The sequence below is a fragment of the Podarcis filfolensis genome (assembly GCF_964270895.1).
Source record: "Podarcis filfolensis genome assembly, chromosome: 2".
NCBI classification, from domain to species: domain Eukaryota; kingdom Metazoa; phylum Chordata; class Lepidosauria; order Squamata; family Lacertidae; genus Podarcis; species Podarcis filfolensis.
In genome coordinates this window covers 50,313,260-50,385,348 of record NC_139605.1, presented here as the reverse complement: position 1 = coordinate 50,385,348, position 72,089 = coordinate 50,313,260, and the positions used below count along the sequence as shown (strand labels likewise).

At 44.9% G+C, this 72,089-nt stretch overlaps 2 long non-coding RNA genes across 2 annotated transcripts; both read left to right on the top strand.

Annotated features, from left to right (window-relative positions):
* Positions 1–17,954: 17,954 nt before the first annotated feature.
* On the top strand, positions 17,955–29,167 carry LOC310757883. The gene is made up of 3 exons (XR_014545538.1): positions 17,955–18,082; positions 23,670–23,825; positions 28,320–29,167. It is a non-coding gene; the product is annotated as an uncharacterized lncRNA (long non-coding RNA).
* A 24,715-nt stretch (positions 29,168–53,882) lies between these two features.
* LOC310757897 lies at positions 53,883–71,485 on the top strand. The gene is made up of 2 exons (XR_014545551.1): positions 53,883–53,932; positions 68,732–71,485. It is a non-coding gene; the product is annotated as an uncharacterized lncRNA (long non-coding RNA).
* Positions 71,486–72,089: the final 604 nt, after the last annotated feature.

The following is a 72,089-nucleotide window of genomic DNA, read 5'->3' as shown; positions in this document are numbered from 1 at the left end:
CCAGTCATCTGCCATTGACTTCAGTAGGATTTTGGGTTTCAGCTGTCCTTTACTGCCTCTCTTGTTTCAGTCGGAGAAGGAAGGCTTCTACAAAGGATAGAAGTTTATAACCTAAGCTGATGGAACACTGGCATGAAAACACCACATGTTATTCTTTTTTAGATTTATAGGAATGGTCTGCTAATATGTCAAAAGTGCTAAAGAACAGACTAGGCTGAGAAAAGTCTGCTTCCAACAGATATGTACTGCGCTTTCACTTTTCAGCTTTTACTGCCGAAAAGCAGTTTAGGACCTGTAAGCAGAACAGTGTTTGCCTTAACGGTTTGGATAGCATCTGACACGATCTCTCAGTCAGCTGCTTTTATAAGATTATTTTGATATGGACCTCTTTTGGGGACAGCCAGTGATTGCAGATAACCCAAGCGATTTGGATAGTAATAATAAAGTTTTGGACAATGGGTACTCTCTTTGTGCTACAGTTGCATGTCAAGGGGCCCTCTGAGACAGAGCTGGCGCAACACAAACACTGTGGTCCGCAGACATGACACAGACTTCACCCACTTCACAAACTTTACCCGCAGACTACAGGTTCAGCTGTAGCCTCCAGCGAGATCCCCCCAGTAGAACATAGAAACTACCACGATCCCTCTTTTATTTCTTTATTTGCCTTTATATCTTGCCTTTCGACACTCCAGGCAATCTATTCACTATGGTTTTGGATCCCATGTATGTACTGAAAGGAAGAGCAGCAAGCATCAGCTTCTGGGGGAAAGGTATGCTGTTGCTATCCTCAGGTCATTTATGGAAGTCTCTCAGGCAGCCTCTTGAAAACTGATGCATTCCTTTCCCCCTGTGTTATTTCCACGGTCATAGGAAGACACTAGATGGACCACTGGTCTACCTAGCTCTGCATTGCCTACACCATGGATGGGAGACCTGGACCCTTTCATATGTTTCTGGATGACATCTCTCATCACCTCTGATCATCAGCCATGCTGTAATGGGAACTGGAGTCTGGCAAAACTAGAGTTTGCCCTCCCTGGTTTCCAGCCCTGATAGGCAGGGTCTCTTTGGGGTTTAATGCAGGACTCTCCCATTTCTCCCAGGGACCCCCTGCATGCAAAGCAGCCGTTTTCTCAATTCCGATTCACCTGGAGCCACAGCTTAAAAAAAATATTATTAGGTGCCCCTTTGAGGTCTGTTTGTGGACTGTGCTTGCGTTGGGAGAAAGACTACAGTTCCAAGCTGTCCTGCTGGACTCATTTTATTCATTTAGAGTATTTGGCCCCTGCATTGGCAGTACCCAGGGGTGTCAACTTAAGAGGGTGATTCAGGGGACAGGGGCAATATTGCATACATGATATCAGGATGTTGGGAGGACCTGGGGGTGGAGCCGAACACGGCAGCTGCATGGCCTTAATGGTTGGTGGCTCCTCCTCCTCCTCCTCTTGGTGCTGCTCTGACCCTCTTTCCCCTCTGCGGCAGCAGCAGCAGGAGGAAGAGCATCCACACTTTTCAGACAATGGGGGGGGCCCCTCAAAATGGCTCATCCCCCTGGAGCTAGCACCCCTGACAGTAGGTAAAGTCCAGTCAAAGGCGACTATGGGGTTGCGGCGCTCATCTCACTTTCACGCCGAGGGAGCCGGCATTTGTCCACAAACAGCTTTCCAGGTCATGTGGCCAGCATGACTAAACTGCTTCTGGCGCAACAGAACACTGTGACAGAAACCAGGGCACATGGAAATGCCGTTTACCTATTTAGCGGTACCTATTTACCTACTTGCACTTGCATGCTTTCAAACTGCTAGGTTGGCAGGAGCTGGGACAGAGCATAGGAGCTCACTCCATCATGGGGATTCGAACTGCCAACCTTCTGATCGGCAAGCCCAAGAGACTCAGTAGTTTAGAGCACAGTGCCACCCACTGTACAAGGCTCTCTCCTTGAAATCCCTTCCTGCTCAACATGGTAGGTGAGGGCTACAGTCATAGTTTGACTTCCCGTCCCCTCCAATGTCGGTAATTGTGCGATGAAATGTCGAAGAACAATAGGGACAAGTGAGGCATATTCTGTCTGGAACAAGAGGTGGGGATGTTTAACAGCGTGTGTGTCGTGTTAAACGATTCCAAGCAATTAGCAGGCCAACCTGAACTCCCACAGCAACTGTTCACATTAGATTGTTAAGGACTGCAGGAGACTTAGCAACCTCTCCCCTCCCCTCCCCTCTTGTCTTTATTTGGAAACATGGGCTGCACAGCCCATTAAACCTGCTGCTACTTTATGTAAGTGAAACCTCCACAATTAGAAGCTGGGGGTGGGGGTGGGGATGGACCTGGATCTAGCAACCTTCAGGGTTTGGATATTGATTTAATTCAGTTGATTTAAGAAGCCAGTTACGGAAATCGCTTTGCTTAAGAATCCATTTAATGGGAGGCTTTTTAAAAGACACCACTTCAAGCATCCTATGGGAGATATCATTTGACTGTACGCTGATGTTGGGTTTTCTTTCAGTGTGTAATTTAACAGGCTTGATAGACCATAAACAGCAGCCTACTCCATAGGGGCAAAGTTACTCAAGCAAGCAGAGTCATCGCTCTTCCTATAGGGAAACTTAAGAACTATCTTCATGCAGGGACTGGAGAGAAATCACTCCCTAAACCAAAACATAATTTGTCAGTTTGTTTGTTTGTTTGTTTGTTTGTTTGTTTGTTTGTTTGTTTGTTTGTTTAGAGCATTTATATCCCTCTCTTCATACAACCTATTTAGCTTGTATACAACTTAGTAAGACAGTCCCTGCTCACCTATTTAAAAAGAAAAAGGAAAAAAGACACACACAAAGGAAAAAGGACAGGAAGGGAAGAGGAAAAAGGCAAACTCAGGCACTAATTCTAAAACAGTAGTTCATTTAATGATTGCATTTGTCATAGTTCCATGATATTTAACATTTATCTCAGGGTGGTTTACAATAAGAATGAAATGCTGCAATAGAGTATGGTACAAAATACAGGTGACGCACAACTTATGTGCATTTAACTTGTGCACGTTCAGCTTTACACACTTGAGAAGAAGAAGAAGGAGGAGGAGGAGGAGGAGGAGGAGGAGGAGGAGGAGGAGGAGGAGGAGGAGGCAGGTGTCTGGCAAAAAATACTTTGACAATCCCACCTGCCTTTGAACCCAACATGTATTAACTATATGTGATTTTGGCTTTACGGACTAACCCTGGAGTGTAACTCTTGCATAAGTTGAGAGCTGCCTGTAATACAAAGTACGAACTCTGTGACAAAAGGCAGCAGAATGAGTTGCATGTACAATGGAAGAGCCAATGTTTAAATCATGTGCAGACCATAAACAGAAACCTTAAGTCTTCAGGAAGTATCATTTCACAATCATTTAAGAAGCACAGAGAGTATATAGAAACTGAATTCATGCAGAGGAAGGGAGAAAGAATGGGAACGGCATGAGAAAGTGGTGACACACCTGACAAGGGTCTCGGATAAATAACGTTGGCCAGTGTTTGAGGTGACGAACTAAGTGCCAGTCTTCCCCAACAGAGGCAGTCACTGACTCTGTTGCTGCTCCCACAAAACAACTCATAAATTTGTTTCCAATTCCATCACTCCACGTAGCTCTACAGGGTCACAGGTGTAACACAACACATTAGCTTTCTCTGGCAAGTCTGTTCAGGAAAACGTCTGTCCTGACTGCAAGAGTAGAAACCTCATTCTCAGGGAAATTCCTTCCATACCACTAATTACGGCACCATGCAACTTAATTCGGGAAAGTTATGGAAACTCCGGCTCTGTCAGTAGCTGATGAAACTTAATTCCAAGGGCAATTTCTGGCCTGCTGGTAACGGCAGCTCTGTGCAGCATAACTCCAACAGTTATGGGATATGCAGGCCTGTCAGTAATAACTGCACCATTCAGCCTGCAAATACAAAATGTATTGCCAATCTGTCAAACACCAGCAATGATGACAAGTCATTCCCATAATCGGTCATCACTAGACAAGATGGCCCATCTCCTTCTACTGAAGGAAAAAGGCAATTATGGGAAGCTGCTCAAGAATATCAATGAAAAAGTATTGTTACCGGATTCCCCCTGGGCATCTCCTCAAAACAGGTGCCAACATGTTGAAATTCAATTTATAACTGATATTTGTCTATTCCACAGCAGGAACATATTTGCAGCTAGAGTTTAGGGAAGCTTTTAATGTTTAATAGACTCTTGTATTTTAATATTCTGTTGGAAGCCGCCCAGAGCGGCTGGGGAAACCCAGCCAGATGGGCGGGGTATAAATAATAAATAATTATTAATATTATTATTATTATTATTATTATTATTATTATTATTATTATTACACTATGTGGATTATTCACTTTTCAAGGTGGTACAGTTTACTGCACAAAACTGATCTTTGCAAAACATTGCTTAGTATGCAATTATGTCTATACGTACTTCTAGATATGTACTTTTATTTTGCTCATACAAACCTATGTGTCTGATTCCAGAGGTACAGTCACCCCTCAAAAGGGGAGGTTCTCTTTGTGTTTGAGAAATTGAATGTGTCTGTACTTAATCAGATACAACACTTCTGTTTTCAGGGTTACCTCCTCGAAGGGAAAAGAAGACCCAAAAGTTTTGAGTTCTCTGAAAGGCAGAATAGGGAACATCCTTACAAAATGGTTTCATGAGGTTCCACAAAAGCTTGTCAGTCACACAAATATTGAAGTGAATTCCTTTCGCTTCATGAGGAATTGAAAAGAAATGCCAGAAGGACAGTTTCAGAGCCAACCTCCCCCGCCCCAATCTCAGACGAGAAGCATTCGAAGGACTTCCTTTTGCTCCGTAGACGTAGCAATGCAATGTCAGAACAAACTGTTGGAAGTGTTTAGCAGTCACAAGGTTAAGATTAATATTTGTGGCAGTTGCTTCACTTCTGGTTAAGGGTGCATGAGTATGTAAGAATTCGAATGCATCAGAAAATGAAGATTTTTGACTTGATTTTGCGCTAATAATAAAAAATGGAATGATAAACTGGATAGGAATAGCCATTAGTGTTTTCCATTATGGGAGGAAGGTCTGCAGCTCAGTGGTAGAACATCTGCTTTGCATACAGAAAGTTCCTGATTCAATTCCCGGCATCTGCAGTGGGAGGTTGGAATGTCCCTCAACCAAAACCAGGACAGCCATTGCCAGTCAGTTAAGGCAACAAAAGCTGCTTCCTATGTTGTGATGTTCCTATGTTGGAGTAACTAATTCCAGCGACGCATTCCCAACACAGAACTGCAAATTAAATGCATTATATTGTTGCTGTTATTTAGTCGTTTAGTCATGTCCGACTCTTCGTGGACCAGAGCACACCAGGCACTTCTGTCTTCCACTGCCTCCCGCAGTTTGGTCAGACTCTTCTCATGAGGTGGCCAAAGTACTGGAGCCTCAGCTTCACGATCTGTCCTTCCAGTGAGCACTCAGGGCTGATTTCCTTAAGAATGGATAGGTTTGATCTTCTTGCAGTCCATGGGACTCTCAAGAGTCTCCTCCAGCACCATAATTCAAAAGCATCAATTCTTCAGCGATCAGCCTTCTTTATTGTCCAGCTCTCACTTCCATACATCACTACCGGGAAAACCATGGCTTTAACTATACGGACCTTTGTTGGCAAGGTGATGTCTCTGCTTTATATATTGGCCAACCAGCCATCCTATGCGATGTGTGTTCAGACTGGGAAGAGAGTGGAGAACACACAGCTGGAAGAATTACAAAATGGCATTTAAAACAGCAGATATATCCCCCAGCAACCCTGGAAATACTACGAGCACCCCTATCAGGGATTGTGCTGGTGATAATGCCCAAATTATCCATATGGAGACAGCCAACCAGTGCAAGTTGAGTCAGGGTTGTGTTTGGCATTTCAGCAGCATGCAAGGAACACAGAGAAAACAGGCACCAGCTAGAGGTGCCCAGCCAAGCAAGCTCCCTGACACTGTCTGTTAAAGCAGGCCTAGCAAATATGCTGGTCAATGGGAGGCAAATGCTTTGTGTGGGATCTGGGACTGCGGTGAAGTTCTGCTTCTCATGGGGACACATGGCCGTGGTTTGGAGGAGTGTAGGATTCAGCTGTGCTCCTCCCCTGTGTTGTTGTTGTTGTTTAGTTGTTTAGTCGTGTCCGACTCTTCGTGACCCCATGGACCAGAGCACGCCAGGCGCTCCTGTCTTCCACTGCCTCCCACAGTTTGGTCAAACTCATTTGGTCAAACTCCCCTGTGTAGAGATGGGCAAACTACCCATTTTAGTTCCTCTCAGTTTCTCGTTTTTCCAACCTTAAGGTCAGTCCTCCACATTTCCACATCAGTGTGTGATATTTTTTGTTATAAGTCCTCGTGAAAATTTGCTCACATTTTAGAGCACATTTCTTGTAATCCTATGTGCGCAATTTTGCGTAATATACATATTTTTGGAAGGTACTTTCCCCTAAAAGAAGGCATTTTTTGCATGCTATTTTCACTAATATTTGAATTTTGGTGGACACTTTACCTCCAGTATATGCACTTGTTTATATACATAACTGGGCATTGTAAGATTCAGAGAAACGCAGATTTTTTTTTTTTTAAGTAATTTTTTATTAAAGGTTTTTATAACAATAACAAACATATAACAAATACATAAACAGACAAAAACAGAAACAAAACAAAAAACATGTACCATTTCATATCTTAATTTCTTGTACCTTTCTTCCCCGACTTCCTCATGCCTCCCTTTTCTGTATTCCAAATTCTTATCAATTACTCAGCAAATCTTCCCTTATTTTAATTTAAATTTAATCTAATCTTCCTTATTCTCCTTGTCTTAACCCTTGCTAATAGTAACCATTTACTTTCCAGTCCAACATCAATCTAACTTTCATTAATTTTGTAGTATTTCTTTAAATAGTCCTTGAACTTTTTCCATTCTTCTTGCGCTGCTTCTCTTCCCTGGTTTCGGATTCTGCTCGTCATTTCTGCCAGGCCCATATAGTCTATCACCTTCATCTGCCATTCTTCCAGTGTGGGTAGTTCTTGTGTCTTCCAGTACTTCGCAATAAGCATTCTAGCTGCTGTTGTAGCGTACAAAAAGAAAGTTATATCCATCTTTAACACCCCCTGTCCGACAATACCCAAGAGAAAGGCCTCTGGTTTCTTAGGGAAAGTATATTTAAATACCTTTTTAAGTTCATTATAGATCATTTCCCAGAATGCCTTAATCTTCGGGCACGTCCACCAAAGGTGAAAAAATGTACCCTCCTTTTCTTTACATTTCCAACATTTATTATCAGGCAAGTGGTAAATCTTTGCGAGCTTGACTGGGGTTATGTACCACCTATATATCATTTTCATAATGTTTTCTCTTAGAGCATTACATGCCGTAAATTTCATCCCGGTGGTCCACAACTTTTCCCAATCAGCGAACAAAATATTATGACCAATGTCCTGAGCCCATTTAATCATAGCTGATTTAACCGTTTCGTCTTGTGTATTCCATTTCAGCAGCAAGTTGTACATTTTTGACAAATTCTTAGTACTGGGTTCTAACAATTCTGTCTCCAATTTTGATTTTTCCACCTGGAAGCCAATTTTACTGTCCAATTTAAACGCTTCATTTATTTGATGATAGTGCAGCCAATCTCTCACCTTCCCTTTTAATTTCTCAAAACTCTGCAATCTCAATTTGTCCCGTTCCTTTTCCAAAATTTCCCAGTATCTTGGCCACTTCGACTCCATGTTTAACTTTTTAACTGCCTTAGCTTCCATTGGCGACAGCCACCTTGGAGTTTTATTTTCCAGCAAATCTTTATATCTAATCCAAACATTTAATAATGCTTTTCTGACAATATGGTTTTTGAAACTTTTGTGTGCTTTAACCTTGTCATACCACAAATATGCATGCCACCCAAAAATGTTATTAAAACCTTCCAAATCCAAAATGTCTGTGTTTTCAAGAAGTAGCCATTCTTTCAGCCAGCAGAAAGCTGCCACTTCATAGTAGAGTTTAAAGTCTGGCAGGGCAAACCCCCCTCTTTCCTTTGAGTCCGTTAATATCTTAAATTTAATTCTGGGCCTCTTGCCCTGCCAGACAAATTTAGATATATCTTTTTGCCACTTCTTGAAGCAGTCCATTTTTTCCATTATTTGCAATGCTTGGAACAAAAACAACATTCTTGGCAATACATTCATTTTTATAACTGCGATTCAACCTAACAAGGAAAGCTTTAAGTTTGACCAAATCTCCAAATCTTTTTTCACTTCTGTCCAAGTTTTTTCATAATTGTCTTTAAATAGGTTCACATTCTTAGCTGTCATGTTTATACCCAAATATTTCACTTTTTTAACCACGGTCAACCCTGTCTCATTCTGAAACCTTTCTTTTTCAGTCTGTGTTAAATTTTTCTCTAATACCTTTGTCTTTAACTTATTCAATTTAAATCCTGCCAATTGACCAAACTCTTGGATTATTTCCAAAACTCTTTTCGTACTAGCTTCTGGCTCTTGCAGTGTTAGTACTAAGTCATCTGCAAATGCTCTCAATTTGTATTGTTTAGCTCCGACCTGAATCCCTTTAACCAACTGGTCCCCCCTAATCATATTAAGCAAAACCTCCAGGACCGATATAAAAAGTAGTGGGGAGATAGGGCACCCCTGACGTGTCCCTTTTTCAATCTTGAACTCTTCTGTAACCACGTTATTTACAATTAATTTTGCTTTCTGTTCAGAATATATTGCACCTATACCATTCTCGAACCCTTGGCCTACCCCCATCCCCCAGAGGTTCTTCAGCATAAAATTCCAAGAAATGTTGTCAAAGGCTTTCTCGGCATCCACAGATATCAAAACAGCCTTAGTGTTTATATTCACTTCCAACTTTTCCAAAATGTCAATTATATTCCTTACATTGTCCGACAAATGCCTTTTCGGGAGAAAGCCCGCTTGGTCCCCATGAATCTCCTCCATCAAAACTCTTTTCAATCTTTTTGCTAAAATATCAGCAAAAATTTTGTAATCCACATTTAGTAACGAGATGGGTCGGTAGTTTTTAAGTTGGGTCTTTTCAGTCTCTGTCTTTGGTATAAGTGTAATGTAGGCCTCTCTCCACGTATCGGGTGCCCTTTTCCCCTCCATAATCTCATTACAGACTTCCTTCAAAGGTTGTATCAATCCTTCCTTCAAAACTTTGTAGTATTTGGAAGTCAGTCCGTCCGGCCCGGGGGATTTGCCCAACGCCATGCCTTGAATGGCATCTTCTATTTCTTGTGCTGATATCTCCTGGTTCAAAATTAACTTACTTTCCTGTGAAACCTTTTTCAGCCCATTTTTCTCGAGGAATTGTTGTATGTCCATTTCTTTCTACTTTGTCTAAAGTAGTTCTGAAAGCAATTCCTAATTTCCGCTGGGTTACTTATGTTCTTTCCTTCCACTTCTATATTTGTTACCGTGTTGAGTTTTTGTCTCTTCTTTATTTGCCAGGCCAATAGCTTGCCACATTTATCAGCAGATTCAAAGGTCTTTTGTCTCATTTGCTTGATTTTCCACTCTAATTCTTGATTCATCAGCTCCATATATTGTGTTTGATGGAATTTAATCTCTCTTAAAATCTCTTGCGATTTCGGCCTCGATCTTAATTTCTTTTCCCCTTCTTTTATCTTTTCCAAGATTTTTTCCTTCCTCTCATTTTGCTTTCTCTTCTTTAATGTATTTTGTTGTATCAAAAACCCTCTCATCACGGCTTTACTTGCGTCCCATACTATTCTTTTTTCTACTTTAGTCCTCAAGTTAATTTCGAAATAGTCTTTCAAAGTTTTTTGGGCCTTCTTGCAAATCTCCTCATCTCTGAATAAGTTGTCATTCATTCTCCATCTGAAAGAGCCAGTTGTTGTTTGCTTCATCACCATCTTTACTGCATTATGGTCGGAGAAGGTTTTTGGGCAGATTTCCACTTTCTTTATATTCGGCGCCATACTGCTAGTCACCCAGATTTGGTCAATCCTTGTCCATGTCATTTTGGCTTCAGAAAAGAAGGTTCCCTCTCTTTCTAATGGGTGTTTTGTTCTCCAAATGTCAATCAAGTCCATATTGTCAGTCATTTCGAAAAAAGTCTTTGGTAGTCTTCCATCTTTTGTTATTACCTGTCTTTGTGCTTTGTCCATATTTGTTGAAACTACTCCATTCATATCTCCCATCAAAATTAAGTTGTAATCCATATGGTCCATCAGAATTTCATGCAACTTCTTAAAAAATTCAGCTTTCCCTTCATTTGGTGCATAGATTCCCACTATCAGGTACTTTTCTCCTTGGGATTGAATTTCAATTGCCAGATATCTTCCTTGGTCATCTTTAAAGATTTGTTTCGGTTGCAACTTTTCTTTTGCATAGATCACCACTCCTCTCTTTTTTACTCTGTCTGAAGATATAAATTCTTGTCCCAATCTTTTATTTATTAATAATTTTCTATGTGCTCTTGTCACATGAGTCTCTTGTAAACAAATCAAGTCCAATTGGTCTTTCTTTAAAGCGTGGAATATATTTTTTCTCTTTCTGGGAATGTTCAAACCGTTACAATTCCAGGTTAGAAGTTGCAAAGCCATGATGGGATTATTTACCCCTTCCTCCTACAGCTCCCTGTTTTTGTTCCTCGTCTGTCGGTGGTTCCGTGTCCGTATGCAATGACGGATGCCCTTGTCCTGGAAATGTCTCTTTCTGTAGGTCTTCTTCGTGTTCTCCCAAGAACTTGTCTTTATCACTCACTGTCTTTATTCTTCTTTTCTTCCCCTTGTATTTAAAAGACAAGCCTTGGGGAAATTCCCACCTGAATGGTATGTAGTTCCTTTTCAGCAGTGTCACCAAGTCTTTGTAGAATCCTCTTGCGTCCAAAATACTTTTGGGAATGTCTTTAAAAATCTCAATATGAAAATCTTCGATTCGAAGGGTTGTTTGGAAATGCAGGTTCAATATTTTGTCTCGCTCCTCCTTTGATCTTAGAGTTATTAAGCAATCTCTGGGTCTGTTCTTCCTCTGCTTTGCTCCCAATCTAAATGCGCTTTCTATCTTAAATTTTTCTTTGTCCAGCTCCTGCTTCCAAAAGTCAGAAAATTCTTTTGTCAAATAGTCCACCAGGTTATCTCCTTCCTTTTCCGGCACAAGTCTGATCCTTAGGTTCCTCTCCTTACGTTGCATATCCTGCATAGAGAGTGCCAGCTCATACTCATCTAGTTTCTTGTACACTGGTGGAAACTTTTCCTCAGCAGCAGTTGCAATTTCTTTGGCTTCCTCAGCTATCTTTCGTGTTGTAGATGAATCTTCCAGTAATTTCCCAATTGCTTCTGCATTTGAGTTCACTTTGTTCCCAAGGTCGGTTATGCTTTTTGTATTTAAATCAATTTTCCCAGAGATTTCTTCAATTTTCTTATTTGTTTCAGCAATTTGTACTTTAGTTTCTACACCTTGCTTTTTTAGTTCCTCCAATGAATCGTTTATCTTCTCCAAAACCTTAGCAAATGATTCTTCTGAAGACATTGTCTTCACTTTTGCCTTTGAGACAGCTGTAATTCCAGAGGCCCCTGTTACAGAAGCCCTTCTTTGCTTGGAAAGATCCACTTTATATTGTCTGCCAGATCTCAAGGTTGCTTCTTGTGAATCCTCTTTCTCTTTACCATCTGCCATAACAAAGTCTTTTAGTCAAGGTCATTCCCACACTCTTATGCTGTCAGACAAAGTTCTCAGATTTTAAACTCCACTTGTTGCTGAAACAATTTATAAATCCTCTAGAGGGCGTAAAGTCAGTTTTTTACTTTCTATTTAGTCCCACACTCTCCAGAAAATTAAACAAAGTCCTTCTAGTCCCTTTCAATTATTCTTTTCTCTTTCTGGAGGTTTCAAATCAATAATGTCCTGCAAGTATCTTTACTTTGCAACAAAATACATATTTCAAGTTGAGAGTAGCCAAAGTCAGTCAAAGATACTTTTTTACCTTCTTGTAGCAACAGTCCTTAGCCGGTGCTTTTTCTCCGGCAGTCCGATCCCCAGGTAAAAGAGCAGCGGTAAATAACTCAATTTCTTTTAAATTGGCAGGAAAATACTTTCAAGTCTTCTTCCCCCCCCCCTCCTGCCTTCGGGGAGGGAGTTCTTTGCTTGGTGTTGAATTTCTTAGTTCCCACAACTCTCCTTTCCAGCGGTTACAGCTTAAATGCCTTTCGCTTTGATCTTGCTGCAGAACGGAAAGCAGACTTCCTTTTTGGTGCTTGTCCGTCTCGGTGCCCAATTTCTTAAAAATTTAGTGTCCAATTTAGTTTTAGAAGTCAATCCTACTCACGGATAGTTGTTCTTTTTAGTCCAAATTCACCGGAAGAAATCAGCGCTCTCCGCTAATGGCGACGCGGCTTCGCTTCGCAGGCTGGGTGAAAGCGACTCTCAGCACCGCTCCATAACCCCTCCGCTGATCCGCAGCCTTTAAAAAGGCTATTTCACAGCGTCAGGGGGGCGCAAAGGTGCCCGCCGAGTCTCCAGTTCACAGGCTACGCGCCTGTGATTTTTGAGGGTCCCCGCTCCGCCGTAGCTGGCAGGACCCGAACCTGCGAAGCAGATCTCTCCCGGAGCTCCGGGAGAAATCCGCCATTAAGCGCTGGCGCTAACCGGAAGTCAGAGAAACGCAGATTTTGAAGGACAGCCTTGTCTTGTTGGGTTGCTTCAGAAAGTGCAAATTAGTTAGGTTTGCCTTTAAATGTGAACTGAATTGAATTCCTCCCCTGTCTTTATCCCCTTGCCACCTCCATGACTCAACCCCATTTTGGCTGCTTCACCCACATATCTTCACTGACAGAACGGCTGCCCTGACAGTGTTCTGCTGGCATATCTGTGGTAAGCCTACTTATCATGGAGGGGGCATGTCTTGCATTCCACCTTTGTAGCAGGGCTTCCACTGGATCCTTTGGCCATGCAGCTGCAAGATTGCAAATGGCGCCCTGTAGGAAATGCTCCATAATCGAAGAGAGAGACGTTTCAGTTTCCATTTTCTTGAACATTGCAGAAATATTAATAATGGTCTTCCTCAAGTGGCTGCTTTAGTCCGTAAAGCAGCAGATTAAATAGCTCGAGAAAGCAATATGACTAAATAATCAGCACTTCCCTTAAAGAACTGAAGCAAATTTGTGGCACACCAGTAGGATCTTCTCCCTAATATGATGCTGGACTTTTAATAACACTGCTACATAATGGGCAGTAGCCTAGAATCAATGTATATGTGAGGGTACACAGATATATGTGGATCCCTAGTTAATAAAGGAAATCCCACAGTACTGCTTATCTAGGATATTCTAATTTTCAATTAAAATGAAAACAAAGTTGCAGACAAATATGGGGACATGGCTTATAAAGGCTAGGCAGGGCTCAGTGTGCACTTCCAACAGTCTGCTCCTAGGAAGAGGGGGAGATACCTCTTTGAGCTTGGGGAAGTGGCCATTGGGGATGTCAGAGGCTGGAGTGAAAAGATTGGCATACATTGTTGTTGTTGTTTAGTCGTTTAGTCGTGTCCGACTCTTTGTGACCCCATGGACCAGAGAACGCCAGGCACTCCTGTCTTCCACTGCCTCCTGCAGTTTGGTCAAACTCATGGCATACATTACAAAATACCATACTAATGAACAGTTCAGAACATAGAATCATAGAATTGTGACGTTGGAAGGGACCCCAAGGGTCATTCTGACATGGGCTTGCATTTGTACCCTAAGTAGCCCTCATCATGGTCTAACCACATGAAGAATGCTTGGAAGATCTTCAGACTTGAAAGTTGTGGTTTAACCACATGGGGGAGACTTGCATGCAGGCATCTAGCACCAAACAGCCACAGATTTTTCCCCCCTTTTCTAATTTGCTGTCTGCAGAGCTGAAAATTCAGAAGAGGAACCTGGGATATCTCAGAAGCTCCACCTCCTCCTGTCTCTACCACCCTAGAGAAAGAAGCAGTCGGTTTGAGCTTCAGCAGGGAAAAGTTTTGGTATGACTGAAGCAGAGGGTAATAAAACTTTACAAAACCCTGGGAAAAGCTGCTTTGATCATTCTGCCTCTTGCACTCCATAATTAACTTTCCCTTTTAACTTCCATAATTCAATTAACCTTCATTCTAATTGTTAAACTCATTTAATTACCTCATAGTTGCAATACCATTGTATGCCTTGGCTGGCTTATTCTGCCATGTCCTTCAGCTGTGCAGAGAAGTCTCCAGTGGAATAGTTTATCCTCCTTTCCATCAAATTGCCTCAGAAGTCCTTATATTTGAATGTTTGTCTCCTTATGAAGTGGTCAGAGACAGTGACAAGAGCAATATTGCATCAACCACCACTACGAAACTGAGTTTGTGAGGAGCTAGAGGAGCATTCTTCCGATGCCTAGTAGTCACGCAACCATGGCGTGTAGCAGTTGGGGTGGTGGTGGTAGATGAAGACAAAAATGACAGAAATCATGTGGCAAAACCTTCAAAAGCTTTGACCATAGCAGGGGAAGGAATGGGAGACGACTTGGACTCTGCTTCAGGTATTTCATTGCCACACAAGCACTGCTTCTTTGGACAGGTCAAAAAGCTACAGGCTGTTGCAATATCCCTTGATTCCATGTGCATCACCATTCCATGACTAGGTAGCTTACATTCAGTTAGGTTCCACTCAGAGTAGACCCACTGAAATTAAGGAACCTACATTAGTCATGTCTGTTAACTTTAACAGGTCTACTCTGAGTGGGACTAGCATTAGATACAACCCTGGGTTTAGGAACCCAAGCACAATGTATGGTCGAAATAAATTAAAAAATTAAAAAATTGTCCAATAGCACCTTAGAGACCAACTAAGTTTGTTCTGGGTATAAGCTTTCATGTGCATGCACACTTCTACAGATATGAAAGCTTATACCCAGAACAAACTTAGTTGGTCTCTAAGGTGCTACTGGACAATTTTTTAATTTTTTTTACTTATTTCGACTGTGTCAGACCAACACGGCTACCAACCTGAATCTACAATGTATGGTGTCAAGAGTGTATTTTATTTATTATTCAGTTAGATGCCGCACAGTGAATTTCATGGCAGAACGGGGATTTGAAACCAGGTCTCCTAGCCTAGGATGCTCCTTCCTACAATCCCAAACAGTATGCTTTTACAACTGGGAAAGAAGGAAGCCCTTAAGGAAAATGCAGTGTCCTTTTTACATATCGGATGGAAAATCTTTTTCACCTCACCTCAAGGACCACTTTGTCCTGTGGGGAACATTTTGGGAGCCACATGCCAGTGATGTGTGTGGAGCAGTGGACATGACTCTTCCCCTTCCACAGGAAGCTACATTCCAGCCACGCAAAGGTCAGAGGTCATGCCACACACCACTCCCCGTCCTCCACAATCACATTATTTCAGCCAAGCCAACAGCTGAGGAGATGTTAGTTCAGGGGTGGCAAGGGGTGTGGCGTGGGAAGGGTCAGAGAGGCCGAAGGGCCTGATAGAAGAGTTCTGGAGGGCCACCTCTGGCTGTTGGGCCTGCCGTTCCTAATGCTTGTTGTATAACACTGCCAGGATCACTGAGATAATAATACGTAAAGCGGAAAATAGCAAGCATTATTCATCCTCATCAATAAGAGCCATCTGGCTGTTTATCACCACTTGGCGACTGCACCCTCAAGTGCCTGAAAGAAGCCATTCCTGAGCAGCGCAGCTCTCACCTTACCCACAATGTTTCTTCAACAAAGACAGTTTGCACACTCAGCTGCAAGTCATCGAGCGATGTGACATCATGTGATATATATGTGTGTGAATCAGCCCTGGGTTTTTGCCTTACCAAATAAAACATCTCTATCGGGGCAGGAAGTCTGACGCTGCCTTTTAGCATTATTAACTCAGCTTCGATGGTATCCTGCCCCCACCCCCCACTTGACCAGAATAAGCTGCAATGCAGCAGCTGCTGAGTAAGCAGCCTTGGGAAGTGGATGTTCTCCGTCTCCTTCCTGCGGCCTGCAGGTATCCTTGTTCTCTTTGACCTTTGGAAGCAGCCATTGAGAAGATCTTCCCGACAACACGTCAGGGAGGTTGCATTCTTCGCAGCAATTACCCGTCCCTTTGCCTCTCGGGATTGCCCTTTCGCTGCAAGGTTCCAGGCAAGAGGCAAAGATTAAAGAGTGGGGGGAGATTAGTATACCAAGTCCCACTGGACATTGCACAAGGATGTGTGCATGTGTGTCATTTATTTTGCCACTGGTTTCTTAAAGCTATAGCTCAGCCTTCTGGCTGGGGTTGAGGGACGCCACAGTTCAAAACGTCTGGAAGGCGCCAAGTGGGAAGAGACTGGAATATATCTTTGAACTCGAAGCCAGGTTCCTCCTGCTTGCACAACTCACCTGTGGCCCTCCAGATGTTGTTGTTGGACACCAACTCTCAACAGCCCCAGAACCAGGGATGGTGGGAATCACAGTCCGGCAACACCTAGTGGACCACAGGTTTTCCATCCCTGCTCTGTACCATCAACACCATGTGGCCCTCTAGATGGTGTTGGACTCCATCTCCATCAGCTTCAGCCAGGCAGTGGTCAGGGTTGATGGGGGCTGTAGTCTAACAGCTGAAGGACACTGGGTTCACCATATTTTCCAGTGGGATGGGTTATTAACTGTCTCACCAACTGCATACATGGGAAGTGGGGTGGGGTGGGTTGTTTTTCCTGTAAAACTCTCAAAAGCTTTTTAAAGGTAAAGGTAAAGGGACCCCTGACCATTAGGTCCAGTCGCATACGACTCTGGGGTTGTGGCGCTCATCTCAATTTATTGGCTGAGGGAGCCGGCGTACAGCTTCCGGGTCATGTGGCCAGCATGACTAAGCCACTTCTGGCGAACCACAGCAGCGCACAGAAACGCCGTTTACCTTTCCACCAGAAGGTATTTATCTACTTGCACTTTGATGTGCTTTTGAACTGCTAGGTTGGCAGGAGCAGGGACCGAGCAACGGGAGCTCACCCCGTCGCGGGATTCGAACCACCGACCTTCTGATCGGCAAGCCCTAGGCTCTGTGGTTTAACCCACAGCGCCCCCCGCATCCCGCCAAAAGCCGTTTAGTAACCCACAAATAACAAGAAAAGGTTTATACCATTCCACAAATGAACTTTATTTTTGGTGTGTATGCTCTGTATTTCATTACTTTAATTTTTTTAACAATTTTAAAATTAAGGGGGGGAATTAAAATGCAAAACTGTTACATGAAGGTATGGGAATCAGCTGTACTAGAACAATTGACATATAAACTGAAAACCTCTAGAGGTCCAACAAGTAAGGACAAATTTATTTCTGTTTGGTATGAGTTTGTTTATGTGAATAATGGCTGTGGATAAAAAAAAGGTAAATAAAATAAAGTAGGAATGTGCGCAGAACTTTACAAACAAAGGTTATCTGGAAAGGCATCTCATCCCACTGGAAAATAAGGGATTTCCATGGCAATTGTGTCCTTATTTTTATAGGCTTGTTATTAATTTCTATTGTATAAAAAGTCTGGCATGTATTACTAATGTCTCTGGCACCTCTGTGCCTCATAATTGTTTTCTGTGATTATGTTTTAGGCCTTTTATTTTATTTTATATAAATCTGGACAAAGGTGACATGCCGAAGTATTTTTGTGGGGGGGACTTTCTGGATGCCAGCATATCTCCTTGCGCCCAGCAGCGAAACTTTCCTAATCCACACCTCCACCCTCCAAAGGGGCCAAATGCAAGACTGTGTACAACATTCTGGCTTCTGGTGCTGCTGCATGAATAAGGTGGGAGGGGCAGAATTTCTGCGAAGGACAGCAACTTTCTTTTAAATGCAAATGCCCTGGTAATTAACATTGATGGGAAAGGAATGGTGGAAAGCACCTGACAGCTAAATGAGAGCTTGCTCAAATACATTTCCTTGTGCTTTGCCTTAGCATAACAGGCTACTTTCGCATGCTGTCTGTATGAAGCTTTTCTCTTCTTTGCTTCAGGAGGAATTCCAGGTACCTGGATCTTGTTTCCTTATCTAAGGGACCATTAGAAACCCCTTAACATGTGTCACATTCCAGGTGAGGCATGCTGTTTGTTCCTCTTGGGGCAATAGCTGAGGGTGGGTGGGATTTCCATTTTGACTGCAGCGCAGGCGTGAAAGAGTCAACACCCCCATCATCAATGTACTCAGTTTGGACTGTCCCTCTCCCTATGCCCGAAATCTTCTTTGTTACATTTACATCCTGCCTTTCTTCCAAGGAATTCAAGGCAGCGTACATGATCTGTCCCCTCTAACCTTTTATCCCAACAACAACCCTGTGAGGTAGAGAGAGTGTGGCTTGCCCAAAGGTCACCCAGTAAGCTGAGTGGGAACTTGAATCCATGCCCCACTGGCCCTAGTCGAACATTGTACTTGCTCGTGAAACAAGGGAAGGCAGACTTAACTTTGGGAGAAGATAGGTCTTCTGTTTTCTTTATCAAAGTTGTTTTTTTAAAAAGAATGACAGGCCATGAAGGTTTTGGCTTAAGCCAAGAGCAGCTAACCCTTTTTGATCCCAGGGCCACATTACCTGTTGAACAACCCTTGGAGGGCCATAAGGCCAGTGGTGGGTATGAATGATGCAAAGTGGGTGTGGTCAACTTACACCACACACACACACACAGCCCAACATCACAAAGGAGGAACAGCACCTCCCCACCTGGGACCACAAAGCAGCCGTTCATTTGCACTCTTTAATTCTCCAGAGTCTGATTCTACCCCTCAGTGGTGCCCAACCCAGCACATTCATCCCTTCTTACCCATGCCTCTCCCTCTGCTGAATAGTGAATACAATAAAACTCCTTGACACAGGAAGCGTTCAGCTTACAAAACTCCACAAAGCGCCATGCGTTTTAATGGGTTTTGTCATCGCCACAGATGTCGGCAACAACACGTCTTATTAGTTCTCACCAGCCACGTAGATTGGCCAAGCACACAACATTCTGCAGTTACACACGGGGCTGGGATGGACGTGCCAAGGAGTTAACTCTGCGCCTGGGAGCAATTTTCTGAATGGCAAATGTAAATTGGGAGAGGGCAAGGCAGGCAGCTGGCCTCTTAGCACACCTGAAGAAGGAGCAGCAGGGCTCTTGAATCTTTCGACAGGCCTAAAGTTAGGCTTTCCCCACGGCTCACTGGGAGCAGATTGCCAGGCTGGGAGAAGGGGATGCAAAGAGAGTTAAGGATAGGGATATGCCCCTCCTCCATTTTGTGCTTTAAATCACAGGGGCAAGTGTGACTTCTGCATTGCTTCCGAACATCTAATTCTTAACTTTGGGTCGTGCTCCAAGAGACACGGAACGAGCGAGAGGAAGCCGATTATTTCCCTGAAGCTTTCGTGTACCTGCTCTACTGCTTTTGAAGCACGATGCCCTGTCCACTGTCAGGCAGAGTAATTGTGCTTATAGTTTCATTAAAGTGCAAGAGTCTACAAGCGCCACTATAAAAATGATTATAAGTCCTGAAGGGGAACACATTCTCCTTAAGGGGCTTATAATCATTGGCACGCTGGCGCTCCGTCTTGGGGAGGAGACGCTGATGAGAGGCTGCCTGCATCTTAGCAGTTACTTAATTAAAAACCACAGGGTAGATCCTGTCATTGGGTACAGCTCTGAGCAAGGGATGGTGCGTAAATGCCCCACCCGAGGAGTAGCCCTGGGAAGCATTTTGCTCCAAAGACGCTGAGTCACGCGCATCACGGCACATTTAATGGGCTGGTCTGAGCGTATTTATCCCAAATCATCGTGGCAAAAGTGTCTAAGACAGCTGCTTCAGAATTGGGAATGGGACAAGGAGGAACTGGATTTATCCAACTCACAGCTCTTTGAGGGGCAAGGCTTCTAGGCTGTTAACAGGTTCACGAAAGGCGGAAATGGAGAATATGGGTGTTAGTCATGGATGGTGGCTCTGTCGACTCCAAGTTCAGAGGCAGGATTTCACTGGAGAATAGCAGCAGCAGCAGACAGTCCTGCTAGCGGCCTTTCCAGAAGGCTCTGGTTGGATGCTATGGGAAATGGGAGGCGGGCTGGCCTAAGACATTTTGCTGGCTGAGGTAGAATAGCATATCATTTCCACCCTCAACCCCAAGGTGAAGAGGTCCTGCTTGTGGGCATTTGGCACCCTGAGAGCGTGGTGAAGGACTAGATAGGTCAAGCATAGGCAAACTCGGCCCTCCAGATGTTTTGGGACTACAACTCCCATCATCCCTGACCACTGGTCCTGTTAGCTGGGGATGATGGGAGTTGTAGTCCCAAAACATCTGTTTGCCTATGCCTGAGATAGGCCCAACAGAGCTTTTCTTACTTTCTAAGAGTAGCCAAGGCCAGCCAAGTGATTTTGGCACTTGTGGCACAAACCCCACAAAGCCTTGCTACCCCTCACCCCCAGGAGTATAAATAAGCAACAATAAATTAAGTAACTCACATTCTCCTGCCCTTTCATGGCAGCCAGCGCCAGCTGTTTGAGGCAGCTGCCTCGCTCTGCCTAATGCATGGACTAGCCTTTCAAAATGTCCTCCTCAATTGTCCTCCCCACATTTGCTGGGCCCAGTGTCATTTCATATGCAGTCAGCCCCTTTGCTGTAGGCTTCTGAGGCCAGAGCTGTTAGTTCCCATTCCTGGCAGTTTTCTGAACTTGTTTGTATTCCACAGGTGATCTGTTGCTCTCATTATAAGACTCAGAATAGCTGCAACTCAAGCACATTCAGCAACAATGAACTATTTAATTTGGCAGGCGTTGGGGGAACAGAGTGGAAGCAGCGTCCTGATACTTTACGTTTGAACAACCAAGGAACAACTCAAGTTAGCCACAGCCTGGGTCTTGCCACATGGCATGAAAGCAAAAAGATGCTTATTCCCAATGAATATCACTAGCTGCTGCATGTAAATGTGCACTTAGCAAGGACCGGAAGCCCAGCCAAAAATGAAGATCCCAAATATCTTACTGAGAATTTCTGGCTCATAAAGTTTTGGGGCCTCATGAAGCCAGTGTGGTGGATCAAGTGTGGGGTCCTGGTTAGAGTCTTGGACTAGCACCCGGGAGACCAGGGTTCAAATCCCCACTCAGCTATAAGGCTCACCCACTCACCTTGGGTCAGTCATTCTGTCTCTTAGACTAACCTATTCACTGGGTTGTTCTGAAGATAAAATGAGTAGGGGTGTGTGTGTTACTTTGACATCCTTGGAGGAATGGTGCAATGTAACTGCAATAAATAAATAAATACAGTGGTATCTTGGGTTACAGGCGCTTCAGGTTACAGACGCTTCAGGTTACAGACTCCGCTAACCCAGAAATAGTACCTCGGGTTAAGAACTTTGCTTCAGGATGAGAGCAGAAATTGAGTGGCAGCGGCACGGCAGCAGCAGGAGGCTCCATTAGCTGAAGTGGTACCTCAGGTTAAGAACAGTTTCAGGTTAAGAATGGACCTCCAGAACGAATTAAGTTCTTAACCAGAGGTACCACTGTAAATAAGGAGCATCTGTCCTCCTCCTCCTTGCTGCTGTTGAAAGACAAGCTTTGGGGAAAAGGAAGCAGACGAAGTGGGAAGGCCCCACTTTATTTAGGACTCCTAGCCAACAGTCAAAGGGATGTTTGTAGAGATAGTAAAAAAAATGTGCTATTTCTCTTCCTCTGTGTGTGTTTGTGGAGTTTTCCCAATTCTAAAGCTCAACAACATGGCACTGGTCTTCATTCGTGTGCACTTTTTAATATGTCTGTACACTGGGGTCAGCACTCAGAGATTTAACTGTAGCTCTAGAGGCGCTGAGGAGAGAACCAAAACCCCCATAAAGGGCAACTCTAGTACATGCATTCACATATGAGCCACAGTTAAAGGATTAAAAATGTCAAATTCTTCCCCCAAACACAAACTACACTAGAGGAAGCAATTTACCAGGGGCAGGTACCAGAAAATACAGATAGTCCCAGGTCAATAGTTGAAGCATTTGTCTTCTGCTGAAGAAGTTTGATGCTGCTTTTGCCTTAAAGGATGTAGGAAAGTATGGCTCATCGTTTGATCAAATGGTAGAGAAATTATCTCCTTTGGAATACATAGCTGCCTGCCATCAACAAGAATGGGGAAAGGCACAAGCAACTCCAGCTGTATTGTTCTCCATCCGAGTAGAGGTTGGGACTGTCATTTTACACAACAATGGTCAAGAAATGCTTGCTTAGGGGAACAGGCGTCTCTAGGGAACGTGAATGAGTACCTTTCATACCCACATCTCCCAGCAGATGTCACCTTAATGCAGAGCGAGGAAAGTGAGGGAAAAATAACCAGTGTTACCTGCAAAAGATTGTATCTATGCCTTCTCATTAAAGACACGGTGAAATGGCACTCGCTCCTTCGTTCGCAAGGAATTCCTGCAAATAGCATGCAATTGTTCGCATATTGAAATGGTTAGCCAAAGGCAAAAATGAATTGTATTGCCATTAATGTGTCCCAGAAGAGGAGTCTGAGATCTGGCCCATGAGCTTTTAAAATCCCCATGTAGTAGGAAAACGGCAGCAGTTGATAACAAGAGGATGTGCTCATGAGTAGCTGCTGTATCTGACAGTTTGGTCAAAGCTGAATGCCACCGTAAAGTCATAGGGATGGAAGCCAACTTTCAGAGTCATTCCTAAGCTTAAAATAACCAAAACCTCATATTTATTTCATCTGGACATTTTGGAAAGCAATTTTCTGCCCCTTTCGACTCATCTACACAAGTGGTTGCCCCCTCCCCCACTTTCAATCTGAGGGAACTTCAAATGTTGCTCCCATTCACTACAAGGTCAAACTGATTATGGAAATAAAATAGCAGAATTTATGGTCTTCTGAGCACTCAAATACTGCTCTTGCATGCAGCTTTAAAGGAATTCCCCCCCCCAATATACGCTCAGAGACCCCAATTATCCAATCTGAGTATACATGAAACAAACCCTGATAATCTCTTTTTGTGCAGGCAGGGGGGAAGATTAAGGTTGTATAATGAAACATTCTGAAGCCATACCGCCATCTGATAATAAATAAAAGCTACATTTGGGCCAGAAAATAAAAACCAGAATCTTAACCCATAATTCACCCTGCTGTATTTTATTTCAATCCAATGCTTAGAGTCGGTTCATCCCTTACTTGGAAGAAAGGAGAAATGGTACACCTCTGGCTACAAACCTATGCGTACTTACTTGGAAGAAGAAGAAGAAGAAGAAGAAGAAGAAGAAGAAGAAGAAGAAGAAGAAGAAGAGGAGTTTGGATTTGATATCCCGCCTTTCACTCCCTTTAAGGAGTCTCAAAGCGGCTAACATTCTCCTTTCCCTTCCTCCCCCACAACAAACACTCTGTGAGGTGAGTGGGGCTGAGAGACTTCAAGAAGTGTGACTGGCCCAAGATCACCCAGCAGCTGCATGTGGAGGAGCGGGGAAGCGAACCCGGTTCCCAAGATTACGAGACTACCGCTCTTAACCACTACACCACACCATTAATGGATCTTATTCCTGAGTGAAAACCCATAGGAGCAGACTGTCACTCATGCTGCTGCTTCTCCATTCCTGTGTAATTTGCAAACTGGCTCCTAAGGTATTTTCATGTGTATCGTGAAAAAATGCATTTAAATAGCTCTCATGTGGCTGGCGTATTATTCATGCAGAGGATGAAATAGAAGACACAGACGATATACATCTTGGTCAACGCTGGCTTGACATTTGCAGTGGAACTGATTCAATCCTCATGTGTGATGATGACCTTAGTGTGTGTCCACAACAAAACGGTCACCGCACGAGAATCATTGACAATGGATGCACAGGTAACTAGGGGGTCTGCTTTTTGCATTCCCATTGCAATGTCTGAAATGATTTGCACATGGGTGATGCAGAGGCTTCAGGTGAACAGATCATACATTCTCTCTGTAGGAGTTCCCCACTGGAGATGATGATTCCTACCACGATGAGTTGCTGCATAAAAACCACTAAATTATATTAAACAGAACCTGCCCCCAAACTCTCAAAGGGGACGTATTAGCAAGATGGACACTGAATGGCCATTTCAGGGCATTGGTTCTTTCTGAATAGCCACAGGAAATCATTGGATATAGTAGTCAGCTAAGTTTTACTCAGAGTAGACCCAGGGAAATTAATGAACGCTGCTAAATTAGGTCCATTGAATACCACCCTGGATCTTTTAAGGCCCACATTAAAATCAGAATTTTGGAAACCATTGGTTGTTTTTAGGGACCATCTTCAAACGGGGATACAGTCGTACTTTGGATCCCAAACGCCTTGTGAGTCGGACATTTTGGCTCCCAAATGCCACAAACCCGGAAGTGAGTGTTCCAGTTTGCAAACATTCTTTGGAAGCCAAACATCTGACGCGGCTTCCACGACTTCCGACTGAGTGCAGGAAGCTCATGCAGCCAATCGGAAGCCGCGCCTTGGTTGTCAAACATTTTCGGAAGTCGAAAGGGCTTCTGGAACGGATTACATTTGAGAACCAAGGTACCACTGTATTGCCAAATGATTAAAGCCATGGTAATGAATTCTTGAAGCTACCAGCATGAGTTTGACCAAACTGCAGGAGGCAGTGGAAGACAGGAGTGCCTGGCGTGCTCTGGTCCATGGGGTCACGAAGAGTCGGACACGACTAAACCACTGAACAACAACAGTGAATTCAGCTGGGGTGCTGGGAGGCTTAGTAACACAGGTAATATAGGAAGCTACATCATGGTAACTCAAGCCCATGGGTCCATCTAATTCAGTACTGTCTACGCTGACTGGCAGAAGTTCTCCAGGGTTCCAGGCAGGTGTCTTTCCCAGCCCTGCCTGGAGATGCTAAGGATTGAACCTCACACTTTCCATGCACAAAGCATGTGCTGTGCCATGGATAGGAGAAAGCAGAGCATGATGGTGCTTTGATTCTTCAGACGAAGGGCTCAGAAGCCTGGGCCCAGTTTAATGGTGCAGTGTGAGAAAGCCAGGAACAGGAGGAGTGCAGTAACAGTTCAGACTTGGCGTGCATATTGGTAACCGATTCTGGAAAAATAATACAAAAAAACTAAATCTGCTGGTTTGGGCTTGGTCTTACTCACTGATTTTTATCATTGCTCACTTGTTTGCTCTGCCTTGCATAGGTTCCAGCAGGTTCGGTTGTCAGCGTCTAAATTTCTGGCACTGCAAAGGTTTCCGGATTTAGGCTTTTGGAAGGTGGAAACTATTCTGGACCAGCTGCTTAGTAACTGTTTTGCCTGCATCAGTGTGTTGCTGTCTTTTAGTCATCCATTCTGACTCACGTGGTAGCTGGAGTCAGCCTGTCCACCAAGGCCTGGTTTTCCCATCAGGGATGATAGTGCCCCTCCTTGCTGTTTGCAACATGCCTCGGGTGATCTTGTAACCCTCCAAACATTCAGTGGGGATGCGTCACTCCCTTCCATTGATAATAGGCACTGATGCTGATGCACACTTTGCGTGCAACCTCTAAAAGGCAGAATTGGTTACGGACACCATGAAACTCCAGTTGATGAAAACTCATCATGCTGTTCAAGTAACAAACACATCAGAGATTCCTTTTTTTGTGTGATGCTTCAGCGGTCACTGTAACGGGCAGCAAAGAGTATTTCAGAAGCACTCACCCCCCTTTTACAACTTTGATGCTGAATTCACAAAAGAATTGAAATGCAGTGATTCCCAAGCTTGTATCTGGTAAATTTTACCAGTGATCTATTTTTGGTCTTGCACAGGGATGCCTGATAATCCCCCCAAAAGCAAAAGTACTCATGTTAATCCATTAGGGTGGGAAATCTCCAAAGTCCACAATTGGGTAATACCTTTATTAAAGGTAAAGGTAAAGGTACCCCTGTCCGACACTAGGGTTGTGCGCTCATCTCACGTAAGAGGCCGGGAGCCAGCGCTGTCCACAGACACTTCCGGGTCACGTGGCCAGCGTGACGAAGCTGCTCTGGCGAGCCAGCACCAGCGCAGCACACGGAAACGCCGTTTACCTTCCCTCTATAAAGCGGTACCTATTTATCTACTTGCACTTAGGGGTGCTTTCGAACTGCTAGGTGGGCAGGAGCTGGGACCGGAAGACGGGAGCTCACCCCACTGCGGGGATTCGAACCGCCGACCATACGATTGGCAAGTCCTAGGCACTGAGGTTTTACCCACAGCGCCACCCGCGTCCCAAGCAATACCTTTATTAGGACCAAGCAAAATGAACTGTGGATGGATAATCTCAGCACCTTACTTGGGTATCACTGGTTGGCATCAGGATAAACTATGGTTTATTCCTGTAAGACCAATTGCAGTCGTTAACAGTCATCAATAGTTTTACCACACCTGTCAGCCAAGCACCCATTCCCACCACCCTTCTGAGTAATACCCCTCCCCACACGAAAGCTCATACCAATAACAAACTTAGTTGGTCTCTAAAGTGCTACTGGAAGGAATTTTTTATTTGTTTCGACTACACATAATTAATGTCTTTTTTACATTGAGCTGTTGTTTCCTTTACATTGAAATTAGTGTAAGTTACATGTTACACGACTTATGTAATTTAAGTTAAATAGTGGACAGTGAGGTGAATAATGTACCATTTGGCAGAAACCAAACTGCAGCGGAAGGGAGACAGTGATGATTGTGGTTCGAGGACCCGACCCCCGCGATGTGAAATGAATACACAAAGGACACGAGATATAAGGTTAATGGGCAAGAAAAGGCCACAACTTTATTGATTACAGCAGTGAAAAGGTATTGGCTTAGGCATTGGATGTCTAAAACGGATGGGTTTATTCACCAGTAGGTGGAGCCTGTTGATGCTCATCCAACTATAGGCTCTCCCCTGACGTCACCGAGGGTCGTGCCATGGCCTCCCGCCAAGCAGGCATCGGACAGAACACACGACCGCCAGATTCCTTTAACGGAATACCCAACATATTGAAGGCATAGGCGATGGCCACACCTAGCTCTTCTACACCACAACACATATTTCCAATGCCTAACCTACCCACCAATACCACGAAAGTTGTGACGATTGCTACGAGGTAGGCGAAAAAACCAAAAGCCTAATGCCAAATGGAAAAATTCCTACCAGGCCCCCCGGGCAACCAGGGCGACCAACCTAAGGTCCATAGCAAGGCCAAAGAGATTTTGAGGCCCTAAGCTAAAGGGAGTGGAGGGTGGGTGACTCGCGACGGGAGAATGGTGAATGAGGCCGAGGAGAGGGCTGGCACCGCAGCATATAGTATGCTGAAGGAACGCCCCCCGGTGTCACCTGGTTGGCTGCCCACCGGCGGGGGCGGCGCCAGCCCGGTGAGGGAGGTAGGCGGGGCTCGGGCTCCCGCCCACAACCACTCCCCTCCCTTCCAGGGAGGAGAGTCTTTGTGATAAATACAGATAGGAATGGAAATCGCTGTGTTCTTACATCTCTAGCCTTAACAACGGTTTGCTGAAACAAGCCAGCTTTATCAACCACTGTTTGAAGTTTGCTTGCTTCAAAAAAGCCAAAAAATTAACCACAGCTGGAGATTAGATGATATGGCAAGCTGTCGTTAAACAGAAAGAAAGTTCCTTCTCATGGCTGTGCTAGAGATGGATTGGGGAGCATGTGAGTTCATGGAGAAACTAGTTTCATTCACAACATGAGAAACTGTATTATGTGGTGATGTCCAAAGACAAGCATTATTTGGACAGATGTCCAAAGACAGACATTTTCTGTATCTTTTTGCTCCATTTTAACCCTGCTTCTGACAGCTTGATGCCCTACCAGCCCAGTGGAAAGCACTGTTTTGGTATGTTGAGAACTGCTTGTGAATGACAATGACCTTTTCAAGGTGGATCCCCAAAGCTGCTATTCAGCCCTTGATTAAAAAACTTAAAACTTAAAACTAAAGCTTAAAACTGTACACACCCGGTAGAGGAGTGTTAAATTAATTTAGCTCACAATACAAGGATTAATGAATTAGCAGCACAGGGGTCTTTGGGAGTGTGAATCTGTGTGAATCATAAAGATGCACTTTCCCATTAACCTCGACACAAAATGTGCGGCAGAGTCCCTCTTCACTGCATGGAATGTTTACTGCACTGGGGCTGAGATCAGATACATATATGGAAATTGTGCAGAGAGCCTTTTGATCCAGGAATTGGATTGGAAAACTCCAGAGGCCCCTTCTAAGGTTATCATCTGCGATTAGGAGTTCAGATGTAAGCCATTTGCGTATGTGGAGGCAGCAGCGGAATGCCTTTTTTATGCATTAGCTCCATGCAATACAGGTCTGTTCCAATCACATCTTTCTCTCTTTATTTTTCAGGCTTGAGGAGAAAAGCTGCTTGCATTTCCTTGTATGACATCCTGAGAGCTGCCCTCACTGGTCTGTGTTTGCTGTGTGTGTCAGGTTAAACTGCAGGCTTTTGGGGGGCTGGCCCTGCTAGGGTCAGGGTCATGACAGGGCAGCAAACTGACCGCTGTTGAAAGCCCTAACAACTCAGGCCCCAAATACCTGAAAGCACCCCTCTTTCTCTACCCACATCCTCAGCAGAGGGGGCCCTCTATAGTCCCACCACCCTCAGAAGTTCAGGGGTGGTAGTGGTCAGAAAGAGAGCAGCCCCTAAACGGTGGAACTCCTCACAGAGGTTCATCTGGCATCTTCCTTCTATAGCTTTTGGCAAACGCTGAAGATATACCTCTTTACCTCAGCTTTTGACACCTAAGATTACATTTTTTAGGACCCACCCTATTTTTGTGATTGTAAGTTGTTCCAAACTGTTTGTAATATTGTGTTTTAATTGTTGTAACTTGCCTTGGGGCCCTAGGGTGAAAGGTAGGTAGTTAATTTAATAATAATACTTTGTGTGGTTTTGTTGCATTTTCACTGCTGTGGAGGGGAAATGGCTCTTCTGAAAATTTCTGCCTCGCGTGCAGAATCATCTTGGCTTGGAAGAGATGGGGCTGATTTGCCGCTCCACCTCAGGGAACGAAATGCCTCGGGCTGACCAGCCCTGTATCAAGAGCAAATGGAACTAACTCAGGATCTATAAAGAGAATAGGAAGTGTTGGGACTAGAAATTGGGGCGAGTGTGGTCTTCCTCCTCACCGCAGCTTACTGAGAGCGGACTTGTGTGAGCACAGCAAGAACTGAATAAAGTTCTGATCCATAAAGCCTGCAAGTTCCTTCAGTTAATGAAACAGACCCTGAGGCCCAACTCAGGAGGTGTCCATGCGCATTCTTGCCAATGTGGCAGGTAAGAGGCCCGATCACAGGAAGAAGCATGTGTTCTTAGACTGAAAGCATGCTGCAAAGGATTTCAAGAGGCAGTGGCGGAATAAACAGGTATGTCTATGTGGGGTAAATCTCTTGATTGGAGTCTTGAAGGTACCTTTGTACAGTGGTACCTCTGGTTACGTACTTAATTCGTTCCAGAGGTCTGTTCTTAACCTGAAACTGTTCTTAACCTGAAGCACCATTTTAGCTAATGGGGCCTCCTGCTGCCGCCGCGCTGTCGGAGCACGATTTCTGTTCTCATCCTGAAGCAAAGTTCTTAACCTGAGGTACTATTTGTGGATTAGCGGAGTCTGTAACCTGAAGCGTATGTAACCTGAGGTACCACTGTACCTGCTCACTTCCACTACTAAATATAAGGAAGGACCCCCTCCCCACCCTTTTCTCACACAGCATTATGTGTATACATGGCTTAAGTGAAATAAATATACTCAGTTGTAATGTTCTGACATTTTGGTCACCTCATTTCTGCTAGTGATGGCTTGTGTTTCAAAACATACCTGTATCCTCCATCTGCATATCGTGGTCCATCAAGGGCCTGCCGATCCTCCTGCTTTTGCCACCTGCAGTCTTTGGCAATCACTCGTAGCTGAGTAAGATTGTCTTCCATGAACGGTGTATCCGTAAGTGACTGTGGAGGCCAATTCTGGATCCACACGTCCTTCCACAGTGGGGACATAGGTTTCCGTGCTTTTCTCTTAGCTTGTTTTTCCCTTTCATCCTGAGTTTGTGCTTCTTCAAAGTCCACGACGCCTTTGGTAAAGGCTGTTCTCCAGTTGGAGCGCTTGCAGGCCAGTGTTTGCCAATTGTCTGTGCTTATATATATATTTTTTAAAGATTCTCCTTGAGAGCATCTTTAAACCTCTTTTGTTGTCTGCCAGTATTTCACTTTCCATTCTTAAGTTGGGAATGGAGTAGTTGCTTTGGAAGACGATAATCAGACATCCGAACAACATGACCAGTCCAGTGAAGTTGATGTTGAAGAATCATTGCTTGGACACTGGTGATCTACTGCTGTCTCCAGTAGACACACACACACACACACACACGCACACGCACACACACACACACACACACACACACAACTCTCCAAAGGCACTGATATACTGCCACACCAGGCAGGTGGGAACTTTTTGGTGTGGTGGACCACAAGTTATGCAGGCTTCTTCTAAAGGGCGGTCCCTTTGGCCTAGTCTCCGGTACATACTGGCCAGCTGTGGCTATCTAACAGAGGAATCATGGCACTCTGCACATACTCAAAGGCACAGAATTTGGCAGCTCACATAAACCAGGTGTGATGGGAGAGGAGAGGTCCATAACTTCCAGGAACGGAGGTGCCTAAGGGACTAAAATGTCAAGCGGCAGCCCTTGTAAGAGGACCTCTTGACTTGTTCCTCTGCAGCAGCATATTCTGAGGAGAAGGCAGCCAATGTTGTTTCCCTTAACGAGCTACTCTGGAGTGCTAAGCATATTATGTAAGAAAACTGACTGTGAGCAATTTCCCTAATCAGGTAAAGAAATTGCATAATGAGCTCAATCATAATCATTTTCTTTAAGGCTCGTGTGATGAAAAAAGATGCCATTCCAACAGGGCCTTATGTAACAGCCAACCGTATCAAGCAAGGATTATTGCCCAGAAAACTCTGATGATGTGCGTAGTGCAGGCTAATTATTCCAGGTTGGGGACGGTGGTTCCAGCCAGAAGTGCTCCCATTACTATTGGCTTATTAGATGTCATTATCATGATTTGCCAGTCTGCAAATGCTCCAGCCGGAGAAATATACTCATGTACAAAGAGTGGGTGGCTTTAAAGACTGCACTGAGGTCCCCCTATTTCATGGCAATGTAGAACTGGGCAAAACGGTTGGGTTAACTCTTTCTGTCTCCCACCCAGCAGACGTAGACAGTGGATACTGAAGAGCAAGCAGCCTTTGCCAACTCTTTCACACATACAAGGAGTTGGATCTATGATGCCTGAGTTTCTCTCCTCCTCCTGTGGATTCACTTCAGGACAATGCGTTCTCTGTTAGCTTCCATCTCGCCATCTCTAAATAATGATGCACCTAATTATAGCACAGTGGAAGACCACACGGTCTGTTTGCAGAAATCCCAAGTTCAATCCCCAACATCTCGAGATAGGGCTGGGAAAGATTCCTGTGCAAAAACCAGTGAAGCCTCTGCCATTCAGCGTAGTAATTGGAATGGACAATCTATCAATTCCTGTTTTTCTCTCTCTCTTTTTTCAATTTTAAGTTCAGTTTGTGATTTTTTAAGAAAGTCTGCATGAAAATCGACACACGTTTTTGTACACCTTTCTCTTAGATATACATTTTTTGTGAGCACAATTTTGCCTAAATTCACATTTTTTGCTATCAGAACTCTGTAAGCAGACATGGGCTAGTAGCGTTCATTCCACAGTTACTGAAATAATGCTAAGAAGGCAGTAATATGTTGTGAAGACCCACAAAAGCAGTGCCTAAATAAACCTGATGTCTTGGGAATTGGTATTGGCCAGGAAAAAAACAATTCCCATTCCAATCCCTGTTTGTTTTTCTATGAAATGTTTATGCAGCTTCCCTATAAACCCTTGCACCAAGTGGCATTCTTTTTTGTCCAGCTTGGTATAGTTTTGTGGACACCCACGGCTTCTCGATGACACATATATGCCATGATTCATCAAGCACTGATATTCCCATTTGAGGTACTGTAAGGAGAGATTGCGAACTGAGCTTTTTTAAAAAAAGAAAGAAAGAAAGAAAGAAAGAAAGAAAGAAAGAGAAAAAGTTGCATTAGGAAACTGCTTTCTACAGACTACCAAGTCTGACCATTGGCCCAGCTATCTCAGTTTTGTCTACATAAGGAATAGGAGTCCCCGAAAACCAAGGATGTTACTTTTTTCCTGTGAGAGCACTGAGCATTTTGGGCACCATGCTATCTCACAATTTCAGGCCAAGATCTCCCCCTGAAAAAAATTGGATTTTCTGGGTCCACATTTTTTGGTACTGTGCCATGCCTGGAAAAAGTGCTTTTTCAGATCCACGATCTTGCGCCGGTCATGTGACTCCCATGGGAATGTGAACCCGGAAGATGGTGCCTCGACCCTGGACCGTGTCACGTTGGAGGATATGCCGTGCACCCAGACGCCCTGTGAGCAAAGGAAGAAAGGGGGGGGGGAAATAGTTGTAAAAGGGCGAAAGGAGACCTGGAGCTCAGAGCCGTCTTTCCCATAGGGCTTAGTGGTGCATCGCGCCAGGGTGCTGGCCTCTCAGGGGTGCCCCAGCGAGTGGGGGAGCTGCATGGCTTTTGCCAGCGGCCTCCCCTTTCCCTGCACGCCTGCCACCTGCGCCCCACCAACCATATGGCTGGCGGGCATGCAGCTTCCCTCCCAAGCCTCTGTGGGGATCGCTCTCCTGCAGTGGCATGGGGGAAGAGTTGTGCCCCTGGTGGCTGGCAGTGTGCAGCTTCCCCCCCCCATTTGTGGAAATTTGGGGGTGCTGGGTGGATATTTGCACCCCAGCGCCGCATCTGCTAAAGAAGGCCCCGCTGGAGCTTATTGCAAAAGATCTGGGGCTCACCCCCTAACAAGGCCCCAGCTTCTCTACTTCAGAAATGATTCTTCATAATTCTGCTTCAAAAACACATTCTGACAGGATGCCTAATTGGATAACCTTATCCCACCTAGCACTGATGTCAGGCTGCTCTCCAAGCAGCTCGGGGCTCTTTATGAAGTAATAGAATTCGTGCAAAACAAGTTGTAACCCTGTTTTTAAGGAGTTATTTCAGATTAAGGTGCCAGCACTGGCTTAAATCAGTTTTCTCTTGGATAATCAGCATATTGCCCCAATTTCACAAGCTTGATGCAGTGGCACAGCAGAGTCTTCCACTACTCTTACGGGCTGGGGGTAAAGTGTATTTCTAAAAGATTTGATCTCCTGCAGTGAAGCTGAGTATTACATGCTCAGTCCTGCATAGCAAGGTGTGGGAGGTAACATGCACAGGTAAACACTGAGTGGGAGAGCAATGAACCCTACAGGCAAAGTCAGATGTGTACAGTGCATGGAAGGGCATGTCACCGAGGCATTCCTGCATGCTAATCCCAAGATGGCAACCAAACCTAGAATGTAATTTTAGCACTGCAGTGTCAGAGCCCAACAGAGAAACGTGTACACTGCAAAAGTCTTTAAAAAGCCACAAGGCAATTTGAAACATGTTTGGCAGGTCTCATTAGATCAAGCGGGCTTCTGAGATTAAAACGAGGGGCTGTTTGATTTGCAACTAACTTTTTGCTTCAGCAGTACTTGTTATGGGATCAAGATGACACATACATTGGACACTCGGGTTGCGAACGTGATCCGTGCGGGATGCACGTTCGCAACCAGCAGCGTTCACAACTCGCAGTGGCACATCTGCGCAAGCGCGGGTTGCAATTCAGCGCTTCTGCCCATGCGCAAAGCCCGACCGCCGAAACCCGGAAGTAACCCATTCTGGTACTTCCGGGTTTCGGCGGGTCCGAAACCCAAAAAAACACAACCTGAAGTGTCTGTAACCCAAGGTATGACTGTACAACAAAACTGAATGAAATCTTTATTGCTAAAATCTATAAGCCGTCACAACTGGTCACAATGCGTAAAATACAAATAATTAATTTAAAACTGAACAGCAACAACAGCAAAGCAAACATACAAAAACATACAAAAATGCAAGAATCACACCTGCATAAATTAAGCACTCCACTTCTCACACTCCCCGTTATGATACTTGTCTTGGCGCCAAATTTGGGACTATATATGACTTGTAAAGGGACGCGGGTGGCGCTGTGGGTAAAAGCCTCAGCGCCTAGGGCTTGCCGATCGAAAGGTCGACGGTTCGAATCCCCGCGGCGGGGTGCGCTCCCGTTGCTCGGTCCCTGCGCCTGCCAACCTAGCAGTTCGAAAGCACCCCCAGGTGCAAGTAGATAAATAGGGACCGCTTACCAGCGGGAAGGTAAATGGCGTTTCCGTGTGCTGCGCTGGCTCGCCAGATGCAGCTTTGTCACGCTGGCCACGTGACCCGGAAGTGTCTTCGGACAGCGCTGGCCCCCGGCCTCTTAAGTGAGATGGGCGCACAACCCTAGAGTCTGTCAAGACTGGCCCGTACGGGCAGGGGTACCTTTACCCTTTACCTATGACTTGTAAATTATTGCTTTAAAGATTGCTTTCACCTGGAAAGATATGACTTGGTCAGTTTTGTTTCATTTCTGCTGCATATTTTTATATGGATTCCATATTAAAGATTAGATTCAACTTGGGTATACTGTTAGATCACCCTTCATAAGCACGGTATGGAACCTTGGGGTTATGTTTTCATTTTGCAAGGTGTTTCTTAGGTTAGACCTAGCATGTAGACTCACCCCTGGCACAAAAAGTATCTTGCATCTTTATTACGATTAACAGAGCTGGAACTTCATTCATCTTTTCTCCAGTCATCTGGCTTAAGATAAGATGCCTATCCAACATTCCTTGAAAATATCTGGGGAAAGAGGTTGCACAACAGGTGGCTGGGCTGTTCTGGTCCTGGAGCAAGAGTTCTGAAATGTTGACACTGTACCATGGTACGCACTTTGTATGTCATCATTCTTGTGTCAAGGCATGATTTGTCATTGTGCATGGATTGGCCAGAGCACAGCCTGATATATTGCAACAAAAGCATGTAGGGTCAAAATGTTTAGTCTGGACATCATGTGCTAAAGTTGTCTGCTTATACACAATGCAGAGGGAAAGCAGCTCGTTGCAAGAGAGGAGGACAGGTTTGGGGAGAACATTGTAAATCTCAGAGCAATTCTGTTAGGAAGGAGGCTGCATGCAGAGGTGGAAGAATATCCTTCCATGGAAGTGTCAAGGAATGCCAGGTACAAATTTGTATAGGCCCAGAGTATCATAGGGGAAGGAGATGGATCAGACAACCCCACCCTACTTTCTGATTCTAGCCAGTGCTATTCTTCTAGAAAAAAGAGGTGCCAGAACTCACCATGATCGCCTCCCTTGTTTTCTTACCATGACAATGGAGTCCACCTGAGAGATGCCAGAACTGAGTTCTGGCTGAAAAAACACCCAGATTCTAACCCAGAGAATGTTAGCTGGCTGAAATCAATGGGAATTACCATAAATTGGTTGTCATTGATTTTTGCCATTGCTTTTAATGGAACATACACATAACATGCTTCCCTTCTTCTGTATTTGACATTTAATGGCTCCCCAGGCAGTTTATGACAAATGCAAATTTAAAAACAATGTGCAATTAAAACAATTCAAGAAGAAAAACCAATAGCTCAACTGTAGAGCAGCGAAAGCAGGCCAATGAAAGCAAAGCATCAGGAGGACTTCCGGGTTGGCGCCATTGTTTAATGGCGGACTCCCTCCGAGCTCCGGAGGGAATCGGCTCCGTAGCGTCTGGGTCTGGCCGCTGCGGCGAAGCGGAGACCCTTAAAATCACAGGCGCGGATGCCTGTGAACACAGAGACTCGGCGGGCACCATTTGCGCCCCCCCAATCCGCGACGGAGCCTTTTTAAAGGCTTCGGAACGGAGGCAGGGTGGTGGTGCTGAGAGTACTCCCTCGCCTACGGAGTGAAGCCGCAAGCCATAGACAGAGAGCGCCAACTTCTTCCAAGACCGATTGGACTCTAAAACATAAACCCGTGAGTAATACGGAGATTGGAACCTTAAAATTTTTTTTAATTTTGGATTTGGAACGAGCGGGAAGGGGCTAAAAAGGAAGTCCACCCCCCCTCTTTGTAAACAATTTAAAGCAAAGGACTGGGCAGCTAAGGTCGAGAGAATTTGTTTCTTGTTTTTTAATGAAAGATCCTGACTTCACGGTTTTGACACTATAAGAAGATTTACTGGAGGATAAAAAGAATTTTGGGAGCTGAAACTTCACCCCCCCCGAGACCCGGGAACACCCTATGAGAAAGCCTGTTGCATTGAAGATTTTGACAGCTGTCAAGTGAGCTGCTAGTCAGCTAGTTGTCAGCTGGAAAAAGAGAACATTGTTTCTGCTGTTTTTGCTGGTTTTTGGTATAATTTGTTGAAAACAAGGAGGACTGTTACAAAATAACTGGACTTTTGGTTTTGAGCTGAAAGGAATACTAAGGAACTAAAATCCCCCTAGAGGGGCAATAGGGACACTACATCATAAAAATGGCTGGAGTACGTAAATTTCAAGCAGAATTGGACAGAGCACTTGTTCTCTTGGGAAACTTGCAAGATGAATACAGTGCTTTGTCTACAGAGGCATCACTACTACACTGGACAGTAAACAACATTGTTGAGCCTGATAAGGACTTGAAACAGGAAGCCTATTCAACTGAACAAATAAATGAAACTGAAAGTGCAGATACGATGGAGCAATATGTGGTCTTTGAAGAAAATGAAGGAGGAGCAGGAGACTTGCAGGAGTTAAAGGAGAGTTACAATATAAGGCCTGACATGATGACAAAAAAGGACAATAAAAATTGGATGTGGAAAGCCTGGTCTGAATGGAAGTCTGGAAAATGGAGAGACTCCCTTTGGAGGAGATCTGAAGACCTGAGGATTACAAATTTGTTGAAGGTGAAAGCTGGAGCTTTGGGGACATCTGGATCTGAAAGAAATTTGAAACAAGAGTTGGAGCACCCCATAGGTTTTGCTTTTAAGGATGGAGGACTGGCTGGAAGTAACATGGATTCTGTTGGGCCGGAGCTCCTCCGAGACTTGGGGCTTAATATTAAAGACTATCAAAGAGACCGGCAGAAAGGAACTGAGAGAGATATAAGGGCCTCGGACGTGAGATCTCCAGGCTAAATAAATAACATAAAGACTGATGGATATTGGTTGGGGACTGGAACCGGGAAAAGGGTGGGTGGAGGTTGGGAATCCAAAGGGTACATAAGGATAATTTGCTTTTTATACTTTGTTAGTGGTAAGGAAATTGGGTAAATCGTGGAAGGGAAATTTTGGTCGACTTTAGGAAAAAGGTCTAAGAATAAACAATGAGGTATAAGTATTGATGTGTAACTTTAATAAGGTGAAATTGGTTTTTTCTTTATAAATTAATTGAAAATAAGGTTGTTAAAAATAAATTGAGGAAATGGAAAAAGAAGTAAAATAAAACAATAGTATGTTAGAATAAATGTTTAAGCTAAGGTAAAGAAATAAGTCAAGGACTTGCTGAACTGACAATTTAAATTGGAATACAAGAAGGGGAGGTGTGAGGAGGTCTGAGAAATAAGGTTAAGAATAATAAGTATCAGAAACTTTATGTGTTTTTTCTATTTTTTTTGTTTAGTTTTGAATATTATGTATTTCTGTGTTTTTTGTTTTGTTTATTTTTGGTTTTTGTTTGTTGTGTGTTTCTTGAAAATGCTAATAAATATTTAATATAAAAAAAAAGAAAGCAAAGCATCAGAATATGCAAAACAGCAACAAAATAACATGCTCACACCAGTCTCTGAAGAAACAGCAAAAAAGAAAGAAAAGTATCACACCCTTTCTCCAAACAGAGAGGAAGAGGAGAGGGCATTCCAAAAGTCAGGGGCCATCACAGAGAAAGCTCTGCTCCTTGTTAAAGGCAGTTTAGCATCCACAACTGATGACATGTGGAGCAGGCTTCGCTGGAAGAGTTGATGTGGCATAGTGGTTAGAATAGCCCTCTTCAGGTGTGCTACTCATAGGACAAAATCTACCATGGGGAGCCTCCTCTACTAGTGGAAGCATCCTGCAGCATTCAGAACCCTGATTTTGAAGGGCTCCAAATCGTTCAGGAAGCCTGTGGGACTCCTTTCTGATGCATTGTTCCAGGTGGTGGTTCAAACTCAAACTGGGGGTTCCAGAACAGGCTGCTAGTTCCAGGCAGGATCTTAGACAACTCCAAGTGACACTTAGGCTGGAGACTCACCGAGAAAACAACCCAAATCTTGTTTCAGCAAGAGGCAGAAGACAAAGGCTTACAGTAGATTGGGCTACCTCCACCTTTGCTGGGAGAAGAAGAAACTTCTTATAGTTGCCTGCTTTAGCAGCCATTGGTGTTGACAACACAGATGGTTGTGTGGTTCCACTGTGGTTTCTGGGCTGGAGCCCTCAGACTCTGATGGCAACAGCAGCACAACCTTCTCAGGCTGGAGAGCTGATGGCAAGATGGCCTCCTTTGGCGCTGGGACTTCTGGGGGAGTGAGGTTGTCTGGGGTTAGTACCAAGGGTAATTCCTTCCCCCGCACCATTACCTCATGATGTCATTCCCAAACATGAGGAGACTGACCCTGGAGCCACTATAGGCAATAATTCATACAGACGATCAGTCATATCCTACCCCACCCCACAACTAATCACAGTGCAGGTGAGCTCTTTAGATTGCAAAATATCTCTCTCCTTCTATAGACTGCATGGTGTACTGTCACACTCTATACGTGCCAGAAGAGTAGCAGAACTAGAAATCAACATGATGCCATCTGGCAGAAAGACCCATCAGCCTCCTTCAGCAACAGGAACAACTTCAAGTCATTAAGCAGGGCGTCCATGTGAAAGCCGGCACTTGTGCCCTGATGTTTAATTTTACAACCTTGGAATACATTTTGCAGCTTTACTCATGCATGTGCAGCTTAACTGGTCGTACCAGTACAAGGAACCTTTTCTGAGGGGCCGTTGCCAGCCATGCTTAGCGGACAATAATCACATAACAACTGAGTCACTGGGTAGGCTCCACCCTGGCTATTTGTGCCATGCTGCGAGCCGAGTGTCACAAAATACTCAGCTCCGACTCAGTTCACTTCCTCCTGTGACATTTTTTGGAATGATGCACACACTTTTACTGCTTGCTAATTGCTCTCGCCTTTTCCCAGAATGGCTTTGGGTGTGATCAAAACAATTAAGTCCCCAAGGAGCAGGGGAAAGCACTTGAGGATCTGGGTTAGAGGTAAGGCACTGACTCACGGACACCAGGGTCAGCTGTCACAAATTGCAACGTTTGGCTTTGTGGTCTATGGCATGGCTATCTTAGTTTTGTTTCTCAGGCAAGCGATACAAATAGGAGGGTGTGTGTAGGTTACAGTAAATGCCTGAACTTTGGGGAAAGTAGAACACTTGCTTTGTGTGCAGACAGTTCCAGTTTCAATCTCTGGCATCTCCAGTTGAGAAAGAATCTCAGGTAGCCAGTGATATGAAAGGCCTTGGAGAGGTTCTGTCAGTCAGAGTAAGCTCTACTAAGCTAGACAGATAAATAGTCTGACTTGATATAATGCAGCTATGTTCTTAAGATGGTTGGTTTGAATATATATATATTTAAATAAGTATTTTGGTAAAGAGTATTTCATCCACTTTTTAGCACATTTAAAAAAAATTCACAAGATTTTTATACTTCTTGGTTGTAATAAAACCTCAGCACAGTTTATGAAAATAATATTTTTTCCCTACTCTGGTTTGTACACATCCAAAACAAGAATCCAGATATTTCCAGCATTTACCATTAAATCTCAAGACCAACCAATTGCCTTTGGAAAACCACCAGAGCTCATCCTTTGGTGTATCTGTCTGAAACAAGTTTCCTTATGTTACAGGAAGGCTAAACAGATGGCCTGCTTGCTGCCTGCCTGGTGTGGCCAAGGTGAACTTCCTTAGCCCTCATCTCACCACAGTGGCCTATAAAACAGCAGGGGAAGCCCACACTCATTGTGTCATGGCACCATCATGAGAGTGTTGCCACCAAACTGGGGCCTGGCCCAAGTTTGCAGTGCCTTAGTTCTGGCAGAAGTAAGCCATTTGAAGGTCCAACTTGCTCCCTGATGAAAATTCTAGTCTGGTCATTGCTTGAAGGCAGTGCTATTTTTTGGGGGGAAAGAACCATGAACACTTCCCTCATTCTCTTAGAATGGCAGTGGCACTCATTTTCAAATTCTGAATGTTCATGTAGAACACAGAAGTATCTTTGGTTTTTTTTGTATTTTGTGTTTTGTATTTTGTATTTTGTTTCGCTATTATCAGTTTTGGCATAGCTCCATGCATATAGCATATGTGAATGGCACATGCTATTCTTCTTACATCTATTATATATTTTGGGGAGTTATTTGCTTGTTCACTATGCATCTGGACACCTCTCAAGATAGTGTAACCAAATTTTGTGTGGTGGTTATTGAGAACAAGGAGCAGATTTCCATCTACTTTTGGATACATTTGGGGGCTATTCTGAATCAAGATGTTGGGCTGACCTTTCAAAACTGTCCTGATTTTAAAATTGATTTGAGTGTGTGTGTGTGTGTGTGTGTGTGTGTGTGTGTGTGTGTGTTTTAGAATTCCTGAGTAACGTTGTGGATGAGGCTGTTAGTATTATTGTATGTTTTCAGACTATTGAGAAACATGGTCACATCATGAGATGGGACTTTTCCACCTATAAACCTATCTACCCATTTCCACATCAGAGATTGCCAGCATTTGATAACATAAATATTTGCTTTTAATCTCTTTGCTGTTCACATCAAGCCAAAGGGCACGTTCCCAGGTGGAAATGCGAGGGTTCGCCTGGACTCAATTTCTGTGGATATTTAGCAGGGCCTCTCGAGAGACGTTCCATCTCCTTGCTATTCCTGCACCCTGCTTTTATGAGCATATTACTCTAAGCATATTTGAACATGCTGCGAAAGACCTGGAAGATTTGCAACCTGACCATTAGGCTGTGGGTGCAGGCAGACTGAGATACCGGGACCAGTGGCGTAGCGTGGGTTGTCAGCACCCGGGGCAAGGCAAGTAATTTGCGCCCCCTAACCCGTGGATTTGCGCCCCCTAACCCTAACCCCCAGATGTTGCGCCCGGTGCGGCCGGCCCCCCTGCACCCCCCACGCTACGCCACTGACCGGGACAAAAGCGAATTTGCTGATGGAAGTGAGAATGGGAGCCAGGGGAGCTGTCAAAAGCATGAGGTGCTGTTCAGAACTGGCTCATTGCTCCTATCTTCTTGTTGAGAACATGATCTTTGTTGTGTAAGAAAGCAAGCGAGCTTGAACATGAGCATTAAGCACACACCAGAGTGTGGACAGAGAGAAATGGTTGAGCACTCAGAGCTAGGTGGCTTCTGACTCATTTAAACACGCACATACCATACCACTGATAATCCCTGGGCTCTGATGTCCCTGCAGGGAGACCAGTTGTGAAATCGCAAGATGTTATATTGTAACTCTTAAAAAGCTGCAAAAAGGTGACCAGGTGCTCAACTATCATTATGGAACGAATCGTCTTTATTTAGCTTCTCTGCCAACTGCTTCACCCCCAGGGAAATGAAACTTTGCAAAGCTGCTAACTATTTTCTTCTTGGCAAGGAAATAAAATGCAATGGGTTTCTTGGAGACATTACCTCTAAGGCACAGGCATTACCCAGAGATTCAGCTTATGCGCTTGCTTGCAGCCTGGAGTGCACCACTTCTCCAAATGGAACCCAGCATTTGTCCTCGCTAGGGGTGGGCAAATTTGTCCATTTTGGTTTGTTTTTCTCATTTTCCCAGTTCAATTCTCCACAAGCCACATCAGCGTGCAATTTTTAAAAAAGCCCTCATGAAAAGTCATCATTTTAGTGTGAATTTCTCCTAATATACACAATTTGGTGTGCAGTTTTGCTTAGCATCCCCCCTTTTTTTACAAGCATTTCCCATGGATATAATGCATTTTTGTATGTTATTTTCAGTAGCATACACAATCTCATGCACACTTTCCCCAAATACACATATTTTTGGACACCTTTCTTGGCTGGCGGACTGCCCTTGGCTCAGATAACTGCAAATTTCAGAGGACGGTTGGTGTTTTGGTTCACGTCTTCTTTTGAGCAGTGTGGATTAGGTAGGTTCACCTTTAGATGTGAATTGAACCAAATTCCCCCACCCCTTGTCCTCACTAGTAAGATGCCCTATTCTGGGGTAGAGGGTGGAGTTCCCAAGAAGAAGAATTTCCAACTTGCTCATGTTCCGTCTCTGTTGACACTGGAGTCTAGATGTGTGTTGGATCTTCCCATCTTCCCATGTTGCAAGAGGCAGAGAAATGGCACACACTTGTCCCTGCTGCCTTTATCTGGGATCTGTGTGACACCTGGAGAGGCAGGCCAAAGGTTGCCACCGCTTGAGCTGGGTGTTGACTTGCGCTCACCAGGGAGTTTCCTTTCCTCTGGAAACCTCCCTGCATTTAAAACAGTGAAGTTGGCCATTCCTGAAAGACAGGGTTTGCCTAGCGAGTCTGAAGCGGTTGTGCTGGAGTGGGCAGGCTCATTTGCAAATCTGTCTTTGCAAGGAATAGCCTTCCAAGCCATTTCCTCCACCCTGTGGGCTTTCCCAAACCGTATCCGAGGCAATCTAGCATCACGTTCGCAACTCCTCTTTCCCTAGAAAATGAGGCGGAGCCAATTGTATGAGGAACCCCACAATCTCAGAGATCAAGCAAATGATTATTTCTGAGCTACAAGTGAAAACCAAACAAACACGTCAGCAGCAAGAGTGTCCTCAGGGTGGAAGCTGGAAGCCCTGAAACTGCTGAGGATTGCGGCCAGTGGATGCACAGTAGCTTCCCACTGCTCTGAGGTCAGCTCTGAATTTCTTTAAATAGTTGCTTAATAAAACAGAACGTTAAAAGTCACATGAATTAAGGCTTACAGAGCAACCCTGGCCCTGATCTATGCTGCTGATGGAGGGGGGGGGCTCTTCATTGTAACCACCAAAAGTCAGAACAAGTGCACACTACTGATATGCAAGGCCTTGGTGCAGGTTGGTGCAGGTTGGACCAGATCAGCTGGATCCAGTTCCTGGAGAGGGATCCAGTCTGGGCCAGCCTGGAAATGCCCCAGCACCACCAATTTTCTGCCTCCTGGCTGGCAGGAAGCAACAGGACTGTGTATCCCACAGAGAATCCATTGCTCCACTCCTCAGCCCCAGATAAGACTTCTTTGTTAGTCTCTTTGTAACGCTACTTGGAAAGAGCACTTTCAAACTGGCTGGCAGTTCAGTTCTTGATAGCGATTCAATGTGCTGATGTTAATCTCTAATGCCTTGCCCAGCTTGGGTGCAGAGCACTTTATGGACTCGTGCACATCCTCCTATATAGGTTTTCTGCCTCCCACCCCCACCCCCGCTCCCCAGGTTATCTAATATGGACTTGCACCAAACTCCATCATAACGCAGGAACAAACCACCAGCAGTGATGTGCTCTGAGTGATGGGGAACTGCATTGATCAGCTGCTGCCCCAGAACGGTGGCGACTGTGGGATGGTTGCCATGTACCAGGGAAGCCACAGTGCTGCTTTTCTGGTTCATTTTGGAGTGTGAATAGAAGCAGAAGCCGCTGGCCATGTGGGGCGGGGCAACCATGCTAGCTTCCCAGCAGCTGGGTTGCTTTTGCTCACTGGGAGGGAGAGGCGGTTGGGGAGCTCAGCACCGTGGGGCCAATCTGATGCTCTGCACCACCCTCCCCGTGGCCTCAAGCTTCAAATGATGTCAAGTTAGCAATCATGTCCCTTTCCTCCCTGCCACCAGCACCCCCTCCTTGCTCTTTTGATTTGGTCCCTCTCTTTCATTCTGTCCTCTCTTGCTCTATTTAGATGTCTCGTTTTCATTCCAGATTTTAAGTCATGCTCTTTGTGGCAGTCAATCTCCATAACAATAAGGCAATTCTGAATCCTCTATTCTTCTCCCTGACATTTCCCTCCTCTTATCAGTCCCAGTAGTGGCATTTGCACATAACCTGCTATAAATATTTCTGGTTTTAACTCCCATGATAATTTGCCTGGCTTCAGAATAATTCACTCACGTACAAATGGAATCAGTATTATTCTCTCCCCGCATCACTTCCAACCTTCTCCCCCTCCTCTCGTTCTTCCTGTTGCTGGTTTCCTACCTTATGCCTCAGGCTTCCTTCAAGTGTTACTTCCAATAAAGATAGTCAGGAGTATTTGCTATGGGCTAAGCTTAGACATTTACTTAATAGTATGCAACTACATAGCTTGCTTTCCCTAAAACAATTACAGGTGCAGGTTAGCCTCATTCCTACCAGAAAAGGCAGTGTATAGGGAGGGGTGGCTTTTCTCTTCACTCCCCACCAGGATCAGAAACCAGGCCCCCTCCCCATACAGCTAGGAGTGAGGAGAAGAGAATATCTGTTCCGAACATTGTGGGGAAATGAAGAGATAAGTTCCTGTCCCCATCCACAATCATTGCAGTGACAATCAAGCTCCCACACACATGCAGTTTGAGGAGAAACAAGATACATAACCATATGCTATGTATTAAGCAAATAGCTGCTTTTTTGGCCCTCATAAAGTCTCCCCCCACTGTTTAAGAATGTGAGAAGTGTTTCAGGATGCTGTGTGTCAGATTGATTGGTTTGTGTGCCCCTCACTCCTTCCTGCCGTCTTTTTTACTCCTGATGTTTCTTAAATTTTGCTTTCATATGTTTGTTTCTGAATCTGTTTCCTACCCCTGTTCCCAATCCTTCTCCCTTCAGATATTCATTCTTGAAACCACTTATTTTCCCTCTGGGACAGATGACACCTGTTGTTCAGTTACTGCAAACCACCCACAAGTAAATAGGGACCACTGACTCTGCAGTGCACACTGAGGTGCACACTGCAGTGCACTGTTTGCAGACTGTGCCCAGGGGATGGAGCCACATGTTTCATACTGTCCAACATTGGCTAGAGAAAACAGGGATCCCATAAGAAGATGAGTCCTGCTGGCTCAGCTCAACGGCCCATCTAGTTTGGCATTCTGTGGGAAGTTCACAAGCGGGACCTGAGGGCAAGAACATTCTCTCAGCAACGGGTGTTCAGAATTAAAAGTCTGCTGCTTTCTAGGGGTATACTGTCTGAGAGAAAGAGAGAGAGAGAAAACATCTGAAATATTAAATTATGAATACACATTTCCCTATACAGTAGTACCTCGGGTTACATACGCTTCAGGTTACATACGCTTCAGGTTACAGACTCCGCTAACCCAGAAATAGTACCTCGGGTTAAGAACTTTGCTTCAGGATGAGAACAGAAATCGTGCTCCGGCAGCGTGGCAGCAGCAGCAGGCCCCATTAGCTAAAAGTGGTGCTTCAGGTTAAGAGCAGTTTCAGGTTAAGAACGGACCTCCGGAAATAATTAAGTACTTAACCCGAGGTACCACTGTACAGTCATACCTTGGTTCTTGAACGCCTTGGTACTTGTATGTTTTAGCTCCTGAACTCCGAAAACCTGGAAGTGTTCCAGTTTTCGAACATTTTTTTGAAGCCAAACATCTGATGCGGCTTCTGCTTGAGTGCAGGAAGCTCCTACAGCCAAAAGGAAGCCATACCTTGGTTTTTGAACATTTTCAGAAGTTGAACGGACTTCCGGAATGGATTATGTTCAAGAACCAAGGTACGACTGTAATCCATTACGCCATGCACATGTTGAAGTTTTGTCTTTCTCTCAGACTTCTCCAATCTGATGTTCACTTTTCCTGCTCACAGTGTTTCCAAGGACCTTCTCTGGCCTCTTCTCCTTGACCTTTGGTGTGTCTGTACACATGAACATTTGAACCTGTACCTTATATGCATGCTCACAGAGCTATTACTTTGGGTGAACTTTGCTAGAGGTGATCATGCACCGCAGATGTTGTTGCAGTGGGCACAATTACTTTGCTTACTTTGGGGGAGATTATCCAAAGTGAATGAACGTCAATCCAAATGGAGAAGAAACATTCCTTTTTATCGACCGGCTGGCGGTTTGAGGCTTGAAATACAAAACCCTGAGATAGTTACAAAAGACCATAAAGCTTGAACCAGTTTGTATTACAGAGATAGAGACAGGCAGAGATATTGCCTTATATGGAGTGAAGGCAGCCATTGGGGAATCAAGCCAAATAAAATGAAAGACTAAATACGCTGGCTAGAAAGCTTGAATGAAGATGACTGGGCTTTGGACAAACGCGAGAGTTCTTCAGAGACAGTGAGATTAGGGAAATAAGACATGTGAAGAGAGGGAAGGTTCCCAAGGTTGCTAATCATATCCTGTCCTGGGGAAGGGAGCATCACAAATAGAAGCAGCCTGCTTGGCAGTGACTTGCAGGTGCAGGGTCATGGCTGGACCCAGAGATTCTCTGGAGGTGATACAAAAGAGGGTGGGTGGTCCTTTTATTTTTAACATTTTTAAATTCATTTTCACTTTTAACATTTATCAACATACCTAAATGATAATCATTTTACAAATAGGATTCTCAGAATCCCCGAACTTCCCATCACCCCTCCATGGTTTCCCCAGATATTCTTTTCAAGGCAGCCCTGTTCAGGGAAGTTTTTAATCTGTGATATTTTAGTGTATTTTTTGTTTCTATGGAAGCCGCCCAGAGTGGCTGGGGAAACCCAGCCAGATGGGCGGGGTACAAATAATAAATTATTATTATTATTATTATTATTATTATTATTATTATTATTATTAAACTGCATCGTATCATATTCTTCATATATTCTTAAAACTCAATTTTTTTTATCATAGTTCTCTCTTCATTGCAAGTGTTTTCAAAATCCTGCTAATGTTTTCAGTTGTTTACAGTGTTCTTTCAAGTAACTTTAAAAAAAGCCCACATTCTTTATTAAATTTATTGCCCTCTTGATCTCTGATTTTCCCGATCATTTTTGCCAAGTCAGCATAGTCCATCATCTTTATCTGCCATTCTCCTTTTATAGGTAAATTGTCCTTCCATCTTTGGGCAAGCAGCATCCGTGCAGCTGTTGTAGCATACATAAATAGTCTCTTCTGATCCATAGATATTTCTAGACCTAAAATTCTTAGGAAGAAAACTTCAGGGTTGTTTTTTTTTTATGAAAGTACCGTATTTTTCCATGTATAAGATTAGGTTTCCCCCCTAAAAAATAATGTCAAAAATTTGGGGGCATCTTATACACAGATACATCTTCCCCCATTTTCTTAAATCGGAGCCCCCCAAAATAGGGGGCGTCTTATACACGGGGGCGTCTTATAGACGGAAAAATATGGTAATATAAAACATTTTTTTCAACTCATTATAAATCATTTCCCAATATACCTTTGCTTTTTTACATGTCCACCACATGTGGTAAAATGTGCCTTCTTTCTCTTTACACCTCCAACATGTATCTGTAGCAGTTCTATACATTTTACGGTGGTCAGTCCTTTTACTAGCAGGGACAGCTAGCTGCTTCTGCCTTCTGAAAGGATACTAGCAGGGTTCAGCCACAATGGGGTAGATATGCCTTTGTGGCTAGCACTTGAGCCAACATTCGAATCCGCCCTGGGTTTCTCAGGCCGCTCCCCCAAATAAGGGGGAAAGCACTTTTTGGGTGGGGATGACACTGGCCTGTGCTTCCCACAAAGATCCTGACTAATTTCGAGAAAGAAATTCCAGATGTGGCTGAGGAGCAAGGGGACAGGGAGAGGAGGCGAGGCTAAAGGATCTAGCTAAGCAGTAGAAGGTGATTTGCATGCCAAGACCCCGTGACCCCAGAGCTCCCTAGGGAAAATGAATAACCACACAGGAGAACAGCATTTTGGGTTGGGAGCTTGAATATGGCCACAACTTTATTGGTTACAGTAGAGAATGGTTTGGCGTAGGCATTGGGCAAAGCCATTGCTGTTCCACTTCAGCCCATCTGCTGGAAGTACATCTAAGGGTAAACCACAACCGTGGGGTGATGCCTTATGACTTACATCAAATAGGGGTACCCTCCGCAGGGTCCCCATTGGAGGAATAGTATGGTCCTAGCCCCTGCCTGAGTGTCAAACAGAAACCACTCCTTCTGGATCGGTTTACCAGGATATCCTTTTTCCAAGGAGGGGCAGGCAGAGGCTACAACCTCCCCTCTACCAAAGATCTAGGTTTACCCAATTCCTAACCGCCTTACAAAGTTGTGACGATTGCTATGAGCTAGGCGAAAACCAGATGGCTGGTGCCAATTTGCTAAATGGAAAAATTCCTGCCTGTCCCCAAATACGGCAACCAACTCTATCCATAGCAAGGTCAGAGCACAAGTAAAAACAAACAAATTGGGAGAGAGCGGATGGGAGAGCCCATTAAAAAGGCAGGGAAGTCTGCTGGGCAGGCCACATTTTAACGAAGCCTGGGAGTGGGCCAAAGCATCCCCACTGGTTGATTGGGCCCACTGCCGGGGACACGCCTGAGCAAGAGCTGCTGGCATTGGCCAATAGCTGCCAGCCCGGGAGATCTGGTCTGCTATTTGTTGGACTACTTGTGGGTCCCGGCCTGGCTGCAACACCGCCCACCAATGAGGGTGAGAGGAATTGCTGTCATCCATGAGGTTGGAACAGGCTTCAAGAAGAGCAGTGTGGAACAGCTTCCTGATGTATTCCAAAACGAATGAAGTGAAGACATCTCCGAGGCAGAAGACTAGAGAGAATTCTTTGGTATGGAACACTGTGATAAGGAAAGAGTGAGCCTCCTGGGACATCCAAAAGGCTGAACAAAGTGAGGACTAAGAATTGCCTAGTTGGATGAAGGAGATTTTCTGATAACTGTTATCTCTAACTCAAAGGATGGTCTTATTAAGGAGAGGGCTCAACATCCTTTCAAATACGGAGTTGCTACAGAAATATCAACACATAGTGGCAGAATTGGTCATGAGAAGCCAGTGAGAAAGGCCGAGTTGTTTCCCAGGGTATGTAAATTTAGACTTAATCCAACTACTGATGTAAGGTGCTTGCGGGAAACAGCTTTATTGTTAGCGTCCAGAATTAATTATTGCTACATCCGCATATCTACTTGTATTAAGTATGACAAAGGTTTCAGAGACTAATTAAGTTCCCACACACAAGATCCCTTATGCATATCAATGTTTTCATGGAAATTCCCCTGTATAGCAGTTATTATGCAGAGGGCATTGGGCAGAAACCACTAGAATTTCCCCAGTGGAGTAATACTTAGCTGTACCACTGCTGCTTTCCCCAAGTACTTGAAATGGCACCGTGCTAATTGTTCAAAACAAAGCCAAAACAGACACACAGACTTGGGGCACGTGCAGAGTTCATTTGAACCGAGCTTCTCAGTAACACTACCTGCTGCTTCATCAATTCCTAGCCCATCTTGAGCTTTTGAGACTACCCTCTCTTGGCTTTTCCTCCTATCTCTTTGACCATTCTCTAACAATTTCCTCATATGTTCCACTGGGAACGCTCCCAAGCTTTTCATCTATATGCTGGGCTGGATTCAGCGTAGAGTTGTGCTAGAGGAAACCTGCATGACAGGCTCCGCTAGTGCAATGGGGCTTCCCCTGCTCTGCTCCTCTGCGCCCTCATTGGGGGTCGGGAGAAACTGCCCCTCATGCAGCATGCAAGGAGAGAAGAGGGGAGATCATTTGTTCAGTCAATATGAAATACTTGTACTGATGGAGCAATCTCCTTAGCGCTACTTTGAATTCCACCCACTGTCTCCAGGCAATTTTTCTTGTTCATGGCTTCCACCATCACTTTTCTGCCACTTATTCACTCACAAGTCAGCATCTGACCACATCTACCATGCAAGGCCACACACCCATCTCCCTCCCCGCTGCCTCTTCTGATCCCTCCCCGAGGCTGTCCTGCCAACATTTATGCTGATCATAGCAAGGACATCTGCTCTCTCCACCTAAGCCCCTCTCTCCTGCTCTGTTCTGTTGATTCATTTGGACTAGTGGGACCCAGAGGCCTTGCAGGTCTTCAGCGCCCTGATTTAGCATGCCCAACACTTGCAAACACCTCTGTCTGGAAGCAGCTGAAGTGATACTAAAATAGACACCGCTCTTCTTAGTCACTGCTCCTCTTAGAAACAAATATAGTTGAAGGGGGCGAATGCATTCCTTTCTTTCTCGCAGTGATCTCTCTTCTCTGTCCTTGTCGGTTTTGTTCTTCTCAGAGAAGTACCTGTAGCCATTTCACGCAAGTTGTTCTCCTGCTCTCTTTTAAAAAGAGCGTTGGAATGTGCGTTTCCAATCTCATGTGCACAGTTTCTGTGGGCTGCAGGCAATTCATTGGATCCAGTAGAAGAATACCGAGTTTGGGGGCATTGCTCACCTGTATGTACCAGCACTAGGATCCAGCAAAGCATGAGTACAATGCGGACATTGCCTGGTTGAGGTGCACTGGGGCAAGCCTATGGCAATTTGTTGTAGGCAGACTTTAGGGGTGGTGGGTGGGAAGGAACATGGGGAGGGAAGAGGTACACTGGGACATAGGGTGCTGCTTTATACTGAGACCATTAGCCCATCTAGCTCAGTATTGTCTGTACTGACTGGCAGAGGCTTTCCAGGGTTTCAGACAGGGGACCATTCCAGTCCCGACCTGGAGGTGCCAGGGATTGAACGTGGGACCTTCTACAGGAAAGCAAGATGCTCTGCCACTGATTTTGCTTTGGGTATAGAAAGTCCCCAGCTTGTTCTTTGGCATCTCCTTTTGAAATAGTCATAAGGGAGCAGGGAAGAGGAGCGATCTCTGCTTGGAGAGTTATAGCCAGTTAGAGAAAGGTAAAAAGGTAAAGGGACCCCTGACCGTTAGGTCCAGTCGTGACCGACTCTGGGGTTGCGGTGCTCATCTCGCTTTATTGGCTGAGGGAGCCGGTGTACGGCTTCCGGGTCATGTGGCCAGCATGACTAAGCTGCTTTTGGAGAACCAGAGCAGCGCACGGAAACGCCGTTTGCCTTCCCGCCGGAGTAGTACCTATTTATCTGCTTGCACTTTGAGGTGCTTTCGAACTGCTAGGTTGGCAGGAGCAGGGACCGAGCAACGGGAACTCACCCCGTAGCAGGGATTCGACCTACCGACCTTCTGATCGGCAAGCCCTAGGCTCTGTGATTTAACCCACAGCACCACCTGCGTCCCTTAGAGCAAGGTAGGCAATGCCTATCTAGATAAACCACAGTTTGCTTGGGTATCAAGCAGCTTTTTTATCCCAGAAGCAGGAGACAGGCGATCTGGCTTTGTTTGCTAGGGCAAATAAATAATGACCCGGACCCTTCAATGCTCTTTGCACATGTGATAAGGACATAGTCTTGAAGAACAGCTAGCAGGTTCTGCACGAGCAGCTTTTCTGAGCTTCTGCAAGAGGAGACCGAGAGGCAATTCACACTTTACAGAGGCTGGCATGTTTGTCATATTAACACCATTCCTCCTGTGGGAAATGCATAAAGAATGAAGAGGAGACAAGCACTGCCAACCAGTTGAAATATGCAGTGGAGGGGCAGGAAGAGTTGCAACTCCTTAAGATGTGTCTGCAGCAGATTTCCCTTTGTACGTTAGGTGAGCCTGGTGCCTGTCTGCTTGCAGCATGAGTTGACTTCCTTGTTGCGTACAGATGGAGCTGGACCATGCAGCTCTCTGGAGCTGCGTTAAAACAGTCCCTCTTGTTAGCAGCATGAGTGGAATAAAGCAGACAGTCCAGACAGAAAAAGAAACTGGTAATATTTCTCTGATGACAACAGAACAAGAACTTGAAGAGAAACAAAACAGAGAGCTTTATCTCTCTTAGGTCAGGCTTACAAAGGAGGAGAAACTCATTCAGAGCCACTTTCCCCAATTCTTTCCATTGTCAAATCTCAGTCTCCTTCCTCACTGACAGCTAACTCCCAACTGACTTAAGCCTCCAGCCAATCAGAGAGACTGCTGCCAGCCAGTCCAATAACAGAATTAACCCTTTTGCTTACTGATTGAATGATCTCTGCTGTTGTACTCTGGCCACGTTTGGGGAACCTTGCTACTTGAATGGCGGACTCACCGCTGCCATTCTGCTCTTATGAATGAGTTACACAAACTCCCAGCACACAAAAAACTCCCCTAGACAAATGAGACCTGTAAGAAAATGTTGCAGTGTATGTAGTACTCCTGGTCCGGTTTTCAGGGTACTCCATCCCTTTCTTTCCTGCTCCCCATGAATTTAACTCCCTCCCAAAGGAAACTCAGTGCTCTGTGGCTACTGAGCATGCTCAGTCCTCATTAGGCTGTTTCCAGTTCCTCACCCACCACTTAGATATTTTTTTTAAAAAGTCCCCCCCCCCCGCCCCAGTACTTCTGGAAAACCTGGGTTCCAGGAATCTCATCTATACTTTCCTTTAGTATGTTGGTGTTTCTTTTTCGGTTACATATGGATCAATACTCAGAGAATGAGTTCGCCATCACTATATAGGATTAGGCTCGAGTTTTACATGGCCAGTGGGATTTTAACATGATATTTAATACACAAAACCCTCCCCCCGCCCAGAGTCTGGAATAGACTCCCAGGGACTCCACACAGTATGATTTATCTGAATGTATGGATCAACCAGGCACAGCTCTATAAACAAGTAATAAAACCAGATGCTGAGTGTGATTAGGTGCTTCTGTGGATAGCTAAGCATGAAAAGGTGGAAAATGACTGCCCATGAATTTTCATATGTGTTTTTGGGCGATGGCACGACTACACTCATGGTTTCATGGAAGGTTGGGTCCTTTTCCCATTTCACCTGCTTTTTCAAAGTTACCTATCTGAAAGGTTCTTACGCAAAACTCTCAAAGCCTTCCCCAAGCTGTAACTGATTCCTTCCCTTTGTCTCGACATGCAGTAGAGTCATAGCATCGCAGAGATTTCTATAGCAACCGCACGTGCCCTGCTGCAGGAATGTCAGGTTGTGGCAGACCTGCTGTAAGCACCATCAGGGAAGTGTGATTTCTGTTGCAATGGCTCAGACGCTCGCAGACGGAGCTATCTGCACAGATTCCAGAGGGATGGTGTCTTTCATGGGATGCAAAGGGCAAAGCACTCGCCTACCTTGTATGTGTCTTCTTCTTATCTATGGGTTGGTTTGATTTAGCCTCCTTTGCCACAGAGCAAGAACTCTTGATACATTCCAAGAATTCGACAGCAAAAGTACTTCAATCAGAAGTATTCACACATCCCTAAAGTACCTCTGCAATGACAACCAGTCTGAATGGATTCTTAGGTGCCCGGATGTCATGGGCTGGCTGGATGCAGAAGAGTGGTGCAGCCAGGGAACCCCCAAGGAAACCCCCAGGGGAAGAAGACTCAGAGCCAGGGGAGTGGTGGTGGGATGACGACAAGTGGTTGGGATGACCTCCAGAAGAGGCTGATTGGATGGAAGCAATGGCAGAACAGTTACTTGTACAGAGCTGCAACAGCTAGACTCTTCTGGAGTGCTGAATTGTTTAAGTGTAGATTTCTTATCAGAACGTTTCCACTCCGGACTTGTAGGGCAGCAGCAGGATGCCCTGGCACAGAGTATTGGAATTACGGAGCTAGAGAAATGCCCAGCTAATCCAGGTTCACTGCACATGATTACTGTCTAATGCCCACTTGATCGCCGGAGGAAATTCTAAGCAGATGTGTTAAGCCAAGCTAAAGAATGAGAGGCACAGCAGGAAACTGTGGCTCCTCGACTGCAGTGTGAAGACACTGCTAGAATTATCCCACAGGACGTGCAGTTAGGGAAGATCCCCCGTCCTCTTCTTTTTGCTCTGCAGCCTCTCTGTGTTTTTGTGTTTTCCATACAGCACCTGGGTAACACTCCCTGACTCATGCGGCTTCCTATTTTTTTATTTATGTTAAAAAACACACACACATAAAACCCCCACGCAAAACCCAGAAGCAATCTGAGCGAGAAGACGGGCTTAGTTGTGAGTGCCTGTTTCACAGGTATCAGATGTTTCTCAGGGTTCCATTTCATTTTGGCTTGGATGACAGACTGTGGGATTCCCTCCCCTCCAAATTGCTCCCTGCTGCATTGTGTTTCAGGAATAGCAATACGCAGAGAGCAGGAAAACAAAACTCGAGAGCTGGAGTTCTAGCTTTTGTCTGCTTTGCGGGATATGCAGGAGTGGAACTTGCCCCGAATTTTCTCTGTAATGTTGCAGTAGCTTTCGGGATTGGCTGCTGGTGCAACATCCTGTGTGGAGTGGGTAGAAATTTTGTGCTGTTTCATTCTTGTTGTTATTAATTAATTAATTAATTAAATCTGTTTTAGCTTTTCCTTGTATGAACACACTTAGCAGCATTATGTATTTCTATTGGTTTTTATTATTATTATTAAATTGTATTTCATTATTGTAAATCCTTCTAAGATGCCTCTGGCGGAGAAGCAATATAGCAATAGAAATATAAGAAATCGTGGCCTCGTCCCATTTGTCCTGCTGCTTCCCCCTGAGAAAACCCACTGTTGCCGCTGAATCGAAAACAAATGTCAAATGGGTTTGCTGCAGATTGATGTTCTGATTCCGTGGTAAACAGAGGGTTTTCCCGGGGAAAGCAGTGGGGCAAACGAAAAGCCGCTCAGACTCCACGGGCGACAAGCGGAAGTATGAATGTGTATGGACTAGATGGCCCTTGGCCTGATCCAACAGGCTCTTCTTATGTTCTTTTTCATGGCAGAATGGAAGCTATGAAGAAATGATTCAGCAGTTGATTAGAGAAAATGGCTGCTGGCTGAACTAGCCTGCCCCCTTTTTCAATTGAAGGTTGCAGATGGTGCCATGAGCAGAGTAGGAGAGGATTTTGACCTACGGTAGAAGGTCTCTACCTTTGAAGAAGGCTCTCTTCAAATTTATTTTCTCTTCCTTCTCATGGCCTCTCTGGAACAAAGGATGCTAGCAATGATCAAGTCAGGAAAGTGACATATTTTGTGGTGATTGCTAATTTGCTTCTAGGCATAATTCAGTGTGTTGGTCATTTGCCTTAAAGCCACAAATGGCTTAGGTCCAGGATGCCATAGGGCTTTCCTCACTGTTCCCCATTATCAGGAGAAGAGGCGCCAGGTTGTCCCCAAGACTGAGGGGGTCCGGTGTGTGTCACACGTGTGTGATGTCACATGTACACATCATCGTGTCCTCTGGAGGAGCCGGCTGATGAAGCTGCGCTATGTGTGTGACACTGCATGCGCCAGGCCCCCTCTACATTGAGGGGACCCGACTCCTTTCCAACAAATACTGAGGGGGCCAAAGACCTGTCAGCCCCCTAGAGCTGCCATGCCTGATCAGGAGAGGCTACCTGATGGCAACAAGAGACAGGGTCTTCTCTGTGGCTGCACTGATATTGTCAAACACTTTGCCTTTGTGAAGCACAACCAGATAACCAAGACACTTTTATCCTTGCAGGCTTTTACCTGCCTTTGCAGCTGCTTTTGTGTTTTATCTGTGGTTTGTATTTTGTAACTTTATATGCATGAACCTTTTAACCTGGCTTTTTAATTTTAATAAAATTATTCTCTTTTGATCTGCTCAACCTTTCAGACAAGTTTCAACTGTAAGCATAGAAAGAACCCACACAACCAGTCCTATAGGTACAAGCCACACTGAAATTAACAAAAGTGGCAATAATAATAATAATAATAATAATAATAATAATAATAATAATAATTTTTATATCCTGCCCCTCTGGCTGGGTTAACTAGATGCACCAATGTAAGGAACCCAGGAATCTGCTTCGTACCAAGTCAATGGAGAGATCTTGATCAGTCTACATGATGTTGATGGACTACAACTCCCATCAGCCCCAGCCATCATGGCATGATCAGAGTTGTGGTTTAGCAATGTCTGGAGGGCCAAGGTTCCCCACACCCACTGGTGGAGGAAGAGGAGAGCGGGGGGAGTGCACCGCCCCCAGCAGCATGATCCCAGTGGGGTGCCATTGTGGCTGCCCCCCGCCTGCGCTGAGCGCGACACCCCCAGGACGCACGTCACGCCCCGGGACGCGTGCCAGCCCTGCCCCCACCTGTTCTCCGTCCCCCAGTGCCGGAGCATGAAGCTCTGCCACTGCCCACACCTAGTCTGCACCCGGGTTTCAGATGGGCATCCCTACCTGGAGAGGCCAGGGAATGAACCCGGGACCTTCTGCATAAGCAGGTGCACTGCTGTTCTTTGGCAGCTCTCCTTGATTTCTGGTTTCTTTCCTGATGGCTATTGGAGGGCTTTGGACTTGGGTCAGCTCTGGTCACTTTCCTGGTTCCAAATTCTGTCTTAGACTTCACCCAGCCACTCTGCTCTTTGCCCGCTTTGGCACCAGCAAATCCTTCTGTGCATATTCTTTTTGACCGAGTAAGTTACTAGCTGCAACTGTCTTAATAGTCATAAATAGTTCCTCCTTGCTTTGCTAGCTAGTAATGTGTGGCGTTCTTGGCTTTCCAATGCAAAGAGAGAGAGGGAAGCAGGGAGAGACAGCCCTACTTACTGACCGCTAGGATAAAAAATTGGGTCGTATTCTCTGCTGAGGTCATGGAAAGTTGCACCTTTTAAAACTGGCAGCCAATCCACAGTGAGGAAATTGTTTTGTTTATTTCCGTATTTCCATGGCCGTTCTTTCCGCCCTTTTGAAAATATAGTCATTGAGGGAAGCTGCCCCCCTTGCCTTTCTTGCATCATTTTTGGCTCCTGTTCTGTCTTAGCACTGCTCTCTTGGCCACCCAACCACTAACTTTTCCTTGGTAATACTCCAATAGTTTCCTTTGACTTTGCTACACCGCAGACGGAAGGGCGACTGCAGAGAAGTCTTCTGAAATACTCTTCTCAATGCATTCTGCTTTGCCAGATATTTCGACCTTTCCAGGACTCTGCCAAACTGCCTTTCTCTCTCTCCTTTAAGGATGTCTCTTTCATCACCAGTGGGTTCCCCACAGTGCAGCTAAGGTTCTTGGGATATTTCCAAGTAGGTGGGTCAGCTTCCTCGCTCTCTTGCTCTCATTGGCAGCTGCATCAAGCAGTCAGGCTTGCTGTTGCATCTGTGGCACCTTTTGTGAAAGGGCTGGTACAGTAGCCAATCAGGAGAGCATCCTTGGTGCTGGCAAGCGAATCTGAAGCAGCAAACTACCGCTATTATTTTCATGATCCACAGTCAATGTTACGGGAGGAGCGGAGGAATCAGAAAAGAATCAAATGACTTCAGAAAGCCACCGGGTGAATCAAATTATTTCCCCCTCAAAAAGGAATTCTGGCAGGAAGCCCAATTGAAGCCTTGCTGACTGACTTCGATGAAACAGGACTTGTGAGCATGGCTTTTTTTCAGGAGGAAATCGCTGTAATTCAGGTCCGCAACCTCTCAGATTCGTTCTAGAACCTCTCATTTGGGTGCCATTGGCATTCTAAGAGAAAAAGGGAGGTGTTCATGGTGAATTCTAGCACCTCTTTTTCTAGAACAATAGCAGTGCTTGTAAGCATGGGGGGGGGCATGAATCCATTTATTTACCACCACAAATACTTACTTTTGATCAGATTGTGGCTATTGGAAAATGACTATGTTTCAGTTCTTGTATTGTTTCAGAAAGTGAAAAGCAAGTCAAGACACAAAGCAAGTCAAATCCCCCCCCATCCTTACCCTTGCCCTCATTTTGAAATGGTACAGTCCTGGGAGAGCTATATCACTTTTTAAAAAAAGAACAGTGTTTACATCAGTCCTGCCCTGTCTCCGGCCATACCCGTTGCTAATGATGCCCAAGGCTTTCATCATGCAGAAATAACAAACAGTACTTAGGCTAACTTCTCCTTCTCTTGATTTTTCCCCTCAGTGTGTAGCAGCTGTGACCCAAGGAAGGTGTGGAAGCCATTGTTTCAAAACTTAAAATGCAATTACATGCCCTTGACTGAGCAGCGACGAGGTGGCCTAAAACCAAAAAGGGCTGTGCTTCATTAGCCACCAAAAAGCCAGCAGCTGTTGGTAATTGATCATCTCAGAATAGTTATTGCTTAAGTATTTAATTGATTTCACTGACACTCACTGCAGCTATTATAAAACAACCTTGCTAGGCCGGGAGGGGGACTGGGCTGGAAAGCAATTTGGCTACATCAAAGCAAAAATAAATAAAAAAGGACACAAAGACTGTGTCTAATTTACTCAATTTTTTATATTTGGGGGCTGAAATAAGTAGGTGGTCTCAAATGTGTTTCTTTCCTCCCTCTGCACCAAACACTTTCCACATTATAAAGGTAAAGGGACCCCTGACCATTAGGTCCAGTTGTGGACGACTCTGGGTTTGCGGTGCTCATCTCACTTTATTGGCCGAGGGAGCCAGCGTACAGCTTCTGGGTCATGTGACCAGCATGACTAAGCCGCTTCTGGCGAACCAGAGAAGCACACGTAAATGCCGTTTACCTTACCTATTTATCTACTTGCACTTTGTGCTTTCGAACTGCTAGGTTGGCAGGAGCAGGGACCGAGCAATGGGAGCTCACCCCATCGCGGGGATTCGAACCGCCGACCTTCTGATCGGCAAGCCCTAGGCTCTGTGGTCACCTTCCACATTATGGCCCCAATTAAATAATTGGACATTAGCTTTACATATCCCCACACAAATCCTGTTTCATTCTAAGCCATAAACTGCTGCTGTTCTCCTAGGATCCTGCTGAATACCTGGAAAATGATCTTTTGGTGCTTAAGGCAATTAATTAAAGTCTTGCAATTAATTAATTGATCAAGGGACATGTTTTTTGGGTAAAAATGCAAGAGGTTGTATTTCTAGGTATAAATGCGACACATGCAACAATGTCTCTTCAGCATGTTAGAAAATCTTGCATTTTAGGAAAATGTTGCTTGTGGTGTAGTTCCATAGCTCAGATATTTTCTCTGGAGGGATTGTGACTGTCTCCCCATTGTGGGCAAAATATACTGACCCTGAGGCTCTGAGCAGGGAAGGCATTTATGATGTTCCCCTTCCCACTCTCACATGCCTCTCATAGGAAATTCACCCACCCCCTGCCATTTCTTCCCCCATTCAACTTAAATTCATACAATTGTAGAGTTGGAAAGGCAGCTGAGGGTCATCTATAGTCCAATCCTTTACATTGCAGGAATCTCAACATGTGGTTCCCCATCCAGTTTGCAACCACACTAGACCTCCTTAGCTTTGCAACTGTGCTAGCAGTTTTATTGCTGTACCACTAGGTGTGTGACTTTATTCATCAAGCTAAATGACTGACAACTGATTTTCTTTCTCTTTGGCATCAGCTATGCAAGGTGCCAGTCAATTTTTCAGGTGTCTTGTCTGCCCCTTGGGCTGTCTGGTTGCAGTGATCGTAAAGAAATGAGAGGCATTTTGATTATTTTGGATGCTGACTGACACCCAACCTTGTCTCACTTTCTAAAGGAATGCAGAGAAGCAGCCTGGAGTAAATAGCCCCTTAAACATCACTCAAGTTTTGTGCAGTAATTGCACATGCTCAGAAGTCCTCTAGTGGGGATGAGTACAACTCAGCATGCACAATTTATAGATGACTGCTCCTAGGGATAGGCGAATCTATCAAATTTGGATTCTCTGAGTTTCTCATTTTCCCAGCCTCAGTTCAGTTCCCCACATTTCCACATTAGTTTATGATTTTTTTTAAAAAAGTCCTCATGAAAATTCATCCATTATTAGCGTGAATTTCTCCCTATAGACACATATTTGCAAAGCAATTCTCCCCAATATAATGCATTTTGCCTTGCTGTTTCCATTAATATATGCACATTTTGCACACTTTATCCTATTATATGCATATATTATACACAAACCTGGCTAGAACTGCAGTTCAAAATGCAGAGAAATGTGAATTTCAAAGGGTGATTGCATTTCGGTCCATGCTTTGTTGCAGGAAGTGAGAATTAATAGAAATTAAAGCTCTGTTTGCAGCATGAGTAAAGACAGATGCATGGAAAGATTATTTCAGCTGGAATGTGATATGTAAGGCACTAGAGCCTAAGACCAGATTGATGCTTGACACCCTTATTCTCTTGTTTATGCCCTGAAAATGGCTGTTTCTTTCCAAAAGTTTCCCTAGGTCAGAACCAACTTGCAGATTACAGACTCTCTGTTTGGTATGTCATGACATCCTTGTGTACTTGGGGGCAAGGAAATTGTTCTCTTGTGGCAGATAACTCCTGAAAATTAATATTCCACTTGGCATTTTATAGGGCTGAGATTTAACACAAAGAGCAGGTTCCTTGGCTGAACTCTGGTTAATCCTGACACAAATTAATCTCTACTCTGAGCACAATATGTCTTCCAGTCCGTTCTTCTTTTCCCCTCTGCACCATTGTCAAGGCCTGCTGGCAGTGGGGGAAGCTGATGCAAACCTTTTACCATTACTTCCTTTTTTTAGATGGATGGCTTTGTTGTGTCAGTGCATCCTTTAGAGCCACTAAGAAAAGAAAAAGTCCATATTAGGGTAATACCTTTATTAGGCCAATCAAAATGTCATAAAACAGTGTGCAAGCTTCTGAGCTCCCCAGAAACTTGTGTCAGGATAGATGTCAAAACCAAAACCAAGATGGAGGTTGAGAGGAAGTGAGAGGCCACATTCACACCATATTCAAAGCACTATAAACAGTCATGGCAAGTGACATAGCTTGGGGAGGCACAGGCGTGGTTGTCCTGGGAGTAAAATTGTTAGGGGTGCAAAATTTCAACACCTGGTGCTGCCTCAATACAGCTGTGCACTTCCATTGTTGGACTCTGTTAGAAGCGGCTTCTCCATGCAAACCAGGAAGTGACCTCCAGACAACAAAATGACTCTTCTTTTATTATCTCTGCAGCTCCAAGAATACTTTGGGGGAAGCCACAACTGTTTAAAGTTGTTTCATAGCACTTTAAATGTATGGGGTGAATGTGGCCAGAAGGCTATTTGTATTAGTCAAGCCATCCATGTCTGCATTTGGTAAGTTTTAAGATGGTTTGGGCAGAAGAAACGCATAATATCTGAGTCCCTGTCTCTGCACATACAACAACCAGCTGTTCCACAGTTCTGCCACCATCCTTAGGCATTCCTTTGGTAGGTGGGGAACCGTAACAAGCGAGAATCTGGATAGTCCTTATATGAGTTAATTATAGGCATTGCACTGCATGAAAAAGTCAGTCAAAGCCAAATTGGGTAGCTTTACCTAGTAGTTGGAGGTAATGGTCCCTCAGAAGATAATAACCCATCTTTAGGTTGTAGGATCTTGCTGTTGTAGAGTTAAATCCAGTACTTTCCAAGTCATACAAAGAAGAAAGGTAGCTGTATTGGTCCATTAAAAACATCCTGACATCCGTATGAGGGCAATACCTTTATTAGCCCAAACGAAACATCATTAAATAGTGTGCAGACCTTTGAGTTTCAAGGAAGTCTTCATTGGGCCCCATGCTAAGAAACCCAAGGTGGATGGGGGAAAGACAAAAGTATGGACTTCAGAATTTTTAAATGGGGACAATTCACCAACTCTTAAATGGGGGGGGAGGCATCTTTTGCTCAGCTCAGCATGCTGCCTTTTTCTCAGTGGTTGCAACTTCCTGAAACAATCCCCAGTACATGTGGTGCTGACATCATTGCTGTGTGCCTAGACAACTGTGTGCATTTGGCCGGACGGCTTCCCTTCCTTGCTCCCTTTGGTACTGCAATCAACGTTGCCTATTCATGTTTCACGAGGATGTGCTCTCTTGTCTGACTGTTAACACTTTGCTACAGAGACAGGCGGTGCTGTCATTTTGCCTATCGTGGGCCATGAAAGCGCAGCCTCGAAATAGTTTTGCTTTGGCATGGATGCACAAATTTAGATCATGCTTATGGGTTAGAGCTGTTCTGAGTGGGAGGGTTGCAATGTCCCCTTTATTCCCATTCCATGGTGGGTGTCTACTCTTTTCCCCAACAACCTCCAAGCTTCTTGAATCAGCTGCGATGGAAGGAGATGAAGACTTGAATGCACTTTTTAGGTTCATCTAAACAACCCATTCCAAAAGTTATGATTGCAACTGCTCAATTGCTTCCTGCTTTGGGGACAAATCGGGTTGCTGTTGGGAACAAGTCAGAGACAGCAATGCTTTTGAACACCAATTGCCAGAAACCACAGGAGAGGAGAGCGCTCTTATGCTTGGATCTTGCTTACAGGTATCCCACAAGGCAGTTGGAGGCAGTAATGCTTCTGAATACCAGTGGCTGGGAATTGCAGGTGAGGAGACAGCCGTTGCGCCCATGTCTGGCTTTCAGGTTTCTACAGGTTGGCGACTGTGAGAACAGGGTGCTGGACTAGATGGGCCATTTGCCTAATGCTGCAGGCTCCTCTTACAGTCTTGGCCCAGTATACCTGAAGGAGCGTCTCCACCCCCATTGTTCAGCCCGGACACTGAGGTCCAGCTCCGAGGGCAGTTCCCTCCTTGCGAGAAGTGAGGTTACAGGGAACCAGACAGAGGGCCTTCTGGGTAGTGGCGCCTGCCCTGTGGAATGCCCTCCAATCAGATGTCAAGGAAATAAACAACTACCTGACTTTTAGAAGACATCTGAAGGCAGCCCTATTTAGGGAAGTTCTTAATGTTTGATGCTTTATTGTGTTTTTAATGTTCTGTTGGAAACCGCCCAGAGTGGCTGGGGAGGCCCGGCCAGATGGTGGGGTATAAGTAATTAATAATAATAATAATAATAATAATAATAATAATAATAATTAGCAAGGGGCATGAATTTAGTAGGTGTGTGGCTGTGGCTATCATGAGGGGGCCCTGCATTTCTGAATTTGCCCACTACACTACTCACTGCAAAGCAGGGGTGAGGAATCTTTTTTACCTTGATGGCCACAATCCTTCATGGGTAAGTTTTGGTGTGTGCAAGTGTGTGGGTGGGGACGGTGGTAAAAGTGAGCAGAGCAACCACCCACATTCCAGCCACACAAAAGGCCAGAGGTTTTTACACTGCTGTCACCACACACCACAAGAAAGAGATGTTATTGCAGGTCAAGGCCACATTCCAATGAGGCAAAAGCGCTTGAAGGTGTGGAAGAGGGGCCAGAGGCCTGGTATTTGGCCTCTGGGCTTGGCATTCTCCCCACCTTATGAATGCTGGGTGAGATGGACAGAGAGTCTGACCTGACATTAAGCAGCTTCCTCTGTTCCTGAGATCACACAGAAGCTCGGCAGGCTTTTAAGAAAGGAGGCAACCTACCTGAGGGGCACCAAAGCCAGCGGTGTGGGCCCCTGTCTGCTTCCCCCGCCCTTTCCACCCTTTTCAATCCATCACAGCTTAGCCTTTGTGTCAGATTTAACAGCATGACCTAATAGTTACCGCTGGGAAAGCCTCCTGTCATTGTGGAGGATACAAGATGACTCACAAGACAGAAGGGCTGATAGTTTCAAGGAGCTGAAAGTTAATGCCACCATATAAAGCATTATTGTCTTATCACAGAAATCCTTCTGTCCTGGGGAGCACAGCTGCAATGAAAATAAATGCGCCCTTTCTCCCCCGTTTATTTATTTTATAATCGTGGGCCTCAAGAAAGCTCTGTCACGTGTGGCACTTGCTCTCTGATGGCATTCACTGAGTCCCACAAGCGGAATTCTAACTTCCATTTTTGCTTCACATCTCCCCCAGCGCGGAGCTATGTGTAAGAGGAGGCATTCAGGGAGCAAAGTTAGGATTGTCTCTCCCCCATCCCCCAAGCAGTCCTCGCTCACTGACGTTAATGCTTCTGATGCTGATATAATGAGGATAATGACTGAAACGAAATGGTTTAAAGGGTTATGAGCAGGGCTTTCTTTCCAGATTTGCATAGGGTTTACTCCTTAGCCTTGTCTTCTCCTGAAGATGTCCTGCAAGGCAGCGGTACTGATTTTTTCCTTGGGGCTTACTCTAGGGTTACCAGACGTCCCCGTTTCCCCAGGACAGCCCCCAGATTTGCAAATAAGTCCTCAAACAAATTCCATCCCCGGAATGTCCCCGGATTTCTTCTAACGTCCCCGGGAAATGCAGCAGCGGCAGTCTCAGCAGCCCAGAGCAGTTGGTTCTAGCTGGCTTCAGGAGCTGCTCTGAGGTCCCCATATGATGGTGGTGGAGGGGCTCTAAGATGCAGCTTCCAGGCTGCCTCCACCTTCCCTGACCCCGGCAACTAAGCTGTGAAGGGAGGCTTCATGCTGCCTATTGGCGCAGCCTCCCAACTTCTCCTTCGTGCAAGCAGGAGGGGGCAGGGATCTCTCAGTTAGGCAATGGGAAGCATCCCATCCCAGCTGAGGGATCCCTGCCCCCTCCTGCTTGCATGCAAGTAGGAATGGGATCGGGGCTGCTCCGATGGCCTCGCTGCCACCGCTCTCGGTCCTCCTTCTCCGCCTTCCATGCCTGACCCACCACACACCATGTCCCCACCTCCACGGAAGAACCAACAACTCAGGGGCTGCCCAGGCTCATGGAGAAAGGAGATAGAAGCCTCGGAGGAAGGGGAAACATGGCAGTTGAGGTCAAGGCTGCGGCCGCCTCTCTGCCACCGCCATCGCTGCAGCATCAACGTCCCGAACGTGCAGTATTTATTTATTTAATTAAAGTGTCCTCGGATTCATTAAAAAAACCTTACTCCCGAAGCCTTTCTCATGGGTGATTTAGGGACTTCCCCTGCATGTGAAGACAGGCTCCGGTGGACTGAGCTGATGAGACCAATCGCAGACCCTCCAAGCATCTCCCTCTTTTTCAGGGACAGGCCTGAATTTACAGACACCATCCCAGTTTCTGATTTGATCCTGGAATATCCTTCTTTTCCTTAAGATGTTCCTATTTTCATCGGATAAATGTTGGAGGGTACTGAGTTTTCCGACCCTCAAGCCATCTGAAGGCACAGTGGTACCTCGGATTACAGACGCTTCAGGTTACAGACGCTTCAGGTTACAGACTCCGCTAACCCAGAAATAGTACCTCGGGTTAAGAACTTCGCTTCAGGCTGAGAACAGAAATCGTGTGGCGGCAGCAGGAGGCCCCATTAGCTAAAGTGGTGTTTCAGGTTAAGAACAGTTTCAGGTTAAGAACGGACCTCCAGAACGAATTAAGTTCTTAACCCGAGGTACCACTGTATAGGGAAGTTGTTTTTATGTCTGATGTATACAAATAACCCTGTTTGATTGCACCCTACATCTCCCGTTGTGAAACCATCAGATCTACTAGCATTCTGGTCAAAGAGGTGTTAGAAATACAACTGAAGAAAAATGAAGACTCTTGTGTTGCTAGACTACAACACCCATAACGCCTGAGCACTGGTCTCTGAGGCTGGGGCTGATGGGACTTGGAGTCTAGCAACAGTTGGAGGCTCACGGGTTCCCTGTCCCTTATGTGCACACTGAAGCAAAAACAAGACAGAGTTTTCTCCCCTCAAGTGCTCAGCATTCCTTTACCCCTTGGAAAGGATCCCACCCCCTAGTTTGCTCTGATTTCCCTCTCTTACTGAGAGCTGTCAGGGAAGAAGTCTCTGTGACTCATGGATACAAAGGGGTGGAGATCAAAAAAGAGAGACTTTGGCACCAGCCAGAGATAATTCATGGCCGTACAGGTTCACTGTGCTCTGAGATGCTAACTGAGCTTCAAGAGCAGCTGCTCTTGAAAAGCTATAAATATGTCCCTGTAATAATAGGATGAGAGGAGGAATTTCCCCACTTCTTACCTATCTTTTATCTGCACCTGGATCCGCTTGTGTGGTGCTCAAAGACTCCTTCTTTTGCTAGAGAAATCAAATGCACCACCTGCTTTTAATCTTGTGGAATTTTTAAACTTATTGTCCACAAAACACAAACACACACTCGCAAGTGGAAACACGCCTCTCTCCTCAGCCTGCCATCTTGACAAGGCATTTAAACCCCTGATTGGACTGCTAAGAAGGGGCAACTCAACTCATTATCAGACATGGGAATTACCCTTTTTAGACATTAAAACCCAATGCATGCAGAGGGTCTGGGATGAAGGTTTTCAAAACAAGAATAGTTCTGGGGAGAGCTAAAAATGACCGAGTTTTTGCAGCGAGCAAGCTCGGTTTTCTGTAGATGGCATATGAGTCATCCTTTCTACTGTCCTTGATTTACACTAATGAAAGGCAGACGACACGTACTTGGCTCATGAAAGAGTCTTTCTTAAATCAGATGTGAGGGACAGTATGGCCTTGAACGCTGTGCCAATGCAGGGGAAGAACAAGCAAGCACAAGGAGCACCAGCCACTCGATGCCAGGCTGCATGGAGCAACCTGCCCACCAAGTTTGCGAATGTGCAACAAAAGGCAGAATATACCCGTACATAAACCCTGGCTGAGAGCTAATGTGTCCAAGGTACCAGGCAGTGAACTGGAAAGTGCCCAGCTCGAGTCATAAATCAGTCGTTTATTTTTATCGATTTATTAAACTTGCTAGTTGCTTGTTACCCAAAGGGGTTATTTGTTTATTTCTTACATTTTTATGCCACCTTTCCCTCCAAGAAGCTCAACATGACACAGTAGTTGTTTTCAGGACCAGTTTCACTAGCTCCACATGCTGAAAAAGGCAGTCACTTTTTGCCCTCTTCGGATAACTTTGCTAGCGTTATTATGAAGTGTAATGATCAGTTGTTGTTTTAATGAGTGTCCCATACCCTCCAACATTTATCCGATGAAAATAGAGACGTCCTATTCCAACAAGAAGGGACGCGGGTGGCACTGTGGGTTAAACCACAGAGCCTAGGGCTTGCCAATCAGAAGGTTGGCGGTTCGAATCCCTGCGACGGGGTGAGCTCCCATTGCTCAGTCCCAGCTCCTGCCAACCTAGCAGTTCAAAAGCATGTCAAAGTGCAAGTAGATAAATAGGTACTGCTCCGGCGGGAAGGTAAACAGCGTTTCTGTGCACTGCTCTGGTTCACCAGAAGCGGCTTAGTCATGCTGGCCACATGACCCGGAAGCTGTACACTGGCTCCCTCGGCCAATAAAGTGAGATGCCACAACCCCAGAGTCAGCCACGACTGGTCCTAATGGTCAGGGGTTCCTTTACCTTTACCTATTCCAACAAGAACAACAGTTTTATTATTTATACCCCGCCCATCTGAATGGGTTGCCCAGCCACTCTGGGTGGCTTCCAATAGAAATAAAAACCTAATAAAACCTTAACCATGAAGATGTCTTCTCAAGGTTGCATAGTTACTTATCTCATTGGTTTGGGGTGTGTGTGTGGGGGTGTCTTATAACTCCATACTCTTCAGCATTTCTCCGATGAAAATAGGGATGCCCTAAGGAAAAGCAGGATATTCTGGTTTCAAATCAGAACCCAGGACAGCTTCTGTAAATCTGGGACTGTCCCTGGAAAATAAGGACACTTGTAGGGTCTGGTGTCCCCAAGACCCGGGGAGTTTCAGGCCTTGTTGAATATTTTTCTCCCCAGAAGTTTCTTCCCCTTTCCAGTAAATTCTGAAATGGTGCTCCTCCCTGTGTTCTCTGTACATTGGGAGTAAGGCATACAGAGTGCTTCAGACTAGTGAGATGACTTCACAGTGATCACAAGAGGAAGGAAATCCACTTCACTCCCGTCTCAAGCATAAAGCAGAGTCCACGACATTAGTGCCCTATGTGCAATTAATTGAGCATGATGTGAGTGCTCTCGGGTGAGTCACCCACACTGGTTGAGCAAGAATAAATGTGCAGCGGTTAGTGTATTTGGGGAAGTAAGGTAATGAAACGCGTTGCTCAAAACCGTTTATTGTAAAACAACCTGGAGTGGTGGGGGAAGTGAGATCTTTTGCAAGGAGAGAGGCATTTGACAGAAGTGTAAATGCATGGAACTGAGTCAGCGAGAGACTAGTTGGCCAACTTATTGGCAAACAAAACGACTTCTTTCTTGTGGTTATAAAGTCCTTTGCACTTTAGCAACTTCTATACACGTCTAATTTAGAGCAAATGTAAAGCACTTCTGAAAAACAAATTGCAGTGATTTGTGTAGGACAAAATAATGATTTGTGTGCGCCTCAAATGTGCCCATTTCTGCTTATTAACTTGCAACCATCTTGACAGTAAATCCTACAGTGGCTCAAAAAATGTGGCTTCCAGACAGTGCTATCCTTGGTTCTTGAATATATATTTAAAAAGGCATCTGCTGTTGCTTTACATTTCCTTTTACCTTGAGTTTTCCTCCTCAGCATGTCAAGGAAGGTTATTGTGCATTATTTTTGTAAATAATCTAAATAGATTTCTCTTCATAAATGAGTGTTGTTTGATTTATTGCCCATGTTATTCAATCTTCACTTGGTGGATGTGTCCTAGTAATCACTGCCAGAGCCAGGCTGCTGGGTGATAGGCCTGGTTTTGTTGTGCACAAGTTGATTCAGGTCATAGCGACCGGCAAGGGGAGGCACGGTGTCCTTGTTGTTCAGCTGGATTCTTAACACGGAGGTTGCTGCTGGTATCTCAGAGAGAGAGGAATGAGGCTGGCAGGGAGATAGGTGCAGGGCAGGCATAGCAGCGAAGCCATTCTGCCACTGCTGGCACTGGGCCCACATCAACCGCACAACAACCTTGCCGCTCTTGGTTACTGGCAGAGACCTCCACGTTGGCAAGCCAGGTGAGCAAAGCCACCCCTTCCTCCCTGCCAGCTGCTGCTGGATTTAAGTGGCCATGAACGAAAGAAAGCCTAATCCCCATTTAACGTTTGGATTAGTAATTAGTTAGAAGAATTATATTTCTCACAATGGACTTGAAATGATGTTTTCAGGACAAAACCTTTACTTTGTTTTCCTCCTTTCTTGTTCCAACCAGGTACCTATGAAGTCTTGTGGAATCCTGGGAACAAATTGCAGTACATGTGAAAAAGCAAGGGCAACTTGACCTTTTGCTGCCTGAAGCAGGATGGGTCGCCGCCACCTACAGAATCTTCCCAGACTGGCAGCTGAATCTTATTTTTTTAAAACAACAACAACAACAACCTTTATTAACATTATTAACAAACCAAGAGTACAGTAGCAGGGTATTACAGCATACCATATAAAAAGCAAATGAACAATAAATAATAAGAGAAAGAAATGATGACACACCGATAGAAAACAAGGCACCCATATTTCACGAGCTGGTGTGGATGCTGAGCTTCTAAATCCAAAGCACAGGAAATATAATCCCACCGAATGTCATAAAAGTGTCCTGGATCCTCAAAACCCCTAGAAAACACACAATTTATGTGGATTCCCCCCCCCCCCCCGCATCACCCGCAATAGCCAAATTCCATAGATTTTTAGACCACACAGCCAAATGCAGATTTTTCAAAGTTTTCCATCGCTGAGCTATTGAAATCATTGCTGCAGTTTACATCCATGTCCAAAGCATAGCTGTCAACTTTTCCCTTTTCTTGAGAGGAATCCTATTTGGAATAAGAGAATTTCCCTTTAAAAAAAGGGAAACGTTGACAGTTGTGGTCAAAAGTTCTTTAGAGCGACCTTCCATGTTGTCCACCCTCATATTCAGTAATGACAGTTGTGTGGAAGCCTAAACAGGTGATTTAATTGTTTTAGATATTTCTTGATATATCTGGGACTAGATTGATGAAACCTGAGGGCATTCCCACCAAAGACAGGAAGAATGCCCCTTGGAGCTCACAAACCCACCAGCAATCTTGTGTTGATCGCCAGGCAGTACGACGCCATCTATGCAGAACTTTGAAGGAATATTCCCTTACATATGCCGAAACAGATTTATAAGGTTTAGCCAGCCATAGCGATTTCCATTCAGATTCCTCTATCTGAACATTTAAATCTTTCTCCCAATAATATTTAAGGCTCGTCAAGGGATCAGTGGTAAGTTCTTACGCACATCCTAGTCTGGTTTAGAGGCTGGAGGGGAGGGGGCGGACCCAGAAAAGATTGGCTACAGCCCTATGAGATTTTCCAGTAAGATTATGTGTCTGTAAACAATATGGAACACAACTTATGGATTTCTCTTCTGTCCTCTCGTAAACTGAAATAAGATTTTTTTTCACGGTGTCAAGTCTAGAGAGGAGGAAGGCAGAAGATAAATTGGGATCTACTGATAGACAATTCACACTGGATCAGCAAGTGTTTCTGGTTGTCTAACAATAGCAATAAATAAAAGGTTCCCCACTCTCTGCTAAAACAAGGGAATCTTATGGGAAAACCAGGAGTGGTTCCCCTCCCCCCACCTGGGCTGAACATATGTCATTAATTCTTTCTCAGCTTATGTCCACCCTTCCTGAGCCACTATTTTGGCTCTCATTGGCTAGTGAATAAAGTCAATCCCGCTAGCCTTAAGACAGCCCCACCCTAGCATAGACTATGTAAGCCTAGCATAGACTGCTTGAAGAATCTGTGTGGTTTTGAAGTGAGAAAGTGGGTCAGCAAAGCAGTTGGCGAAAGTGTGAGCCTTGTGCTAATTAATACCGGTTATCATCCCATTCAGCAAAAGTTGATCATCAGTCAAACAACATAAGGCACTTCAAGAAGGGATGAGTCACTCTCATTGTGGAGTCGAATGTTATGAAATCCAGGGTGACTGATGCATTAGATCGAGCTAAGCTCTTCAAACGGCCTGGAAACATAAAAAGGGGGCCTAAGCCCAGCTGTGGTGGAAGCAGAAGCAGCAACTGAATGGCTTCGATAGAGTTGTGTGCCTGCTTTGCTCCATTATTGACTTTGGCCTCTAGCTGTTAAAACAACTCGGCATTCATACCTCAGTAAAGGACTAGGCTGGTTTGTGAATGGAACACGCTGGAGACATGGCAGCAGGAGAAGAATGGGAGTGGCACTGAAGTAAAACAAAGCAGAAGGGCTAAGTCATGAGCATGTGGTCTCCTCCTACACCTGAAACACATTTTCTTCAGCTGACATAGTGGACAAGCAGGTTTCAGGAATGAGCAGACTTTCAAGACAACGTCCCCCCTTTTCTTCTACCATGTGATTCAGCGTGCTATGTGCGCTACGGCGTTAGTTTAACCAACTACAGATGTCTGGTCAAATTCTGCCTAGAAATATAAACAGGCAGACAATAGGAAACCTAAAGCCAGCTGAAAAATATGACAGGCAGTTGCTGTTGGGACCGAACTAATCTCTAGCAGAAAGACCACTCAATAGGGCCCCTTGAGCCAAGGAATGGAAGGGGTGCATTGTGGGAAATGGCCTGTGGCCAGATCACATGAACCCTATTCACTTCTATGTGATTAATAAATGAACAATTACTCCTATGCAGACAGTCCTTGTGTAGATTATTCCTGCCCTTTTCATGGGAGAATAGATTGCATGAAAGGAGTTGTCATGCGCCGGGGGCTTGGCTGAAGGTTGTGCTCATGCTAATACTACTTCTGCAGTTTATGGATTACAGTTTCACAAACTAATAAAACAGCAGAGGCTGTAAGGATCTGAATGTCATCAAGTCATCCTTTTGTACTGTGGTAGGGTCCTCTGCACTAAGGAGCCAAGTGCTGGCCCTACTGTTAGGCAGAGTGGAGTAGGCTGGAAGATTCTGGATATTGTTAAAGCACAGAAAATTCCCAGCTAACTTTATTGTTTACCCCCCCCCCAAAAAAAAACCCATTAGGATTTTCTGCCAAAATGTCTTGGCCCAGCCTTGCAAATATCCCAAAGTCCATGTAGCTTTAGTTGAGATTCAGACTCGCTGCAACTGAGACCAGATGTCTCTCTCTGGACTTCCCACTGCTTCCAGAGAGGGTACGGAAATATGAAGAAGTGGAAGAGGGTGATTTTGCTTTGTTGTGATTAGAACTGACAATGCGCCAAGATATAAAAGTGGATCAATTGTTTTAAGTGCACTAAATGGCATAGGAGGTTGTAAGCAACCCTGTAATATTCCTGGAAGATCCGTTACTTGGGTTGCTAAGGAAACAAGAAAGTAGACACATGATGAATATTTTTACTTCTCCCGCCCACACTAGAAGTCACCTCCATCTGACACACCTTTTCTTCTCTCTTTGGTGGGCTGAGACCTCCTCTGTTTGGACTGAAAAAGGCAGCGACTTCTAGTGACACAGCTGCAATCAAACTTTTCTTTAGATCCATGTGATGGTTGGAATTACTTTGCCCTTCAACACACAATACAACAACATCACAACATTTAATGGTTCAGACACACCTCTCCCAGTCTCCTTATTTCTTCT